The following is a 72089-nucleotide window of genomic DNA, read 5'->3' as shown; positions in this document are numbered from 1 at the left end:
AATTTATGGGATACGACCAAAAAATCGTGGGAACACACCAAAAAATCATGGGAACTGACCAATAAATCGTGGGAAACCCTGTATTGCGCGTACGATAGTGTGCGTGACACACTGTCGTCCCCTGGACATTGACCAGTGCACATTGGGCAAACGCCTGTATAAAAATCGAAAAACCAACTTCATCGCAGGTTAACACCGTAAACATTTTCTTAAAATAGATACTTAAACTTAGTTGAAACCAAAACATTTCACGTTTTTATCTTAAACTTACTGAGATATAGGCCATCAAAGTGTAAACTTTGTGTTTTTGTCCCAAATTTGAGCTATTTTTCGACCGAACATAAACCATCATATTTTAGTATATGATGGTTAGATTTTGATAATTAATGTGTCATTGGAAAGGTTTTTTGTCATACTTTGATGTAATGTCTGAATATTTTGCAAAAACTTGTTGTTAAAGTTCATTAATGATTGAAAACCAAACATCACTGCCGAATTTTTGGATATTTTCATTTTGGAGAGTGATTTTTTTTATGATTCGACTCGATTTCACTCGTGTGTCGTATATCATAGGAAAGATCAACATTTTTCCTACGTTTTGACGTTGAAATTAGCTGCGACCATCTGCAACCCCGAAAATTATTAAACTTTTTCTTGAAAATAGCGCGAGCGATTTTGACGTGTTGTTGTATGAGCCATTAACCACCAGTATCCAACTACCTTTCATAAACGGGCATTTGAAACAAACAGGCAAAAAACAAAGCTGAAGAGAGGAAAAACAGTTTAAAAAAGGTCGTAAGATAGGAATCAGCTCTTTTCCAAACAAACCATAAAAAACACAACTTTTTTAGTGCGTAATACTTTAAAAATTCATGTTCAGTCAGAAACTTATTGCACCTTCGTTTTAATTCCTAACACTTACTGTTGATGCTGTTAACTGATACGCAAGAATGCAATGTTGTGAGCGATAAGTATTAAGTATTATTCGCTGTCTTGACGATTTTAGTGCAGGACTACCCTGTATAGTAAGAACAATTGTATTAAATGAAGAAAAACTGCAATAGCACGAGGAATTGATTTTCATCCCGGCGTTTGTATGGCCGTTGCCCACTGTGCAGTGGTAGCACAACTATCACGGCAAGTTCAGGGGTCGGCAGGGCTGCCCACAACACATGCCCATTTTATCCCGCTTTCCCCTATTAGTGTAGGAGTACCAATAGTTGTGCTATCGACAAAAAATCAAAATTAAGAAAAGAGTCTGGTTATTTGCGATTTCATATCAATATATTCGTGTAATTTTTCATATTTTCTCATTTTCTCACAAGTTTCACAATTTTTTGAAGTCAACCAACCAAATAATCACTGTAATTATGATCACTGTTCCAAAGATAAACCACTCCTTATCAATGAGCGAAAAAATCGCTCAACATTCAATTTCAATTTATACGTAAACTAGAGCCTATGCCACATTACGTTAAAAATTAGATTATGTTTATATTATGTTTAAAAATGTTAAGTATTATTTTCTTCTTCTTCTTCTTTGCCTCAACAACCGTTGTCGGTCAAGGCCTGCCTGTACCACTTGGCTTTCAGTGACTAATTGATTTCCCCTCATAGCAGGATAGTCAATCCTACGTATGGCGACACGGTCTATTTGGACCCATGACGGGCATGTCGTTAAGTCGTACGAGTTGACAACTGTACAACGAGACCGGCTCAAAAAATATTAATAAAAATTAATATATTATAAAACAAAAAATATTATAAATATTATTTTATCAAGTTGAAAAATAGCACAACATGTGGTGCAAGAAAAAATGTAAAAAACAGCAAAAAACTGTACGATTTTTGACATTCTAAACCTTATCTTTAAAATGTTTAATTGTATTGATTTTCAGTACCTAGATATCAAATTTTTGAATTGGTAATTCCTTCAAAACATTCCCCTTGATATAAAAAATCAATTTGGTTACAGCGAACAATTATAGCACATTTTTGGACTAGTACAACAGTTGGTACACAACTAGTGCTACATTTGGAACACATAGCACAATAATTGGTACATGGAAGAGGTTTTTGAAAACGGCTACAACTTGTGTAAAAAGTGTCCAGTTTACAAAATGTAAACGGAAAAATATAGCTAAGATATGTGTCTATCTTTTCTAGTTGTAAACACTGTACAAACTAGTCAATAATAGGAGCACCATCCTGTAGATTTCTGGTTTGGTGTTATATTTATTCGCCCGTCTTCGGCGGTGGTTCAATAACGACTGTCAACCTATTCTCTCTACTTGTATGCTGTCTTTCTCTGTCACTGCCATTGCACTCTATACAACCCTATACAGTAGAACGTCGATTATCCGGGGGCGGATTAACCGGCGGGCGGTTTAATCGTGCGCATAAATGTGACAGCTGTTCAAGCGTACAGCGAACATTTGCAACAATAGCCAAGTGGGCAACCAGGTTTTTGTGCAGCTCTGTAGTATCTAGTGACATTTTCGAAATTCATTTATGTTCAAGAACAGTTATTAAACCTATACTTATTGATTAAAATAAAATTCTACTAACAATTAATCGATTGATTCAAAGTAAATTAATCACAAAACTAGTGAATTTTATAATTTTTATATGAATTTGACATTTCCTCGAACATTATCCGTGCAAATCGATTAAACGGCAACCGTCCGGTCCCGAGCTACCCGGATAATCGACGTTCTACTGTATTTATCCTGTTGGAACCTTGCTGAAACGATAGCCGGCATCGCGAATAAATGAACACATTTTAACAGTCGTTTAAAGTTCATTTTGGTTGAACCGAGTTCAGTTGTTGTTCATTCCTGTTAAAATAAACGATCGTCAAAACAGTTAACGACTAGTCGTTAACGCACATAGGCAAACACAGGGGAAAAAATCGAGCAGTATAATAAACGACAGTTAATTTGTATCGCATACGATTTTGACGATCGTTTATTTTAACAGCGTGTGATATGCTGTCGTTAAAATTAACAGATGATTTTTTTTATTCTCTTACGTGGCATTCAATTGAATTAAATAAATAAATTGTATGCATACTTTTGTGTTGTATTTACTGTAAAATAAAACATTTCCTAGCTTTTGTTTAATAATTGTACATATTTGTTACGCTTCTTAAGACGAATCACCTTGCACTGTTGCTTACCTACAAATTACATTAATCCCGGAAAATGACCGAGCCTAGCTGCAAAAAATATGTTTTTCTTATTTTTAAGTCCTAAGAAGTAATTATAAAAAGTCACTTTCCTGTGTCGTCCAAGTAGATATCCAAGTGTTACTCTTCTATTTTTTATTTTTATTTTCTGGCGAAACAACCATTGTTGCCTGTACCAATAATGGTACTTGCCTATCAGTCTTCTATTTGGCGTGATTTCCTCCGCGGACATGCAGGTCTAAAGATTTAGTACCACGCAGCTGGATAGTAAGTCTACGGGGAAACCGGTCCATTGGGAGACCCAAGAGGGGCATGATGTCAGTGGTTTATTGAATACTCGTACCAGGATAGTCAGTCCTATGTATGAAAAGTACGGCCCAAACGGGTCTTGAACTCATGACGGGCATATTATGTTGTTTAGTAATGCATGTTGAACCCATTGGTGGAGCGTGTTTGGGTCGGGTCGGTCCAAAGTAAGTTCAAGACCCGATCCAATTCGCTGCTCCAATGGGTCAAAATCGCTTGTACTTTCTTGCACCTACTGATAATTTGGGTCTAAAATCAAACTATCAAATGTTATACCGTCTCCGAAAAACCGCACCCGCTGTACCCACGGGTTGGAATCGATTCTTATTGGTTCCTGACGGCTTCGAAATTGGAGTGTTATACCTACTATCTGGTGCTGCTTCCAATTCTGGCGGAGTCGTTTGGAAGAGATGGCTGTTTATTTTTGCGATTTTATCCATCGCTATCACGATCGAGTGTGAGAATCTCATGTGTTTTTGTTTGTTACAAAAATTCATCAGAATTTTTTGGACTGAAAGCCAGCCCCATTGTATAAATAAAAACCTAACCAGCAAATGAAACATGCCTTCTCGCTTTACAAACACACAATTAAATGAGTCAGAGCAAGAAAGCTGGTTTATTTTTCTCCCCGGGTATCATACTTATTGTTCGAAGAAATATTCTACGAATCGGTTCAATACGACAAAATATTATGTCAACCCGTGCTACTGCTTGGCATCATTGTATGCCAGTCAAAAACTGTCTGTCGCCAAGTCGGGAGTAAAATCATGAGTGGAACACCGAAAGACCAAAAGTAAGTGTTAATCTTCAGTGCAACGAGCGAGCAAAATTCAGCAGCAAAAGCTGTTAGAAATAATGGAGCAAAACGCAGAAGTGGCTAGAGGAACAGCAAAAAATAGTCAGACGAGTATTTGGGACGATTTGGCGATACAATTAATCGCATTAGGACCACCTTCTAAGTCAGGCAAAGAATGGTTAAGAGTGAGTATATTTCTTCATATAGGTTTTGAGAATAATCTTTCTTTGCTGTAACCACATTTGTGTCGCAGGCTTGGACCGAAAAACAATGCAACACTAAGAGGAAAATAACGGAAAACAAAAAACAACAAAATATGACAGGAGGAGGAGTAGGAAATTTTCAAAAGATCGACGATGGCAAGTGAGTGATCAAATTTAGATAAAAGTGTAGCTCCAGCTCCCGATTCAATTTGTATTGGAGTACCGGAAGAACTGCAGGAGATAGAACCGCTTTCGAATCAACAGAAAGCAGGGACCTCTAAGTCTGTCCACAATTGCTCCACGGATATATACGAACCAGCAATGGATATATCCTTCAACCAAGAAGATTCTTCAATTGAATTGGAAGAACCCATAACAATTCACAAAGAAACGGAAATGTCAAAGAAAACAGCACAAACAAAGACTAGCCAGAAAGGAGCACAAGCAACTAAGTACTTCACGCAAATAGTCATTGAGCGAAATGACAAAATTATTGAAAATCTGCAAGGCTTAAATGAATTGGCTAGGACATTTGTAACAGGTACTTTACAGTTTCAACAAGAAATCCTAGCACATTTAAAAAGCAGAACTCAGATTCTTAAAAATTAAATAGAAGTGAATTTTTATGGTTGTTTGTACCGGATGTGGATCGTACTTCCGCGGTTGCACCAAATGATGAAATCTTTTAACCAATGCTCGATTATAATTTTTTATTTCTCATATGTGAATTGAACTTTACTTAACTTTTGTGTAGATATAAATTTGAAGTGAAATAAATATATGAATTTTTTCGTGGAATTTCAATATTGTTGTTGTTACTGAAAAAATTCTTTTTTCATTGTACATTGTTTTCATTTATATTCATACTATGCAGGTATTCTTTATAGATAAAAAAATAATAATTATTTCCCATAAACATTAGACACAAACATAACTTTAACTTTATGCCCGTCATGGGTCAAGCCTCGTATGGACCGTGCCCGACTGACTATCCTGCTAGAGGTAATGAACAATTCAGTGATATCTAAGCCCAATAGTGGTTATTATCTAACAATCATTTTCTGGCATGTTATTCATTATGCACAGATTGTGCAGGGCACATCAGACGTTAATGATCCGCACGTATTTGGATGGAGAATATCGTAGCAGTCTTTCACCAAGGAGGCATCTGAACTTTCCTTTCAGAACACCAAATGCGTTTTCAATCACAGCACGAGCTTGTGCATGTCTTTGATTGAAATTTGCCTCAGGTGAATTAAGTGCAGCATTTCTGTAGGGCTTTATTAAACATGGCTTCGCAGGATATGCAGAGTCACCTTTGAAGAAAAAGAGTTCGAGTATGTTAGTCATAGTGTAGTTCTAACACAATATATTAAAAATATATATACCCAACAATTCGAACATGTTATCTCCATCTCTCCATTTCCTTTCGAAAAACTTAAAAGCTGGGCTCATACTAAAACTGCATGAATCGTGATTGGAGCCACTGAATCTTGCATCGACGAATCGGATAAGTTTACGGTTGTCGCATATCTAAAAAAGCAGTACTTGTAATTCATATGTTAATATAATATGAGTAGCACTAAACTTACCATCAACGCGTTTAAACTGTAGTACCCTTTTCTGTTATAGTAAGGCCCACGATCTCCGTTAGGGGCCAGAATTCTAATATGAGATCCATCGATGCACATGACAACATCAGGGATTCCAGATTTTTGGTAGAAGACTTCTGAAAAGGTTGATTGCGCCATAGGTATGGTAAAATCGTTACCAACACCTAGCTGGTATGACCCTTGAGCTAAAAATTTCATCGTTGCAGCCAGCTTTTGCTTTGCTTTAAGCCCCCTTTTGTGACGTGGTTTTAGTTCAGGAGCAATTAAATGTAAGATCTTTTTAAACAAACTTTTGCTGACGCGAAAGTTGCGAACAAATATTAAATTAGAGAAGAAATACAATATAAAATGAGCTATACACATCTTTAATAACATACACAATCACTTATATCACTTATGTCTGCCAAACTCGTCGATGGACCTTTAATAACGGATAGCGGAATTTGGGGCAAGGGTGCCATAGGGGCAAGAGTGCCACCAAGCATTTTTTCTATAGAAACTTTAGTAAAATGATCGATTGTGTACACAGTTGGTTGCATTCCACCAGCGGATTCCACCCAGGAAAAACAGACCAGCAACAAACCATATTACGATACTGTTTGTGATGAAAAAGGGTTCATTGGTGTCTCAAGACATGTAGGAATACATATACTAGTGCCACACACGTAACAATTTCCAATTATCTAAAAAATAAGTTTATTTTAACCAGGTGGCCGTCTTGCCCCATACGAATGGCACTCTTATCTCATACCCCAAAAAACAACGTCTTTTTGGACCCTTTTTAAAACGCTTCAAAAACAGTGTTGCTTGCACTTTTTTCAAGCGAAATTCATTTACGAGTGAAGAAAAAGATGTGAAATGGTTATGAGATTTATATCGGCTTTTGACAAACACGTTTTAGTGAGGTATAACATGAAATGCTTAAGGTGGCACACTTGCCTCAAATTCCGCTATGAAATGATTTTAGAACCATATTGGTCAATATTAGCTGCAATATTGTCAATTTTGCTACGTGATCCTTTTGATATGAAATGAAGACTGCCCTACTTTCATACACAAATTTAATACCTTTTGTCACATTTATGCATTTATGGGTTTCCAAGATTTAAAAAGATATCGGTCTGATTTTGTGTAAAGACATAGCTGAAGAGGGTGCATCTCGATAAGTGAAAGAAGTTTTTGGATAAGTGGTCTAGAGAGCTCTCCAGAGTTCCGCAAAGTCAGATAATAGGTGAAAATTTGAGACGTCCTTCTTTAGGTGGCTGCTACTGTACACATTCATAAATAAACAAATTCACTGAAGACACACCTCAATTTGACTGGAAAACAAACTACTCTTAGCCTACTGTAATTGTTAATTTGACGATGATACACTGCAGCAATCGAGCAGATGTCATCTTTTTTAACCATCGTTTATTTTGACGACTTCCATTCGCGATGCCACTCAATGCTGATATTTGGATGAGATGCATTGTTTGATTCTCGTCTTGTATATGATGAAATTGTACACTGGTAAAATAAAGAAATAATGAAAATCATTCTGAAAACATATTTCAAACCTATGTTCAGCGTTCTTGCTACTACTTGCTACAATAAAAGATGTCTAATGCCAATAGATTACCTCGCTTCCTTTGTTTGGTTTCTCTTTTTGTTCATATCTTCGTAAGGCATAGGTTATAATTTCTTTCAAATATGTTTTTTTCTGATGTGTTGTTGTTGTTTTATTTTTTACAAGGTTTTTTAGCATTCGTCTCTCGTAATTTACGATTGTGAAACTGCTTATTAGGTTAATAACATTTGAGATAAAAAATGAAGAAAAAGTTAAAGTAAAAAAAGAATACAAGAGTTTTTATGACCATGATGATTAAAACTGATTTTTTTTAAATTCTAGCGCTTTTTCATTTAAATTATGTTTTTTTATAAATATATACTTACTCGTATACATTCTAAACTTGTATGAAGAGATTAGTCCCCTTTAAAAATTAAAAAAGCTTTTCAATTGTTTTGTAATTGTTTGAAAGTACAATGTCTAAATGCTCTGCAAGGTTCGGCTTTTCTATAAGAAAACAATCTATTAGGATGTGTTCTTCCGTAGTATCACACTGTATGTATGCGTAATTCGGGTGTGTCCAACTCTCAAATTTTGTTACTACTCTTTGATGTAGTGGATCGTTCGTATTACCATAGCTTGTTTTATTTTTAAGGGTTGGTCATGGGTGATTTGATCCTTATGTTTGCCAGCTCTGATTTATCAATCCTTTCCACCACAAAGATGCAGCACTTCTGGAGATAGTTCCATCTACATGATCTTTGATCATTCTACCTTCATTCGCAAGACTGTCAGCTGCTTCATTTCCTGCGATGCCTTTATGTTTTGGATGCCTTTATCCAACAGGATTCTTTTTTTTTTTAATGATTTGATAGATTGTATGTGAGGGTTTCGAATGGATCCTTTCTCTAATGCGTTCAGGACACTGGCGCTACCTGTGCGTTAGGTTCGTTATTTTCGGTGGCTTCTTCAGTTGATATCATAATAGCAAAAGCCATTGCTAAGAATATTGATCTATTCCGGAAGATTTATAGTACAGCGATTATTTTGCGATGTTATGTCACAGCCAGCAGAACTATTGTAGAACTATTGAAGATAGTTTTTCAGGCTAGTTACTTCAGGTTTTTCAGGGGTACAGGCAGGCCTTGACCGATAACGGTTGTTGTGCCAAAGAAGAAGAAGAAGCTGTTGACGTTTGCTTAGTTTTTGCAATGTCCAGTTGATTTTGGGGATTTTGTCGTACTAAGGTCTAGTCAAACAGCTTGTGGATTAAGTTGTGTTGGGCATACTGTGACCTGTTAGGCGGCGCTCTAGCCGCAATCGAACAAGACAAGGAATTGTTCATGTTTAGGGGGAGGGGGGGGCAGGTTTATTGTTATGATTGGAAGTGAATAGTAACTACAAACGGGGCGGTCCCGTGGTACAGTCGTTTACTCGAACGACTCAATAACATACCCGTCATGGGTTCAATCCCAGCATGGACCGTCCCCCCATAGCAAGGATTGACTATCCGGCTGCGTGGTAATGAATTAAGTCTCGAAAGCCTGTATAGGCCGGCATGTCCGCGTAGGACGTTACGCCAAAATAGAAGAAGTAGCTAGCTGCAAATATAAACAATTTTACTGGTGCAATACTTCACAATTAAAATTGAGTTTATCGAAGAATATGCCTCAAGTGCAGCACTGTTGGCAGCTATTCCAATGTTAGCGTGGTAGAGCAGCTACAAAAAGATTTAACCGTTCAAAAAAGAAGGAGGAGAATTTAACTAGCAGTACGAGGATCTTTTGAACAAACCCAAATACTTATACACGTACATGCGGTGTTCCAAAAGGATTTTTTTCTACATTTTGAGCAAAATACGCTCAAAGTTACCTAAGGCGAATAAAACAAACATTAAGCCTGAACACCGTTTGGTGCTATCTTTGAGGTAAGTAGATAAACAAATAAGTCAGATTTCATCATTTTGGATGATTTAGATTTAATATATGTGCTTCGTTAGTGATTGAGGATCAGGAACCGTTGAGCAAACCTTAGAGCGTGTGTAAAAACCAGCTTAGTGGGCACGGAGATCAATGCATTATATTGGTAGCATATTGCAATCATGTTATGAAGTTTTTAATTAGTAAACGAGTTATACACGTACATGCAAAGCAACTGACCGAATAGCTTGTTTTATACGTATGAGATGAGCCCATTATATATTTCTTAGAAAAACGTTATTCATGTCAGACAAACCAGACTGTAGCAGCCATTGTGTACTAAACCTGTGAAGCCATATGGATCACATTGAAAAATATTCACTTACCATCTCCTACTCAACAAACATTCATGGAAACGGCAGAGGAATTCGAAAGTCTCGGCGGTTTTCAAAACGTATGTGGATGCATCGACGGAAAACACAAAAGGATATTTAACACAAACCCCCAAATTTATCAGGATCGTAGTTCTACAACTACAAAAAGTATTTTTCGGTCCATTCACAAGCAATAGCCGGTGCTAAATGATTTTTTTGAATAATAGATGTAGGAGATTATCAGAGAAGAGCCGATAGTTGAGTTTTTGCCAATAGCAATACATATGAATAGATACGGCACAATATTTTTGATTTTCCTCCGCCAAGATTATTAAATAGTGTGCAATTACCGTATGTATTTCTTGGAGATCAAGGTCTTCCATTAAAGACATATCTGATGAGGCCGTATCCGACAGGAGGTGCTGGAAACGAATACGTTTTTAACTACTTGTTAAGTAAAACCAGAATTCTATTCTTCTTTTGGTATGAATGCGCTTTTGGTATGTTTGTTAGTGAATGGAGATGTTTGTATTTCCGGATCCGCTACAGGTATTTCCGGATCATGTTGATATAATTGTGAAAATAGTTAGTTTACTGCATAAAATTTGCATTGACTTTTGGGACAGTAATGTATTGCACGTTAAAAATGCAACAGCAAGCAACAGTGTGAAAACTTATTTAACTAATCGTCGTTTTAATCACTCCAGTCAGCAAGCATGTGCTGTTACAAAAAAAAATAACAATATTTTTTACGAAATTAGTATACTATGGTAAATGTACCAGTGGGCCTCATCGCGAACGAAAGTCGATAACGGAGTGGATAATTTAGCCGATCGGTTAGCAAAATTCCAATGTTATCCAATTGCGTTTTCTCAATCAGAATCTTCGCTAACCGATCGGTTTGGCAGTGGAGTGGAATGGTGTTTGCCGCCATAGCAACGTGGTTAAAAAGTCGAGCAGTGGGATATGCAGTTGAAAACTTCATATAAAAAAAACCATTTCAGTCGGATAGCCATATCTACTGCTCCACCCCAGTTGATATAACAGTGGAAAACTAAATAATATTAAAAACCATGTTTCACAGCTCGCAAAAAAGGATGTTTTATCGCTGTTTGAGTTATCTAAGATGTTTTATCACTCGATTTAGCTAAAATATTATTTTTTAGAAAATATAAATTTACCAGTTTTTTTTAATAAATAATCAAAACACATAAATTTAGGTTTATAACAGGTATCTAGTTTTTATAGTTCAAGCTAAGAAATAAGAAACCAAAAAAAATCCTTTTCTGCTAATCCTTCTCTTTTATCCAACCTTATGTTATGGCCTTATGGCATGTTAGAATCGGTTCCGACACGTAAATGCAACGAGATTGGGAAGACCAGTATTATCACTAGGTACAAGAAATTATAAGCACCTCATATCCGTTGGAGCGGCGAGTTCCGGTCGGAATCGTTTGCGTTGTTTTGCACCTATCGAAGGTGTTGTGCCTACTTGTACCTTCCGGACCATCCCCAAAAACTCAGGGTCGCTTATGGAAGGGTACAGCCCGGGAGTGTTCGGATTGACACACACATCGCTATGTTCCACGCCTCGTGACAAACGTGTCACCCAATGAATTTTTTTGTTCATCCATTTAAACGAATATGTACACTTGAATAGCTTCTCTTCTGAATCACATACATTACAATTTTAACGTAGTTATTTTATTTTTATCAAATCTGACGCAATCATCATCGTACGTGTGGAAGCACACTCATTGTCGTATCAAGCTCGCCAGTCTTCAGTGGACGGTCCTTGTTCAAGGCATGGAAACGATCGTCCCAGGTGTTGTGCAGGGAGAGGGGGTGGGGGGAGATTTCATCTCTTGGCTTTGAATCAAATACACTTTAATTTTTTTCTTGGGGGAGTGGGGGGTATTGGTCGGAATCCCTCATATATGGGCCCCTGTAGTATTTGAGTCTCTTCGTCCATGGAGCCTCTATCGTTCATGGAGGTCCACGATGAGACTACTGTACACACCATATATGCTGGACTTTATATCCACGGAGCCTCCTGCGGCCAATCAGTCCGCTTACGGTTAAATCCGCAATTGCGGAGAGGGCGTAGTAGGTTTAAATTTAAGTGGCCAGAAGACTTGGAGGCGGCAGTCATTAAGGCCAGGATAATGGACTGGCGAGGGCGAGAGACCGTGAGCGGTTTTGGACACTCCTTATTGCACGGAATAAGTGTACCGCGTTGTTTCAATATATTTTTGCACAAGGGCGTAAAATACGGACGTTCACGGATCCAACGTTCGCGGTGGCTGGAGTTGATGGACGCACATGGTATATGGCACAGGACAAGCGTCAGTGAAGGTGGCAATCTCAGAAAGGATTCAAACCTCGTCCTCCAGTTCATACGATTTTGTTTCAACTAGACTTGTTCAGCCTACAACCCGTTTTACACTTTACCCGGATTGTTTGAATAAGCCTACAGTCAGTACTGTCTAAGGCCTGGTGTGGATTCTTCACTAGATTGTCCGTAAATAAGCAAAATTTACTATTTTATTCATTCCGCAAAACAACACCTCTAAATGTAAACAAAAGTGTGATTGACAGATAGGCAAAATCAATGGCTACTCGAATCGGAAAGAGTTATCCACCGGTGGAGAAATTATCCACCGATGGAGAAAATTATCCACCGGTGGAAAATAAACTCCACCGGTGGATTCGAGCAAATTAACCGATCGGATAAATTTTATCGACTTTCGTTCGCGATGAGGCCCAGTATTGGGCACATAAGTGCAGTAGTTTCACAAAAACTGCTCGTACACTGACAATTTTTATTTCTTTAAAAAAAAAGTGACGTTATTTTAAACGATAAACTATCGTATTATGTTATGCTCAGTGGCCCGTATCGTATAAGAAAACACGACTCGATTGCGATCGAAGCCAAATTGTCGATCGAAATCGAAATCGACTCGAAATAGGTATCGCATACGATTTGTCGATTTCGATCGAGAAAACCCAAGTAGAAAAATCGAGCAGTTTTTTGCTCTTTTCTATTTGACATCTCCCGTTTTCAGCTTAGCGGGAGATGGGATTGCACGCACACAGGTCCAAGTTTTCGCGGAGACACGCACACATTGAAACCAATGGCAAATAGGTGACAGCAGGCGAAAAAAAAAAATAGGTTATGTGATTGTAAACATTCTATTTATTCCAGCGCTCGCATCGGATGAAACCGCGCCTACTTTCTCAAGTTTCCCAGTGCATTGACTCCGTACATAGCTGTGAATTATAGTAGAGAGTATTATATACAGGTTGGTTATTAAATTTTGTGTACTTACGCAGATTTGATAGCAGTTCCATCGTTCAGCCGGCACTACCTCAATGAGATGTACTGCTTTCCGGATTTGCGTGAGCTGCGTTAATTGAGAACAAAAGTAATTGAATTGGTTTTACCTTTATAGGAAAATGTCGGAAGCTCCGGTCAACAACAGCAACAACAACAACTACGATAGCAACAACAACACCGTACAGCATCAGCATAAAAACCATCTCATACAAATTGGTCCAGCAGAAAGACAGCAATCGTGCGCTCCGGTTAGTGTATCTCCAGGTGACATATTAAATACCCTCCACGTACCTCTTCGTTGTTCCGTCCAACTTCAATTGTGCAAAACGTTTCGTTCCGGCATTCTGTTTCCCTCCCTCTCAGTCCTACCGTGCCACCACGCACGACTTCTCTGTCTCTTCCATGTTCTCCTGTAGAACCACCTGTGGCAATCCGTCCTGATCCAATAGTTTTCGATCGATCAACTTCCTTACTCAATTCTTCCGTTGATGTTGTTTCGCATGTTCCCGTCGTACCTCCTCAAACCAGTTCCTTACCCATTTCCAACACCAATCATCCGATCCTTAAAAAAAATTCACCTGGAGATACACAGTTAAACCGTTTAGAAAAGAAAATAGATATTTTGTCAAAAGTATGTTGCCACACTTCACAAGAGGTCAGCCTTGTTTTAAAAAATACAAGCGGCATGAAAAATTCTGAGAGCTTACAGGGACACTTTAGAAGATTAGAAACTCTGGAAATGCTTGAGGAAATGGAGGAAAAACTGAAAACGAACAGCATTTTCATGGCAGAAAAAATATACCTGCTTGTAAATATATTGAAAGGTATCAATGATGTTAATGAAAGATTATCCAGCACGTTAGATCTACTCTTTGATAGAGAATTCTTTTCGTTGTTTACGTGGTCAGGAAAAAGCATACCAAAACCGAAACTACCTTTGGAAAAATATATACATGTAATAGCACTTTTCAAATTTGTAGGCGGTAGTAACATGGTATCAATTTCAGATGGAACTGTGAAAGATTTTCTAGTTAAGAAACTTAACCATGGAAAGGCACGAAGTGATGTGAAAGGATTACGACATACGGTTAAACGTAAAAAATAAGCTTAGATTTAGATAGATATAATGGTCCATTAATTCTATAAGATTTTTATTGAATTAATGAGTTAGGCATTTATACAATTAGGATATGAGTTGTGATTCAAGTTGTGATATGAACTATGTTGGAGTAAACGTATATGAATTTAATAAGTAAAAATTATATATGAAATACTAACTATCTGTTCTAGTTCTTAAGGCATTTCCTCCTAGCATTTTGCCTTATCCCGGGCATACTCGGCTACTTTATTCTACTCATTTTAATACAAAACTAAACTAATACAAATATTTACCTAAACTTAAACCTTCACTTCCTAGTCTAAACCTAACAGCTTACATATAACAATTATGATCTTGCTTTCAAATGTATGTAAAAGAGGACTGAAATAAAATGTATTACACTGATCCAAACTAACTGCCACTAGCTTGCATTTAATTTCTTTTAATTCTATCCTGACTATTTCCTGTCATAAATCTTCTACCCTAGCTGTAAAGTTATAAATTATCGCCGAGCTACATGGTTGGCTAAAAGTTGGTTGTTTCTCCTTTAAGAGCCGTCCTTCTATAAAACATGAACCTGATGTCTTTTCTGCAGTACAATACCTTACTATCTGATCCTCCTGTGTTAAAAACCATCCATTTCTATTGCCCTTTCTTAACATAAATTTTGGTTTGACCAACAAAATTACTTCATTTTTTTTTTATCTTTAGTGATGGATACACTCTATCATCCTTTTTCCTTGTATCTGCTGCCTCTAATTGTGTTAGTTCTATTAATCTACACACTATCTGGTTTAAAGTTCTATGTCCTGTTCTAGCTAAGTTTTTCATAAAGCCTAACTTGTCCTCAATACGATAAGTTGATAAAAATGGAAGAGGCCCGACATTTTCAACATCTGCTGCTACATGTAGTAAATTATGAACGTTAATTGTTAAATGTGTTCGACTATAAACTGTGCGATATTCTAATACAAATTGTTCGAGCAACTGACCAGCATATATCCAATATTGTTCAAATAATCTTGAAAAGAATAAATTTACCGCAATGAAAAAAAGTTTATGGTACTCATAGGCTAGATATGATATTCTGTTTTTTTAACAAAGGTATGCTAACGTGATATAAAAATGCTGACAATTCGGACCCCTTCCAAAATCCTAAATATTTTAATGCCCTAGGCTTACGATGTATCTCTGACAGGTATTCGATCCTGACTAAAATATTCGAAATTTCTAACTGCTCCTGTTTTGACCGCTTTGGAAAAGGGTGTAAAGCACCAGTTGTAAAACCTTTAAGTATTTTTTTTTCTATTCCTAGTGCGAACAAGTGAAGGTCATCGGGTATCGTTGTTTGTGTTACAATGTCTACTTCATCTATGTCTAATAATGGCGTATAATATTTTTGGTGTTTCACGTAGTCTCCGTTTCTAAATTCTTTGTCAGTGCGAACTTCAGCTGTTCCTTCATAAATTGTTTTGTTTCCGTCATGGCTGCCAACTATTTTGCACTTTATACATGCTTCGAGTCCAGGAGAATACGTTACTCCTAAAAATGTATAATAAATTTGCTGTTACTTTCTGCTTCGCTTTGAAATTCTCATTTCGTACAATTAAGTTACTTATTGTATCATTCTTACCTTTGATGAACGCACGAGTTGGTGTATCTGCTACAATAGCTTTCAGGCGAAAGTCGATGGTAATTCCGTTGATATCAATGCCTTGCACCAGTACGCGGTTGATATCATCCACTAAAGGCCGGAGAAACCCTTCCAAACAGCTCGGTTTCGTACCACAAAATACACCCAGCACCATGATTGGCAGTGCTGGTAGATTAACTATGTGCATTAATATAGGCCATAGCTGCGTTGGTCCACTATCATGCATCGGAAGTCCATCTACCGCAATATTTGCTTCTATCAATCTGACTGGTGGTACATATCTAGAACGAAAAAGTAAAACAAAAATTACCACATGTTCATTCCAAACAGTCATATTATTCGTAACGATAATATTGTTGGAGAGTGCTTTGTATTCCTTGGTACCAAAGCTGCCCTTCTCCAACGGCCGTAAAATGTCTCTCCACCTGTTTCGGAGTCTTCAGTAACGTCTTTGCACACCTAGGAAGAGAAATATTTGTAGTTTCACGAGTCAACACCAGCAAATCACTCAATGCAGAATGCGTTATTTTATGAGTTAAAGCCCATATCCTAAGCCTGCTAGCATAAGCATTGCCTTCGGGGGCTTCATCAGCATCAAAATACTCATCCTCATTGACTTCGTCCTCCAATTCGCCTTCACTCCAATCGTCTTCCAACACCGAGCAATCAGAAGCGTCTTCATCGTCATCAGAAACGTAATCCGCGGCTTCTGATTCCATGGGTATATCGGCAACTTCCACGGCACCCGGCTGCACATTCCCGTATGATGAAGCTGTAATGTGTAATAATATTAAATAACAAATTATTGCTCTGCTTGCGTTTTTCATATTTCATTGTTTTAACACAAACATAACTTACCTTGTTGATCGACACCGCTGCTTGTTCCCGGAAGATTTTCCTCTTCCCATTCCTTTTCAAAGCGTTCCCAAATTGCTTTAGCATGCTTGCTCGCCACTCCACTTTTCTTCAAACGTTTGGACGTATCCATTTTCACTTGGTTTTATGCAAAACAAATAAAAAAAAACAACTTTAAGTTCGAAGCAAAAGAAATCACTTTCATCCGTTTCCAACACCAGTTTGTTTTGATTTGAAAATGCACCCGCAGCTCTTGACGTTTACACACACCACCATACATTTGATGCTCTTCCACACGGATCGAGCAGATTTTTACCCTTCCCCCCCTGTTTTGCCCACATTTCGCCTGACAATTTCTACTTGGGAACTTATACGATCGACTTGTCGAGCAGTTTACGTTCTGTCAAACAGCGGTTTGTTTACATTGCGAATGCACGGAGCAGTGAATACATGTGAATGAATGTGAAACAATGTGAATACATTTTATCATTGAGCTGTGCTTTTAAATGATGATAGCTTCAATTTTACTGTACAATCGCGATCGTCGATCCGCAAGTGTGGATTTAAAGAAATATTGGCGAAAATTGCGAATGGAATTAGATCCATTAAGTTTAGACGATACCGCGTAAGTAAACAGTCCGGGTAGAAGAAGCACTTGTACTGATAGCTTGTTATAGTTTTAGGAAAAATTTCCGGATTTTGAAGGATTTATTTTAGATATTGTAATCTCTATTTTATTAACTGAAGGCTGAAGAGTTGCGTGTTTTAAGTTCTAGCGCTCAATCACGAATGACATCTCTATTTGACAGTATTGCCTGAGATACTTAAACCTAGGTGTGATCGCACAAACAAGATGTACATAAATGAAAGGTGTATGTGTGAGGATGTCAAGGTGTATGTGTGAGGTATAAACAAATTCGAATTTTTAATTTCTACAGGTCGGCCATCCTGACGAGAAATTGACCTCAATTTTTCCTGCATATGTATAGACCTACCCTTAATCTTAAGTGTAGCTTTATGAACATATTCCGATCAAGCTCCCCCCAGAGGCACTATCCATCTTCTCAACTTGTCCGACTCCAACACTCCATCATATGGTATTTGCGTCATTTGTATTCCATCGATATCACGTATAACATATCTGTCATTAGGTAAACGTTTGTGGATATCGTATGGACCTTTATATCTGGCAATGAGTTTTTGTTTGAATTTGGTGTGTTATCTACATGATTAATTACAACAAACTCTCCTTCATTGAATACGGTAGCAGGGCGATGGTGTTTAGCATGTTGTTTCTCATTATTTTGTTGTGATTTTAAAATATTGAATGATGCTTCTGCACGTATAGTTTCTAGATCTGAAAATGCTTTGTTTTTGTCTTCTAAATATTCGGTCAATATATCTACTGAAGGGCCTCGTTGGTTAACACCAAACAATAGCATAGAAGGGGAAAAACGAGTGGACGAATGAATGGTATTATTAAGAGCGTATTCTGTAGATAGCAAATGGGTCACCCAATCTACATGGTCGGTCTGATTTAATAATTTGCTCAATATGGGACGAATAATGCGATTGACCCTTTCCACTTGACCATTAGCTTGTGGTGATCCTGTGGCATTCAACACATGGCTAATTCCGCGTGAAGAAAGGAAATTGGAAAATGCGGCTGAAGTAAAGCATGTACCTCGATCGCTAATTATTCTTTTAGGTCGACTGTAGTAAGCGAAATATTGTTTTAGAGCATTGCACACCTCTTTTGTACTAGTGGAAGTTGTTGGATATAATTTAACGAATTTCGTAAATGCGTCTATTACTACCAATAAGTATTTTTTCTTTAAAGATGATGTAGGTAGCGGTCCGAAATGGTCAATGTGCAAGGTATCAAATGGGTAAGGTTCTTTTTGGATGCTATGAAGGTTCCGATTATTTACTCTAGATGGAGCAGAGTGAATAATGCACTTCAAGCAGTTATTTATAAAGTTTATTATCCGTGTTTTCCTGTTAGGAAACCAATAATTCTGTTCTATCTGGTTGCAACATTTTTCGACTCCCAAATGACCTATTTGTTCGTGTATTGATCGTATCAGATTATTAACCATTTCTGTTGGCACGTATAATTTTAGCCTATTAGAAGGTGATCGTTTGAATACAATACCGTCTTGTAATTGGTAACCTTCGACATCCGTCGTCTCTAACTCTTTTTTCAGAGTTTGGATAAGCGGATCCCTAGCCTGAGCTACACGTATTTGGAAGTCAATATCAACATCATCGAAGGCAGCCAAATGTTCCAGTCGGCTTAATGCGTCTACATGACTCATTGCTAATCCAGGGCGATGTTGAATAATGTAATTATAATTCTCCAGGAAAAGTGACCATCGTACTATCTTTGCGGACGAATTTCTATTTTTAAGCGTTTCTACCAGAGAATTACAATCAGTCACTATCTTTATTGGAATGCCGTGTACATAGGTATGGAAACGTTTGAGTGCATATATAACGGCCAATGTTTCAAGCTCGTAGCTGTGCAATTTAGCTTCATCAGCCGAAGTGGTTTTGGAAAAATACGAAATAGGGTGATATCTACCATCATCCTGTTTTTGCAAAAGCACAGAACCAAAAGCTATCGAACTTGCGTCACAGTGAAGTTCAGTTTCGCGTTTAGGGTCGTATATGGCAAGCACCGGAACTACTATCAATTTATCTCGGAGTGTTTCAAATGCTTTTTTGCACTCATCATCAAAAATAAATGGAACATTGTTTTTCAAAAGATTAGTAAGTGGTTTTGCAATACTAGAGAAATGTGGAACAAACCTCCGGAAAAGGAAAAAAGACCTAAACATTGTTGTACCTGTTTTGTGTTCTGAGGAACAGGATAGTTTTTGATAATTTTTACGTGATTATCGCTAGGACATATACCTGAATGATTGGCTTTGTATCCTAAGTAATCCAATTCATCGTAAGCAAACTTACATTTATCAAGCCGTAGCTCCAACCCATTATTTCGTAAAGTATGCAAAACTTCACTAACTATTTCAAGATGTTCATTTAAGTCTTGAGAAGCTATGAGAATGTCGTCAATATATACAACCAGCTTTTCATTCTCGATGAATTTCCGCAAAATTGTATTAATGAAACGCTGAAATTCAGCTGGCACATTTTTTAATCCGAAGGGCATACGCATGTACTCGTACTGGCCGTCTGGAGTAACAAACGCTGTGAATTTAATTGAATCCTCGTCCATTGCCACTTGATGAAAACCACTCTTTAGGTCTAGTAAAGTAAACATTTTTTTATTGCCCAAGTGTTCTAGGCACGTCTCTATGAGTGGAAGCGGGTAGTTGTCGCGGATAGTTACTTTATTAAGAGGTCGGTAGTCGACACACTTACGAATTTCGCCATTTTTCTTCCTAACAAGTACCAGTGCAGAAGCATAAGGAGAGTTACTGGGTCTTATTATATTTTTCTCTAATAAATCCTTCACAATAACTTTTACTTTATTCCTTTCATCGAAAGAAAGTCGTCTAGGCTTTGTGAAAATAGGAGTGTCATGAGTTAAGCTAATTCGCATTTTATGAGCAGATGGTATTATATGTTTGTCCGGAAAATTAATGTAATTATTGGACACTATTGATCTTAAAGCAATGCCTTGTTCTTTAGAAAGATGTTCTCCAACATTTATAGTGCTAACCTCATCGCTAATATCTATAGAACACATTTCAGAAAAAGTTGTGTCCTATTGTTGTTTATGTTCAGATTTGTCTGATATCGAAATGAATTTTGAAGAAATATTGGAATCGGACAATTTCGAATCTCTGTATACCTCTGGTAAAGGAGCCTCGATCGAACTACGTAAAAGACCCAACGTTTGGAGCTTATGGTAAAAACCCGGTTTTTTAAGTTCAAAATTCTATCTTTTTTTAAACTCATCAGCATAAGTTTGCTGTAATGTTTACGGAATTGAGCGAGTGTGATGTTAAATTCTGATAACAAATCTCTCCCTACTATCATGGATAGGGACATGTAGCTTTTTGGTAAAATATAGAAATTGTGAATGAATGTTTCATTACGAAAACTAAGTTTTAACTGTACTGTTCCAAGAGTTTGTAAATTCACATTTCCTATTCCTCGAAATCCACTTGGTTGGGGAGCGCTTAGTTTTGTAACCGGAACAATGGCTTCATTTATGAAGCTTTTAGAACTACCGGAATCAAAAAGAGATGTTATAATTAACCCTGGGCTCCAAACATTGTTTCTCTTAAAAGCTACACTTACCTCCTGATAGGCCTCAAGTTGAACGACGTTTCCATTTTCCCCAGAATCTAGATGCGATGTTTCATTGTCGTTGCCCTGAACCGCAGCAACCGTTGGTTGACGTCTATCTGGGACAGGACAGTTGCGAATGACATGTGATGTGCTGCCACATCGGAAACAGGAACCCGGAGCTCGGCGAGGTTGTGTGCACTGCGATGAATGGTGTCCATGATTCGAGCAGTTATAACATCGAAGAGGTTCTGTCGTCGTTTGTCTTGGTGGAATCGGTCTCGGGGAAATGGTGTTGATGTGAGATGGGCTGCGGCGTTCTGGGTTTTTGCGCAACAGAAGATGGGATTCATATCGCTTAATGTTGTCAATCAAGTCGTAAATATCGCGGTAATCCTTGGTTACAAGGCTGTCATAGAGAGGGTCACGAGAAAGTCCTCTGATGGCATAAGTTATAATAGCCTCCTCACTCACGTTGCCTGACATTCCCAGCGCATTTACTCGGTATACATAGCTTGTGTACGACTCAGAAATTTTCTTGTAGACCGACGCTGATTGGCTATGAATTACGGCTTCGTTACAGCGATCAGGAAAAGCCTTTTTAATTGTGTCAGCGAATTCGTCGAATGTCTTCAAAGTGTTACGGAAGCTAGTGTCTTCAAAGTGTCTAATATAAAATATTGTTTCAGATATGTGACCACAAACACATCATTCCGTATGTTAATGCCAAACATAGTGGATCGAATCACGATGCATTTACAGGGATTTCGAGGATTCTATAGACATGTTCAGCGAGTTATAGTTTTGTTCAGGCATATAATAAGACTCTTTCAGCGAGATATAAAATTGTTCGGAACCCCTTCGCATTCCTCAGTGTTTCATAAGAACACAATTTCTTTGAATCTAAGGTCCAAAAACATTGCGCATGATACTATTTCTAAGCGACTGGTTTCAAACTTTTGTTGAAGTCTTTGAATTAAAAGTTCTATTTATTCACTAAACTTTATTTTTTTAGAGTTATCTCTGCCCCGCACAACAAAATCGAACAGTTTTTGAGCTCGCTCTTTGGCTTGCTTTCCGCCAAAACCGATCGAGAAAGTGAACTCGCATGTCAGAAAAACTGATCGAAACGTTTTGGTCGAGTTAAGTGTCTATTTGTCTCCTGCTCTTTCTAGCTTTCGCTTTATTGTTGTTGGTTCTTGCTCTGTAGCTAGTAGTGATGGGCGTTTAGGAGCGCACCAACGACTCCGGTGCCGGCTCCGACTTTTTCCCGGAGCCGGTTCCACACCAACGGCTCCAGAGTCGGCTACGCATCAATGGCTCCGGATCCGGCTCCGGCTCCGTTACAACGGCTCCGGAGTCGGCATCGCACCCACGGCTCTGGAGCCGGCGACGAATCAACGGCTCCGACCAACGGATCCGGACTAACGGTTCTGTTGCGACGATCGCTTAGAAAAGTATACTTTTGGAAGAAAAGGTGCGAGTAGAACTTTTAATAGAGAGTCCCTTGTGTTAATAGCGGCTCCGGAGCCTTTGGGGCGGAGCCGTTGGTGCGGAGCCATTGGTTTTGCTTTTTCGATCTGCTCGCAGCGCTGTGCTGATGTCGGTGTCTCGCTTGCACTGCTGCACCGAAAGTTCCTCTGTGTGCTCTCGTTCTTGCTACCACATGAAATCGTCAGTACAGCTCAAGGATCAGCCGCTGCGAGCGGCCGCACGTGCGTCAGCCTAAGTCCTGGACGATTGATGTTATGATTTTGTAAAGTGTTCAAGTGTTCAAGTGTTGTGCGAATTCAAATGAAGCTGCGCGAATGATTCGTAATGCATGTTATGTACATCGCGCAGCTTCATTTCGTACCTTTTTTACAGTAATCAACGTATACAAAAGGATCTACGCAGATATTCGGCCATGTCAACGTTTGCATCGATGGAGCGATCAATTTTATTTTAGTCAAATATTATGTATCAACTTACGTAAATGTGTGAAATTGTGTAAAGTTAAAATGTAAATGTTTCAATAAAGTGATGAAAAAAAATCTACGCGTGTTTATGTTTTTGTTTAGCTTTAGATAACAAAAAAATACGCAGCGAGTGTGAGCGATCACTGAACGAAAGAAACGCACACAGCGCAACACGAAAGAAACAAACACAAGCACACGAAAGGATGCTCGCGTATGGGCGCGAGCATTGAGAGAGCGCACCGTGTATTTTATATGGGAGCGGGAGAGAACCGTGGTACCCGTTCCCGCCCCCTTTTTTAAGCTTAGGAAATCTTCCATCGGCTTTACTCTAGGTTTTTACGCACACCATGATAAAAATTACTCGCTCTTTGTCCGTAGGGAAGACCTCTTGCTTCGTCTAGGCGTTTTGGTGGCTCGGAGTCGAACACCTCAGCCTGTAGCCAAGCTAAACTGTCTCGCATACGCTCAACATCGCCCAGCGTTTGCTCTAAAGCATTTAGCTCATCCTCCGTTGTGACGGGTGTAAGTTCAAAGCCCTCGGGGAGGGGGGGAGTATAGCCATCTAAGCCAACGCAGATCGAATTTTTAACCTGTCCCACCTGCACTTTAGCCAGGTGCACCGACTTGGCGCTGGCCGAAATTTAACTCGATGTTTCTGCATGATTTTTCTTTTGCTCCCCCCGCATTCCCTCTACAGATTCGTCCAATCACAATCACAACGGAGAATAGGACGGATTTGTCAGCTGGAACGACAGCCGGATCAACAACGGGAACGACAGCCTTTTCACCAGCGGTAGTAGCAGGAACGGCATAGAGCGGTCCTAAAGTTTTCCGCTTCAGGCTGTTACCGCGCCTACGACTGCTCACCAACGTAGCAGCAGCTAGAGCGGGAGAGTAGATGGGAGCAGGAGCGATGATCAGTATTGGAGTAATGAAGGGTGTGGGAGATATGATCGATGCGGGAGAAGCAACGGGTGTGGCGAGCGTTGCCTCGAGCTCTTCATACGAGCTACGACTCCGCTTTCTCAGCAACTGATCGATCACCGATTATGTAGGAGCAGCGATGTGATCATCGAGGTACGGGGCGGACTGAGGCTCGTCCAGCGCTACACCTGTACCAACTACAGAAGCAGGAACAAAAGGATTCTTTCCTGGTGATGTAGGGTTCTCCGTGTTGGTACGACTGTGGCGGTGGTGGTGGTGGTATTGGATTTTCAACAGTGCATTTTCCTCTACAATTCTCGTTTAAGTATGCACTATTCCAAGTGGACATTAATTAATGGGATTTTGGTTAATGGGAAAAAAGATGTAGTGCGTGTTGCCTATGTGCGGTCGTTATTACAGGGTTTCGAATTATATAATGGACTACTTGATCCACTCGGTGGAATGTTTCAAATGATTAGGGGATGTTTGCAACGTTGCAATCGAGGTTTGCAGGCATACGGGGCAATCTGTCAAACGCTTAGGAGAAGTGTGCAAAACAGCTATGGAGTATTGCAATAGGGTATGCAGCGCTTGGTTGTAGCGCTGTGAAAAATTATACAAGTTCAGTTCTTTCAACCGTTCCGTGCAAGGTAGTGTTAAACCGAGCAGAATAAATAAAGAAAGGTATTGATTTGTCATACAAATATTTAAAATAATTATTTTAGAAACACGTGTAGGGGCCATTTCTGTTTTTTTTTAACAGATACTTGAATACATTTGTTACGACGGCGAACGGATCTGTGGGCCACGCGAAGGATGCGACCTTGTAAATCAAACCCGCTCGGGTAACAGCGATCTTCTCAACCGTTCAACACCAATAATAAACCTTCCCGCTAGTTGCTCTCTCAAGTAATTTGAGGAGCCTATGCCGCAGAAGGGGGTGAAGAGGGATGAGAGATTTCTTTCTTGATCCGAATATGCAAAATTAAAAAAGACGAGGTTTCTAAGAGTTGCAAAATCCGAATGCTTTGTTTATTAAAAGTTCGGTCCCTTTTATACCCCCGGAAGACCATACAATTTTTAGGGTGTTAGTTTATCCTTTCCGAGGATAATAGTACATAAGTGTACGTACGCGTGAGTGCCGCATGTTAGTGTATGTGACGCATTTTTATTCCGCTTTTACACGTAGCGTTCCCGGTTTCTAGATTAAGGTGATCGCGCACCACGCGAATTTACAATTTGACACGTCCGTTACGAATTTAATAATTGCGAACGTAACAACATTGTTTATAAAAAATGCCAAGAAGAAAAACGATTTCTTTGGAAGACAAGCAGAAAATTGTAAAACTGAACTTAGAACAATATGGAATGATAAATATAGGAAAAATTATGGATTTCAACATTCAAACTGTTTCTAGAATCGTACACCAGTATTTAAGGATGGTGAAGTACGAGATAATTCAAAAAGTAAAGGAGGCACTCATCCAAAAAGACTAAGTGAAGAACAGTTGAATATTTAAAAAAAAATGGGTGGATGAAAACTGTTCCAATAGTCTAAAAAAATGGCATAGAAGTGTGAGCGTGAATTTGGAGAGAAAGTTTGCTTCGAAATATTCCTCAAAATATGGAGGTAAAGAAAGAGTATGCAATATGTTTTTTGTAATGGCAGGAGTAGTTAAACGATGCGAATTTTATGTTCCTCGACGAAATTGGATTCTACGTTTCTCTGAGAAGCAAAAGAGGATGGTCTGTTTCTGGAAAACCTACAAATAAAGTTGTACCCAGTATTAAAAGTCGTAACATAACAATTTGTTGTACAAGGACAAGAAACGGAATTGTAGCGTACGATTCTGCGGACGGTGCTTTCAACAAAAATTTATTTTTAACTTATTTGGATAAACTGAAAGCTGCTCTAAATACTCATGGCATAACCAAGCGATCATTTTTATGGACAACGTAGCCTTCCATAAGACCAATTTAGTAAAAAACATTTGCACAAAACAATAATATCAGGCTTGAGTACATTCTAACTTACTCACCATTTTTGAATCCAATAGAAAACATGTTTTCAAAATGGAAAGATATTGTAAGACGTGCTAGTCCCCAGGATGAAACAGATTTAATGAGAGTAATTAAAGAAGGAGGGAACTTAATCACAAAGCAAGGTTGTGATAAATACTTTCGTAACATGCTGAAATATGTGAGAAAATGATGTTGCGATGAAGAAATAGTTAAATAGGATGTAAAATTTTCGAATATTTAAATACATATTTAAAAAATATATAATTGTTCATAAAATTTTTCTCCCTTAGAACGATCTTTAAACACATATTCAATCACCAAAAACACACAAATCAACACGCGATGCTTTTTAAAAAAAATTCTAGGTTTAATTTCTACAGCGCTACAATCGTGCACTCCATAGCTGCGGTATAATTGTTTCGTATTTGTATTATTGTTTTGTGAATGTAAAACACGGGTGAAGTATCTCGGTCGACAGCGTCACTGCGTTGTCGAAAGTGATTAATCTTTACTCGGTATGTGTTTGTGTTCGTGCTGGACATACGTATCGTTGTCCGTTTGTCAAGACGTGTACACGAGTGTAAGCGTTTGATATCGCAGGCTGTAGTAGAGTAGTGTTTGTGTGCATTTGCTGTTACCTTTTTTTCATGTCTGTGTGATAATTTTTTTAATTCTAAAACAGCTCGCCTGAATTTTGTTTTTACGGCATGGAGTGTTTAGCATGCTCCGCCGTAGTTTTAATAAACGATGACCCAATTTTGTGTGCGGGGAAATGTGGTGGCAACTTTCATCGTCGCTGTGTTACCCCCTCGCTCTCGAAAACAGCGGCCAAAATAATTAATGAGAATAAGAATGTGCTGTATATGTGTGATAGATGTTTAGAACACAAATCGGGCTTGGCGGGTATGGATGTAGATGTGAGTGGATCTTACGATTTACTCACACAATCCATAAAAAATTTGGAGTCAAATGTGAGTGTATGGATATCGAGTGCCTTGGAAAAGGGAATCGAGACTCTAAAAACTGAGCTCTGCGCACAAGTGGAACGCAAATTGGAGCAAACATTGCGTGAAAGCTTGAGTGCGGTAGAATGCTCAAATAAGGCAAAGGAAGCCTTGCGTGCAACCTTTGACGATACTAAGGCCAGAGAAACTGTAGAGGATGAAAGTTGGGCTACAGTGACTAAGAAAAGAAAAAGGACGAATAGTGGGAACAGTAATGTTCAAACCATTATTAATCGTTTTGACACGGGGAATGTTAATTCGACGCCCAAGATTTCTGACAAGGTTACTGGACCCATTTTAGCAAACAAAAATAAGAATAGTAAGACTCTGGTTATTGTACCAAAGGTGGGTCAATCTTGTGATAAGACAAGAGCTGACCTTCGCGCTAAGCTGGATCCAAGGAAGCAGCAGGTGTCGGAATTCCGTGACGGCAAGGACGGTCAGGTGTTTGTTCAATGTTCTGCTCAGGTTAAATTAGATGAACTCAGGAAAGAAGTAGAAAACATTTTGGGAGATGAGTATGCAACGGATTTACCATTGTCACGTGTAAAGATTACCATTGTCACGTGTAAAATAAGGGAATACCCTGGAAACAGGTCAAGGTCATAGGAATGTTTGAAAATAAAATTTACAAGTACCAAAAATATAATGCGGTCTTGGAAATTGATTATGAGTCTGACCTATGTCTGGCAAAATTAGGAAAAATAAATGTGGGATTTGATAGGTGTAAAATTTCGAAGTCCGTGCATGTTATGAGGTGTTATGGTTGTGGTCATTTTAATCACAAGAGCACCGAGTGCAAGAATAAACAAGCTTGTTCAAAATGTGGTGATGAACACAAAACGTCTGAATGTACTTCATCTTCTTTGAAATGTGTGAATTGCGTGTTAGCAAACTCTGTTAGAAGCCTTAAACTAGATGTAAGACATGCGGCCAATGATTATAATTGTCCGATGTTTAAAAAACAGATAGAAAGGCGTATGCAACTTTCTCAATAGCATGTAGGGGAGGAGTTAGGACGGTTTAGAGAGATTTTACATTTCAATGTAGCCGGTCTTTCGTCCAACTACGCCATGTTTCGTGAGACAGTAGAGAAAGTTCAACCGTTGCTGGTCTTAATCTCTGAAACTCATGTGATTGAGGAAGAAGCATTTCAGCAGTTTCATATTAATGGTTATAGGGTTGTGTCGTGTTTGTCCCACTCACGTCATACAGGAGGTGTAGCTGTTTATGCCAGGAGCGAAATTATCCTATAGGTGATTTTTAATGAATCATTGGAGGGTAATTGGTTTCTTGGTGTTGCAGTTTCTAAGGGAATGACAACAGGCAATTACGGGATATTGTATCATTCGCCAAGTGCAAGTGACTCAAGGTTTGTTGACATTTTGGAAGAATGGTTAGATAGGTTCTTGAATTTTAGCAAACTTAACATTATCGTCGGTGATTTCAATATTGACTGGTTAAATGTTGAAAAATCTGCGAAGTTGAAAAGCTTAATGGATTCAGTAAACATGAAACAAAAAGTTAACCAATTCACACGAATTGCTAGGCAGAGCAGAACATTGATCGATCAGGTTTATAGTAGCACAGACTCAACAAGGTCACTACTGATCCGTTATTAAAAATATCGGATCATGAAACACTTGTTTTGAATATAAACGTGAAACGTGGTGAAACGATTCAACGAAAATTTAAATGCTGGAATAGGTACTCGAAATTTGCTCTTTGCAATCATGTGTCACAAGGATTAAGGCAAGAAGCGCCGAGCTTCAACGAAGCTGCAGACTTGTTATGGAACACATTGAAAAAAGCTATGGGCACCTTGGTTGAAGAGAAGACAATCTTGTCAAGAGAGACTAGTAGGTGGTATACTTTGGAACTTAGCCGTGCGAAACGGAAAAGAGACGAAGCATACCAACATTTTATTAGAGCAAACTCAGGCTACGATTGGACTGAATACACTAGACTAAGGAATACATACAGCAGGAATCTCAAAACTACTCGTAGAAATTACTTTAGTGGTGAAATATCTAAGCATAAAGGAAATAGCAAGGAGTTGTGGAAAGTGCTTAAAAGTTTACTAAGGCCAGAGGAATCACGCGTTTCTGTTGTAAAATTTGATGGGTTGGTAGAATCGGAAGATTCAATAATATGCCAGAAATTCAAAATGTTTTTTGTCAACAGTGTTTTAGATATAAATCAAAACATTGCTGATGCCAGAGCGCCTGATTCTTTGTTTTGTAATGATGCTCCAGGAAACCAATTCAAATTTCAGAAAATAACAAAAGAGAAATTAAAAACTATTTGTTTCAGCCTGTCCAAAACAGCGGGCATAGGGAATGTTAACTGTAATACTATTCAGGATTGCTTCCATGTGGTAGGAGAGTCTCTTCTTATAGTGATCAATCAGTCGCTGGAGGAGGGTATTTTTCCGGAGACTTGGAAGGAATCATTGGTAATACCTATTCCTAAAGTGAGCGGAGCTGCCAGTGCGGAAGAGTTTCGTCCCATCAACATGTTGCATGTACTCGAAAAGGTGCTGGAATTGGTGGTTAAGGAGCAATTGGTCCAGTTTCTAACTCGAAATGACTTGTTGATTAGTGAACAATCAGGATATCGACAGGGACACTCTTGTGAAACTGCTTTAAATCTTGTACTGGCGAGGTGGAAGGTGTTGATGGATCGAAAGGAATCGATAGTTGCCGTTTTCTTGGATCTAAAACGAGCATTTGAGACTATATCAAGACCGTTATTGCTGCAGACCTTAAGGCGTTTTGGTATTGTGGGAAAAGAGCTCAATTGGTTCGAAAATTATTTAAAAGACAGAACTCAGAGAACAGTTTTTGGAAACTCTATATCAGAGCTTATAGAAAATACCTTTGGAGTTCCGCAAGGAAGTGTTCTTGGACCAATTTTGTTTAATGTATATCAATGACATGAAACAGGTTTTGAAGTCTTGTGAGATCAATCTTTTTGCCGATGATACTGTTTTGTTTATCTCGCACAAAGACATCAAGCAAGCAGAGTCTCTGATTAATTTCGATTTAAACGCTCTGGATGGTTGGCTTAGGTACAAAAAGCTAGCATTAGTTAAGAAGACTAGTTACATGGTAATGACTGCTGGTGTATTAGACAGTCCCCCATCCATCGTGATAAATAAGGAACCAATCGAAAGAGTCCGTCAGGTTAAATATCTGGGGGTTATTTTAGACGACAGATTGAAGTTCAACACTCACATAGACTGGGTCATCGCTAAAGTGGCATCAAAGTGTGGGGTTATTAGTAGGCTGGCAAAAGATCTCGATTTTTTTGGGATAGTTAACCTCTATAAGTCACTGATTTCACCACATTTTGATTTTTGCTCGTCGATTCTGTTTCTTGGCAATAAGGGACAAATTTAAAGGCTTCAGAGATTGCAAAATCGTATTATGCGGTTAGCTTTAGGGTGTGGCCGACGTACGTCGTCTTTTGTTATGCTAGATATTCTTCAGTGGATGTCTGTAGAGCAGAGGATTGTGTATCAAACCATGACCTTTATATTTAAACTTTTGGGGGGCCTTTTGCCAGGGTATTTAGGGGAACGCATTGTTCGAGGATCTGATGTTCATCGGCACTGTACACGCAGAGCAAATGAGCGAATGAGCCGGGTTCCCAACTTAATTTCACATGGTGCCAGAAACTCTTTGTTTTTCAAGGGGATTCAATTGTACAACAGATTACCCGGAGAAATCAAGAATGCGAGTAACTTGCCAGACTTCAAACGTAGGTGTGCGGCATATGTTAAACAAACTGTGTAATGTCATATTTGTGTAGAAGTCCTATGTCACTATGTTATGTACAACTGCACTTGTCATCATGAGCTTGATGATGATGATAAGATTTTTCTTGATATATGAAATCAATTTAGAAAAAATATATAAGAAAGAGACAACATAAGTTTGAGACACGCGCGCGTACAAGTGGACAATCGGATTTAGTTTGGGAGAGCTTGCTGTCTGCATGTCTGGGAGGTCACAGCGAGATTCACTCATTGATGATTGTAAGTGGCCAATTCCAGATACATTAGGTTCTCCTGCATCGGAAGGTAGTGCCCTGGTGCCATCGTTGGTACCAGCGGAACTGGCCATATGCATGTTGCAGTGTGCCCTGATAATTTCCAATACATTAGGTTCTGCTGCTTCGGAAGGTAGTGCCCTGGAGCCGGTGTGGCACCAGTGGAACTGGCCATATGCATGTCGCAGTTATGTCCTGATGTGTTCGATGGAGTTGACCCGTTTTTTCTTGATGAAACTACGTCGGTCGTTTTGGGTGTGCGTATGACTTGGTGATTTCTTTTGAATGACGTCCGATGCCACCACTTGCTCGTAAATTTTTATTTTATTCAAAAACTACCTTAGAGTAATATTATCGTAAAGATACTTCCGTCCTTTTCAAACCTGTGTTGGGGTAAGAGGTGGGACTTATCATCACTATAGCTGGATGCAAAATTCCATAGCTGTTTTGCACACTTCTCCTAAGCGTTTGGCAGGTTCCCCTATATGCCAGCAAACCTCCATAGCAAACATAGTTGCGAACATCCCCTAACCATTTGAAACATTCCACCGAGTGGATCAAGTAGTCCATTATATGATTCGAAACCCTGTATTCATTGACTAACCTTAACCTTAAATTACCTATTCAATTTTTAATCAAGGGTGTGTTCTGCCTATCTCAAAATCCAACATATTTCTTTTTTTTTTCGTAGAGTTTTGCGTGAAATGCTGCGCAAAATGCGTCAAAGGTTTGCTTGATAGCTTCTATTGTTTCTTTTTTGTGGTTAATTATGGAAATATCATTCTTCTTCTTCTTCTTTTTGGCTCAACAATCGATGTCGGTCAAGGCCTGCCTGTACCCACTTGTGGTCTTGGCTTTCACCGACTAATTTCCCCCCCCCCCCCCCCTATAGCAGGATAGTCAATCCTACGTATGGCGGCGCGGTCTATTTGGGGATTGAACCCATGACGGGCATGTTGTTAATATGGAGACATCATTAGCATATGCATTTTTCGCACTTAATTGATAATTGAATATTTGTTCCTGTTTTCCAACAAGAGGGAGAAATATAGTACAAACAAATGCATTGTAGTTTTGTGTTCCTGACGATTCTTGACTAATTCTAATTGGAATTTTGGATTTTACTCTACCATTTATACATAATCGGGAATGAGAAACTCAATAAATTTTACAAAGAATTTCGATAAATCTTAGATTTATCCCCAGTTTAAACATAATATTATACAGTCTCAACTCGAGTTACGCGTCACTCGAGTTACGCGTCACTCGAGTTACGCAAGTTTTGAAACTTTGACAGTTCGCTGAGTTTATGATGTACACTTTAATTGTCAAATCCAACTTCAGTTGTCATTTGCATAATTTCATAATGTCATTTCACTCCATTCAAAACAAATCAAAATCCTGTTAACCTTCGTTTCTATGACCAAAACTACACCCTCATCTTTATGACCACCTACTCGGGTAGATCATACATTTTGTATGGGAGTTTGCATTTCTGGATGGTAAATTGATGATATCTTTTATTTTATTGATTGAAATGACTTCAACTTTTCAGAAAAGCTACATGAAACTTTGTTCTTGCCAGTATAAAAAATGAGAATTTAAAAAAATATTTTTAATATATTTTTATTATTTTAGTTTTTTTAACCCCTTATATTATACTTATATGACCACCTACCCGGGTTGGTCATACATTTTGTATGAGAAATTACACTTATCCGTGGTAAATTGTGCATAACGTCTGTTTTAGTTGTTGAAATGACTTCAAATTTTCAGGAAAGCTACATAAAACTTTGTTCTTGCCAGTATAAAAAAGTGAAGTTGCAACACACTTTTACCAAACTTTCTGTAATTGGGAGTACAGTTGGAATTCAATAGTCGAACGCTTTTTAGTTGGCATGTTTTTTAGTTGTACGCTCGATAGTTGGCTGACAGTTCAATTAAAAATCATGCGTTTGTATGGGAAAACCGGGTTTTGAAAATTTCACAAAAATCGCATGGCCTGCCGAGAAAAATTTCATTTTTATTTTTTTATGGAAAAACGTGCCAATGAAACAGCACATATTCAATAGTTGGCAGGGAATCGAAGATCAACCAGTAAGCTCGGACTGTAGTACTACTTGGGTTGTTGTTATTATTATTATTACTTGCTAGATAAACGGCGCTCCATTGTAATTTTCAAACGAAGTTTCCGAATTTCAGGCGTCCGAAGGCATGGCAAAGTATTTATCTGATTTTACTGAATTTGCATAATTCATGTTTCCCTCAGCGCAACCTAGCAGGAAAAAAATACCCAGAGACTTCTGCTCTAAAGTCCCTTATTTATTCTGCTCAAAGACAAAAAATGCAGCACAGTTTTCTGCAACGATATTGAGCTACTTTACTACTTAATTTTACGCGGCGATACTGACCGAACATGAAACTGTCTGCGCGGCGTCTTGGCGTACTCTATCTGTACGTGTGTGTTCGCCAGGCACAATTCTAGCTGATGTCGCCAACGGTGCCAGTTTGTGGGCCAGGGGGACAAGAAACTAGGAGAAATCAGGGGCTACCGGTGTTTTGTTGCCTAGGTTGCTGCTTCTTATTGCCGGTTTGCGACGGTATATTCAATATCTGGCAATTAGTCAACAAGTGTTGGTGCTTTGCTGAGGAGTGTTTTCTCTGCGATTGATATTGAATAAGTATTCGTTACATCATTGTTGGGAGCCACCCTGTACAAGCCTTGACAGAGTTCGTCATGCGCCCGATGTTAGGCGACCGTATGCGTGAAAGCACGATCGACGCTCTTCGGGATAGAGAGATCGTTCTCTTCTCTCCCGACCAGCTAAGGCAAAGGACGTATCGTTTGGTCCGTGTGTAAAATATTACATTATATTAATAAAAGTTATTGTTGTAGATCGAAGATACAAAAGTGGCGACGAGGATAATTCTGGCGAGCTGTTTCCCGTGATTTTATTGATTTTGATTTCTATTTTACCCGTTTTCTGTGTAAACGGAGGATCCGTGTCTTTGACCTGATGGAACGAAATGGTGAACCATCGCCATCGCGGAGCAGCCATGACCCAAGCCAGCGAACCGTCACCAATTTACCGTTGGACACGAATGCCTTCATCCAAGACATATTTAAGCAGCAGCAGGAAATTCTTCATCAGCAACAACAGTCCTTTTTGCAACAGCAGGAGCAGCTAATTACTAAAGTGCTAGCTTCAATTGGATCGCGACAACCTGTGGGAAATGAACACATTATTGATGCCCTAGCAAAACACATACAAGAGTTCCACTATGATCCGGAGGATGCTGTTACATTCAGTGCTTGGTTTGCGCGATACGAAGATCTCTTCGAAAGGGATGCGGAACGTCTGGACGATGCCGCGCGAGTGCGTCTTTTGTTGCGGAAGCTGGGTGCAGCGGAACACGAGCGATATGTAAGTCACATTCTTCCAGCTAAACTAAATGATTTCGATTTTAGATCGACGACTGGCAAGCTGAGAAAATTATTCGGTTCTCCTGAATTCGTCATCGCCAAACGGTACCGATGCTTGCAGATGTGTAAATTGCAGGAAGAAGACTGCATGACTTACTCGTGCCGCGTGAACAAGGCTGTTATAGAATCCGAGCTGGGAAAGTTATCCGAAGAGGAACTAAAATGTCTAATTTTTGTATGTGGTCTGAAAGACGACAGTTATTCCGAGATTCGCATAAGGCTCCTAAATCGACTAGAGGAGAAAAGCGATAAAACGGTAACGGATATGGCAGAAGAGTGTAAACGGATGGTGAACTTGAAGCATGATACGGCAATGATAGGCGAGGGAGAGAAGAGTGTGAGCATCGTTCGTGGATCCCGTGAAAAATACCCTAAGAAGGAGCACCAAGTGTGGAAACAGCCGAATAAGCTAAATGCAATAAAATGCTGGCTGTGTGGCGAAGGGCACCATGCGCGAAAGTGTTTCCACAAGTCCTATAAGTGCAATAATTGCCATAGATACGGACACAAGGAAGGGTACTGCGAGTCAGCTTTGAGATGGGCCAATAGAAAGAAGCGATGCGTGAAATCGGTGATCGTGAATAGGGTGAATAGTGCTAGCCGTGGCCGTGTAAATTTATTTTTGAATAACACCCAGATCCCGATGATGGTAGATACCGGAGCCGATATAAGCATAATTTCGAGCAAGCTGTGGCACGCAATCGGTAGCCCTGCATTAATTCCTGCAAGCGTGAAAGCGAGGACGGCGTCTGGTGATCCTTTACACATTTTGGGCGAGTTCCAATGTGATATAACAATTGGCCAGCAGTGCAAGTGTTGTACAATACGGGTGACAGAAGCTGACCTAATGTTGCTGGGAGCGGATTTAATGGACACATTTGGTCTTTGGAATGTTCCTTTGGCATCAATATGCAGTGAGATAAATGTCGTAGAAGCAAGCGAGAATACGAAGACCCTGCAAAAAGCTTTTCCTGCATTATTTTCGTCGAAGCTAGGGCGATGTACGAAAGGTTGTGTGAAGTTGATGCTGAAAGAAGGAGTGACACCAGTGTTCAGACCCAAGCGACCAGTAGCGTATGCGATGATACAAGCAGTCGACGATGAGCTTCTGAGGCTGGAAAATGATGGCATTATTACACGAGTGGAATATTCGGATTGGGCAGCACCTATTGTAGTGGTACGCAAGGCGAATGGTACCATCAGGATCTGCGGAGATTATTCAACGGGTTTGAATAATGCTCTAATGGCGCACCAGTACCCACTGCCATTACCCGAGGAAATTTTTTCCAACTTGAGTAATTGTGTTGTGTTTAGCCAGATTGACCTCTCTGATGCATTTTTGCAGGTAGAGGTAGATGAAAATCATCGCGGACTTTTAACGGTCAACACGCATCGAGGTTTATTCCGATATAACCGTTTACCACCCGGAGTCAAGGCAGCGCCGGGAGCGTTCCAGCAGTTAATCGACACAATGTTAGCTGGCTTGGATGGTGTCGCAGCATATATGGACGACATCGTAGTTGGAGGCAAGGACATGGCAACCCATAATGGCAACCTGCGAGCGGTTTTGGAGAAGCTGCAAGAGTATGGATTTACCATACGCGCAAGTAAGTGCAATATTTATAAATCCCAGATTAAATACTTGGGCCATCTATTAGGAAAAGGGTTACGTCCAGATCCGGACAAGATTAAGGCCATTTTAAAATTGCTGCCCCCTACTGATATGCCGGGAGTGCGGTCATTCCTAGGAGCCATAAATTTTTACGGCAAATTTGTCCATAATATGCGAATGCTGCGACATCCTCTTGATGATTTGCTCAAGGAAGGAAAGGTTTTTTGCTGGACGCCACAATGTCAGCATGCCTTTGAGCAATTCAAGAAGATTTTATCTTCAGATTTGTTATTAACGCATTATAACCCACGGCTCGACATAATTGTTTCGGCGGACGCTTCATCGATTGGATTAGGAGCTACTATATCGCATAGGTGGCCGGATGGAAAGATAAAAGTAGTCCAACACGCATCGCGAGCACTTACAGCAGCTGAGCAGCGTTATAGCCAACTTGATCGTGAAGGGCTAGCGATTATTTTTGCCGTCACTAAATTTCACCGTATGCTGTTTGGACGACATTTTCTTCTACAAACAGACCATCAACCATTGCTCCGAATCTTTGGTTCGAAAAAGGGTATACCTGTATATACCGCAAACCGTCTACAGCGTTTCGCTTTGACATTACTGTTTTATGATTTTGAAATAGAGTATGTACCAACTGAGAAGTTCGGAAATGCAGATGTGCTATCCCGGTTGATGGATAAACATGAAAAACCGGAACAAGATTTTATAATTGCCAGTATTGAACTAGATAATGATGTCGGAGCCCTTGTGAAAAATGCAGCGAAGAGTTTACCGCTGGCATTTGAACATGTAGCGCGCGAGTCGCATAACGACCCTTTGCTTCAGGTCGTGTATAACTACGTACAAAGTGGGTGGCCAAAGAATATAGATAATGCGGAATTGAAATACTTCTACGCGAGACGAGAGTCCCTTGCAACAATTGAGAATTGTATTTGTTTTGGAGAGCGGTTAGTGATTCCTGCGTCGCAGCGTCGGCGGGTGCTAGAAATGATGCACCGTGGTCATCCAGGAATCGATCGTATGAAAGCTATAGCACGAAGTTATGTTTATTGGCCATTGATAGACGCGGATGTTGAGAAACTTGTAAAGTTATGCAAATTGTGTGCTTTAGCAGCTAAATCGCCAATTCATAGCTCTCCAATATCATGGCCGAAAACTGATGCACCATGGCAGCGAGTTCATATAGATTACGCTGGACCTATAGATGGTGTATACTTTCTTCTGGTGATTGATTCTTTTTCTAAGTGGCCTGAAATTATTTCGACTTCAAGTATATCCGCTAATGCAACCGTCACTATGTTGAGAGGATTGTGTGTTAGATTTGGCATGCCTAACACGATAGTGAGCGACAATGGTAGGCAGTTTACCAGTGCAATTTTTGCCGATTTTTGCAACACTAATGGAATCGAGCATATTAAGACTGCCCCATATCACCCTCAGTCGAATGGGCAAGCAGAAAGGTTTGTTGATTCCTTTAAAAGAGCGCTCAAAAAGATAAAGGTGAGGAAGGTGTCATTACAGGAAGCCTTAGATACGTTTCTCCTGACCTACAGAAGTACACCGAACAAGCAGCTAGAAGGAATGCGTACTCCAGCAGAGGTCATGTTTGAACGAAAAATCCGTACTTGCTTGGAACTGCTGCGTCCCCCAGTACAAGTTGAATCAACGAGCAGGCAGATGCCACCCAGAAAGTTCCACGTTGGTGAAACGGTTTATGCTAAGGAGTACCGTAATAATTCCTGGAGTTGGATTCCTGGTGAGATCACCAAACGGCGTGGAAACGTAATGTATGAAGTACAGAACGCAACCGGAAAGAAGTGGCGTTCACACATCAACCAGCTACGACCACGATTGAATATCGGTACACATACTGTCCAACCAGACGCTACAGAAACTTCAATGGGTTTGAACATTTTATTGGATGAATGTCGAAGCACTGTTAGTGACAGCTTTACCTCGGCGGTGTTACCTCCTGGGATTTCTGTGCCATCGTCATCGTCATCGTCTTTAATGTCAGCGTCTTCGTCATCGTCGTATTCGTCTTCGACGTCGTCTTCATCGTCATCCCCGTCACTGTTACCTTTCATGTCTGAATCGTCTTCGTCCCTTTTGTTATCGTCAAATAATACGGATGTTCTAAGTTCTCCAGATTTCGCTACAGCTGAAAGTGCATCATCGCCTTCACCGGTGCAGCCCCTACGTCGTTCTACGCGTGTTCGAAGATCGCCACAGTGGATGCGGTCGTACCAGAGAAATTGAAGAGGAGGGATGTTGGGAGCCACCCTGTACAAGCCTTGACAGAGTTCGTCATGCGCCCGATGTTAGGCGACCGTATGCGTGAAAGCACGATCGACGCTCTTCAAGATAGAGAGATCGTTCTCTTCTCTCCCGACCGGCTAAGGCAAAGGACGTATCGTTTGGTCCGTGTGTAAAATATTACATTATATTAATAAAAGTTATTGTTGTAGATCGAAGATACAAAAATCATCATTATAATACATAAGCTTTTTATTGATACAGCAGTACAACAAAGTGAGTATTTAGTTAATTTATAAAATTTATAATTATAATAACACTTATGTTAATCGTTTATCAAGCTAACAATCCTTGTTTAAAACATCGAAATGATTTTCTCCCACTTTGTAATTGACGATAGCAGCAATGAAGAAGAAACAACAGTAGATCCCCGCTGCGCAAAGCGATCGAAAACTTCTCAAACTCAAACTGCAAACATATTTCACAGCCCATGGCTGTGAAATATTTCGCATTTAAAATTGTTGCAAATTTATAAACCCGCTGCGCAAAGCGATCGAAAACTTCTCAAACTCAAATTGCAAACATATTTCACAGCGCATGGCTGTGAAATATTTCGCATTCAAAATTGTTGCAAATTTATAAATGAAATATTTCGAAATTTTCAGCGCTGAAATTTTTGGATTGATATATTTCTTCGATCGGAATCCAAGCGTTTTCCCTGACATTTCTGCTCGCTTTTTCGATCGCTTTTGGCGGCAAGCGATCGAAAATCCGAGCTACAAAACTGCTAGATTTTGTCGTTCGGGAATGAAATACTTTGTAATTTTCAGCACTGAAATTTTTCGATTGATATATTTCTTCGATCGGAATCCAAGCGTTTTCCCTGCCCGCACCCCGCTGCGCAAAGCGATCGAAAACTTCTCAAACTCAAATTGCAAACATATTTCACAGCGCATGGCTGTGAAATATTTCGCATTCAAAATGGTTGCAAATTTATAAATGATATATTTCGAAATTTTCAGCGCTGAAATTTTTGGATTGATATATTTCTTCGATCGGAATCCAAGCGTTTTCCCTGACATTTCTGCTCGCTTTTTCGATCGCTTTTGGCGGCAAGCGATCGAAAATCCGAGCTACAAAACTGCTAGATTTTGTCGTGCGGGACGACTCGCTCATCGAAGCCGGCGTCGACGTACCGAATACCGCCACCCTCGCACAACTTCGGCAACTTTACGCCTCTCTCGAGCTGGTCGCTCGTTCCCCCCGTGCAGCGCAACCCACCACCTCGGCCATGGCATCAGCCTCCGCTTACGCAAACCATCCCGAGGCCGCCATTTTGTATCACCCTCATGAAAATGGCGGTGACGCCGTTAATGATGCCGCTTCGACGAACAACACCACCGACGCCAATGCTAATCTGCCCTCCGCTCAAGGTGTAGCTGCCGCCCTTCCCCGCTGTTCCGACGATATGGAGGCTCACCTCGAAGCGCTGCGAATGCAGCTACAGTTAGCCGAATTGCGTCAGAAAGTGCATCAACTCGAGGCGCAGCAACCGACCGCCGTTTGTGTAAAGGATTTCGAATCCTTCATCGAGCCGCTTGATGCTGAGAAAAATTCCGATGTCATCCGCTGGTTCCGTGATTTGGAACGCCTTTTCTCACTCCATCGAGTATGCGATGTGGACAAATTTTTGTTTACTCTTCGGCTCCTCACAGGCACGGCAGCTAACGTCGCCAAAGAATTTGACGTCACCACTTACGACGAACTGAAAATGGAGCTTATCGACAACCTTCATTTCGTCGCTACTCCTGAATCTGTGTACCGCCAACTCCGCAATCGTCGGCTGCAGCCACAAGAATCTGCCCTCCGCTACCTGTTTGATATGCAGCGCATAGCTGGCCAAGCCGACATTCCTGATTCGGAACTGATCCCGATCGTCATCGATGGATTGGGAAGCCCGTCAATTACTTCAAGCCTGCACTTCATGCCCCTCACGATGGAAGATTTCCGGAAGAAGCTGAAGCTTTTCGAGTCTTGCCGTCATCTTCGAGCCATCAAGCCCCCTTCCGCCGTTGTTCGGGCCCCGATGAACAGCCGTATGGAACGGCCCCAAACGTCGCAGGAACCTGTCCGCTGCTTCAACTGCTCCCGATTTGGACACCTTCAGAGTGCCTGCTCCAAGCCGAAGCGCCCACCCGGCGGATGTTTCCGCTGTTTCCAGACTGGGCACGTCTACCGCAATTGCCCTGAACGTCGGGCCAACGCTACTGTTGAGGGCGGTATTAGCTCGGAGGATACTCTCGGCACAAACCAAGAGGTGAGTTTGACATTTTTACACCCTTCTACTAAGCGTACCACCCTCAATCGCGTCCGTTCCCTTCTCGATACAGGGAGTCCTGTGAGCTTCATCAGTGACACATTAGTACCAGCTAGGCTGCTAGGACCTCTTTCAACAACTGAATACTGCACTATGGTTAAGGGACCACTTTATTCTCGAGGACGCATTAATTGCACAATCCAGTTTAGGGATCATTCTGTTCGACATTCTTTTATTATATTACCTGGAATTGCGTGGCCTGTCATTATTGGTCGCGATTTACTTAATTCTCTTAACATTTCTCTTACTTATTCATCTTTTTCAAAATCATGTATTACTAAAACCCCGTTGACGGAACTTGAAGAAGTTGATACAACTCTTCCAGAAAAATTAGAAGATGCTATTAGGAGTATTTGCTCGCTCGATGTAATCGAAGCCGAAAATGAACTGGATTTAGGAGATACTCTATCCTTAGAGCAGCGTTCAATTGTTATTTCTATTATCAAGAATTCATACCTCAAATATATTTCAAACACTAAACCACTTGTACATCCAATGAAAATCAATCTAACTCATGATACACCAATATTTACTAGGCCGCGAAGACTCTCTTATGGTGAAAGACAGCAGGTTAAGCAAATTGTTGATAAACTGTTAGCAGAAAACATCATCCGGCCCAGTAATTCTCCTTATGCTTCTGCGCTTGTCCTCGTTAGGAAAAAGAGTGGCGAGGTTCGTATGTGTGTGGATTACCGGCCCCTCAACAAAATCACAGTTCGGGACAATTACCCCCTACCCCTTATCGAAACTTGTTTGGAGCATCTGTGTGGAAAAAAATTCTTCAGTTTGCTAGATTTGAAAAGCGGATTCCAGGTCCCAATGAGTGAGGAGTCTATCCCCTACACTTCTTTTGTGACCCCAGATGGTCAATTTGAATATCTGAAAATGCCATTCGGTCTTCGTAACGCCCCTTCCGAATTCCAACGTTTTATTAATTCTATTTTAAGGGAATTCATTGATGATGGTATAATAGTAGTGTACCTCGATGACATCATCATCGCTTCTACTGATCTTAGCTCTCACTTCAGTACTCTCCGGTCCGTATTAGAAAAGATTAAGCAGAACAATTTGGAACTTCGTCTTGACAAGTGCAAATTTGTCCATGAAGAAATAGAATACTTGGGCTACAAAGCTAACTTTTCTGGAATTCAGCCTAGTGATAGGCACATTAAAGCACTTACTAATTACCCTATGCCCACTAATTTAAAACAACTCAGACGTTGTCTTGGTCTGTTTTCATACTTCCGACGGTTTGTCCCATCTTTCTCTTGCATCGCTAAACCTATGACAAAACTTCTTCAGAAGGACGAAGTATTTAACTTCGATTCAAATTGCGTGCATGCTTTTGAAACCTTACGTGACAAACTTGTGCATTCTCCTATCCTTTCCATATTCGACCCAAAACGGGAAACCGAATTACACTGTGACGCAAGTTCCTTTGGTTTTGGCGCTATTCTCCTTCAGAAACAGGATGACAATAAGCTGCACCCTGTTGCTTACTTTTCCAAAACCACTTCAAAAGACGAGTCCAAGTTACACAGTTATGATCTTGAAACTCTTTCCATCATTTACGCTCTTAAGCGCTTCCACACTTATGTTCATGGGCTCCCCATTAAGATAGTTACTGACTGCAACTCTCTGGTCGAGACCCTTAAGAACCGTAATGCTTCCGCTAAGATTGCCAGATGGTCCTTGTTTCTGGAAAATTACGACTATACCATCTGTCATCGCTCAGGCACTTCTATGCCTCATGTCGACGCACTGAGTCGCACCGAAGCTGTGGGTGCCATCGGTGAGATTGACCTTGACTTCCAGCTTCAAGTAGCTCAGACGCGTGACCCATCTATCGAAGCTCTCAAACATCGGTTAGAATCAGAAGAAGTTGACGGATTCTTACTTCAAGATGGGCTTGTCTATCGCGACATACCTGATGGTCAACCTCAATTGTATGTCCCTTCGGAAATGGTCGACAATGTAATTAGACACACTCACGAGCGAATTGGCCACCTGGGCATAAACAAAACCTTCAGCAAAATCAGTCAGCATTACTGGTTCCCCCACATGAAGCCCACTATCGACAAATTCATCAAAAACTGCCTCAAGTGCAATGTTTATTCTGCACCTCATCATACTAATGCCCGGAATATGTACAGCATCCCTAAAGAGCCCTTACCCTTTGATACCATCCATATTGACCATTTAGGTCCGCTCCCTAGTTCTTCCTTACGCAAGAAGTATATACTTGTTGTTATCGATGCTTTCACTAAATTAACTAAACTTTACCCAACCTCCTCAACTAATGCGAAGGAAGTGTGTTCTGCCCTTTCCCAATATATGTCTTACTATAGCCGCCCTAGGCGGATTGTTAGCGATCGAGCTACTTGTTTCACCTCCACCTTGTTTGAGGACTTCTTGGAATCGCATAACATTAGCCATGTCCTCAACGCCACCGGATCCCCACAAGCCAATGGACAGGTAGAACGGGTGAACCGTGTGTTGCGTCCTATCCTTAGCAAACTATCTGATGCTCCAGACCAGACCGATTGGGTATCCAAATTGCGGTCAGCCGAATACGCTTTAAACAATACCGTCCACACATCTACGAACTTCTGCCCCTCTGTCCTACTCTTTGGTGTCGAGCAACGCGGTAAAGTTCCAGACGAGTTAGCCGAATACCTGGATGAGGAATTTGATCGAGCCTCTAGGGACTTAGAAGCCATTCGGGCTAAAGCGTTAGAAAACATAGAAGAGTCTCAACGGAAGAATGTGGAATACTTTAGCAAAAAGCACAAACCACCACAGTGCTATAAGGAAGGTGACTTAGTGGCTATACGTTACTCTGATACGACCGATAGTGGTAATAAGAAGCTCAATCCTAAATTCAGGGGACCTTACGTCATCCATAAAGTGTTGCCCCATGATAGGTACGTGGTACGCGATGTAGAAGGATGTCAACTCACACAACTACCCTACGATGGGGTTCTAGAAGCGAATAAGTTGAGACGTTGGACCGAGTCCAGTGATTAGGAAATTGAGGGCAATTTTTTGTTCAGGAAAGCCGGGGTGTAACGTCCGGACTAATATCGCCCACTGTGCACTCAACCTGAATCCCGAACGCAGCGGTATAAACGCGTTATACCTTGACCGCTGGAGCACCCGGTGTGCTAGATGAACTGTCATAGAATAAAGCTCTCTTCTTGGCGCGACATTGAACGAAACAGACGTAAGCCACTGACTTCTGCGTATAATTATTTGTGTGCTCTTCCGAATTAGGGTAAATGTACCTATAGTGGTGGTAGTACCAATAGTGGTGCTATTGCTCTAAAATGCGGTTCATAGGGCAAATTAAAAGTATTTAAGTTATTTAAGTTAGTATGAAATGTTCTTTAGCCTGTTACAAAGGGTTTAAACGTTAAATTGGGCCATTCCGTTAATTAGTGACCGAAAAATCCATTATTTTGTGAAATGTGTCAACATTTTTCCAAAATCCTTAGGATTTCATAACGAAACTCATATTTCTGTTAACGTTCTAAATGATCACAAACCCACGCAATTACTAGTTTTTCAACATGACTGTTATGGAATGTTATTGTTTTACTATAATTATTTGCATTTTGACCATATTTATGCATTTTTAAGTGTTTTTTACCATAGTGCCATTATAGGTACACAAAACAGGCATGTTCCTATAGTGGTTATAGTTATAAAATCAATAAATATAGATCATTTTAGATTTTTTCGAGGATATTTTTGACATGCCGTACTGTTTTCACTAAAATAAGCAACAGAAATGAATTTTATGTAGGTAATTTACCAAAAACATGCCAAAATTCGCTTATCTGGCTGAATGAAAAATTGACTTCAAATCAAGCACACTCTTCCAGGTGTTGGTTGATGACAGGTGTGATGCAGTACTTTAGTGAATAGTTTCATCAATCAAATTTATACATTTTTTTACGATCAAATTACGCAAGAAACCAATATTATGGCAGTAGTCGTTGCTATTCACACGAAAACATCTTCAAAACTATGTTATATTGATATTATACACTGTTTTGAGGCATCTTTGTTTACCACCACTATAGGAACACAATACGACGACTATAGGAACCATACCACCATTATAGGTACAACGAAGCAGTCACAAAAATATGTATTTTTTCTTAAATTTGATGTATTTCATGGTAAAAATGGTTGTGATTGCGAAGATAAAACATATTTCAATTGCTATGTGTTAAAATATTCAGAAATTATCCTTCCTGACACTTTAAATCCATTAAAACACATCGGTACCTCTACAAATTGCACCACTATTGGTACATTTACCCTATGCTAAATCTTATTAAAACGGCCAATTAACCTTCCGCCAACCGTAAAACGCTTGGTCGTTACACATTCAAAATTGTTGCAAATTTATAAATGAAAAATTTCGAAATTTACAGCGCTGAAATTTTTGGATTGAAATATTTCTTCGATCGGAATCCAAGCGTTTTCCCTGACATTTCTGCTCGCTTTTTCGATCGCTTTTGGCGGAAAGCGATCGAAAATCCGAGCTACAAAACTGCTCGATTTTGTCGTGCGGGATGTTTGTGTTAAAACAATGAAATATGAAAAACGCAAGCAGAGCAATAATTTGTTATTTAATATTATTACACATTACAGCTTCATCATACGGGAATGTGCAGCCGGATGCCGTGGAAGTTGCCGATATACCCATGGAATCAGAAGCCGCGGATTACGTTTCTGATGACGATGAAGACGCTTCTGATTGCTCGGTGTTGGAAGACGATTAGAGTGAAGGCGAATTGGAGGACGAAGTCAATGAGGATGAGTATTTTGATGCTGATGAAGCCCCCGAAGGCAATGCTTATGCTAGCAGGCTTAGGATATGAGCTTTAACTCATAAAATAACGCATTCTGCATTGAGTGATTTGCTGGTGTTGACTCGTGAAACTACAAATATTTCTCTTCCTAGGTGTGCAAAGACGTTACTGAAGACTCCGAAACAGGTGGAGAGACATTTTACGGCCGTTGGAGAAGGGCAGCTTTGGTAACAAGGAATACAAAGCACTCTCCAACAATATTATCGTTACGAATAATATGACTGTTTGGAATGAACATGTGGTAATTTTTGTTTTACTTTTTCGTTCTAGATCTGTACCACCAGTCAGATTGATAGAAGCAAATATTGCGGTAGATGGACTTCCGATGCATAATAGTGGACCAACGCAGCTATGGCCTATATTAATGCACATAGTTAATCTACCAGCACTGCTAATCATGGTGCTGGGTGTATTTTGTGGTACGAAACCGAGCTGTTTGGAAGGGTTTCTCCGGCCTTTAGTGGATGATATCAACCGCGTACTGGTGCAAGGCATTGATATCAACGGAATTATCATCGACTTTCGCCTGAAAGCTATTGTAGCAGATACACCAACTCGTGCGTTCATCAAAGGTAAGAATGATACAATAAGTAACTTAATTGTACGAAATGAGAATTTCAAAGCGAAGCAGAAAGTAACAGCAAATTTATTATACATTTTTAGGAGTAACGTATTCTCCTGGACTGGAAGCATGTATAAAGTGCAAAATAGTTGGCAGCCATGACGGAAACAAAACAATTTATGAAGGAACAGCTGAAGTTCGCACTGACAAAGAATTTAGAAACGGAGACTACGTGAAACACCAAAAATATTATACGCCATTATTAGACATAGATGAAGTAGACATTGTAACACAAACAACGATACCCGATGACCTTCACTTGTACGCACTAGGAATAGAAAAAAAAATACTTAAAGGTTTTACAACTGGTGCTTTACACCCTTTTCCAAAGCGGTCAAAACAGGAGCAGTTAGAAATTTCGAATATTTTAGTCAGGATCGAATACCTGTCAGAGATACATCGTAAGCCTAGGGCATTAAAATATTTAGGATTTTGGAAGGGGTCCGAATTGTCAGCATTTTTATATCACGTTAGCATACCTTTGTTAAAAAAACAGAATATCATATCTAGCCTATGAGTACCATAAACTTTTTTTCATTGCGGTAAATTTATTCTTTTCAAGATTATTTGAACAATATTGGATATATGCTGGTCAGTTGCTCGAACAATTTGTATTAGAATATCGCACAGTTTATAGTCGAACACATTTAACAATTAACGTTCATAATTTACTACATGTAGCAGCAGATGTTGAAAATGTCGGGCCTCTTCCATTTTTATCAACTTATCGTATTGAGGACAAGTTAGGCTTTATGAAAAACTTAGCTAGAACAGGACATAGAACTTTAAACCAGATAGTGTGTAGATTAATAGAACTAACACAATTAGAGGCAGCAGATACAAGGAAAAAGGATGATAGAGTGTATAAAAGGTAAAAAAAGATGAGGTAATTTTGTTGGTCAAACCAAAATTTATGTTAAGAAAGGGCAATAGAAATGGATTGTTTTTAACACAGGAGGATCAGATAGTAAGGTATTGTACTGCAGAAAAGACATCAGGAACATATTTTATAGAAGGACGACTCTTTAAAGAGAAACAACCAACTTTTAGCCAACCATGTAGCTCGGCGATAATTTATATTTTTACAGCTAGGGTAGAAGATTTATGACAGGAAATAGTCAGGATAGAATTAAAAGAAATTAAATGCAAGCTAGTGGCAGTTAGTTTAGATCAGGGTAATACATTTTATTTCAGTCCTCTTTTACATACGCTTGAAAGTTAGACCATAAATAGAATATGTAAGCTGTTAGGTTTAAGTTTAGGTAAATATTTTTATTGGTTTGTTTTTTTTATTAGTTTTGTATTAAAATGAGTAGAATAAAGTAACCGAGTATGCCCGGGATAAGGCAAAATGCAAGGAGGAAATGCCTTAAGAACTAGAACAGATTGTTGGTATTTCATATATAATTTTTACTCATTAAATTCATAAACGTTTACTCCTACATAGTTCATATCACAACTTGAATCACAACTCATCCTTATTGTATAAATGCCTAAATCATTATCAAATATATATACATATATATATACATATATATATATATATATATATATATATATATATATATATATATATATATATGTATATATATATGTATATATATTTGATAATGATTTAGGCATTTATACAATAAGGATGAGTTGTGATTCAAGTTGTGATATGAACTATGTAGGAGTAAACGTTTATGAATTTAATGAGTAAAAATTATATATGAAATACCAACAATCTGTTCTAGTTCATAAGGCATTTCCTCCTTGCATTTTGCCTTATCCCGGGCATACTCGGTTACTTTATTCTACTCATTTTAATACAAAACTAATAAAAAAAAACAAACCAATAAAAATATTTACCTAAACTTAAACCTAACAGCTTACATATTCTATTTATGGTCTAACTTTCAAGCGTATGTAAAAGAGGACTGAAATAAAATGTATTACCCTGATCTAAACTAACTGCCACTAGCTTGCATTTAATTTCTTTTAATTCTATCCTGACTATTTCCTGTCATAAATCTTCTACCCTAGCTGTAAAAATATAAATTATCGCCGAGCTACATGGTTGGCTAAAAGTTGGTTGTTTCTCTTTAAAGAGTCGTCCTTCTATAAAATATGTTCCTGATGTCTTTTCTGCAGTACAATACCTTACTATCTGATCCTCCTGTGTTAAAAACAATCCATTTCTATTGCCCTTTCTTAACATAAATTTTGGTTTGACCAACAAAATTACCTCATCTTTTTTTACCTTTTATACACTCTATCATCCTTTTTCCTTGTATCTGCTGCCTCTAATTGTGTTAGTTCTATTAATCTACACACTATCTGGTTTAAAGTTCTATGTCCTGTTCTAGCTAAGTTTTTCATAAAGCCTAACTTGTCCTCAATACGATAAGTTGATAAAAATGGAAGAGGCCCGACATTTTCAACATCTGCTGCTACATGTAGTAAATTATGAACGTTAATTGTTAAATGTGTTCGACTATAAACTGTGCGATATTCTAATACAAATTGTTCGAGCAACTGACCAGCATATATCCAATATTGTTCAAATAATCTTGAAAAGAATAAATTTACCGCAATGAAAAAAAGTTTATGGTACTCATAGGCTAGATATGATATTCTGTTTTTTTAACAAAGGTATGCTAACGTGATATAAAAATGCTGACAATTCGGACCCCTTCCAAAATCCTAAATATTTTAATGCCCTAGGCTTACGATGTATCTCTGACAGGTATTCGATCCTGACTAAAATATTCGAAATTTCTAACTGCTCCTGTTTTGACCGCTTTGGAAAAGGGTGTAAAGCACCAGTTGTAAAACCTTTAAGTATTTTTTTTTCTATTCCTAGTGCGTACAAGTGAAGGTCATCGGGTATCGTTGTTTGTGTTACAATGTCTACTTCATCTATGTCTAATAATGGCGTATAATATTTTTGGTGTTTCACGTAGTCTCCGTTTCTAAATTCTTTGTCAGTGCGAACTTCAGCTGTTCCTTCATAAATTGTTTTGTTTCCGTCATGGCTGCCAACTATTTTGCACTTTATACATGCTTCCAGTCCAGGAGAATACGTTACTCCTAAAAATGTATAATAAATTTGCTGTTACTTTCTGCTTCGCTTTGAAATTCTCATTTCGTACAATTAAGTTACTTATTGTATCATTCTTACCTTTGATGAACGCACGAGTTGGTGTATCTGCTACAATAGCTTTCAGGCGAAAGTCGATGATAATTCCGTTGATATCAATGCCTTGCACCAGTACGCGGTTGATATCATCCACTAAAGGCCGGAGAAACCCTTCCAAACAGCTCGGTTTCGTACCACAAAATACACCCAGCACCATGATTAGCAGTGCTGGTAGATTAACTATGTGCATTAATATAGGCCATAGCTGCGTTGGTCCACTATTATGCATCGGAAGTCCATCTACCGCAATATTTGCTTCTATCAATCTGACTGGTGGTACAGATCTAGAACGAAAAAGTAAAACAAAAATTACCACATGTTCATTCCAAACAGTCATATTATTCGTAACGATAATATTGTTGGAGAGTGCTTTGTATTCCTTGTTACCAAAGCTGCCCTTCTCCAACGGCCGTAAAATGTCTCTCCACCTGTTTCGGAGTCTTCAGTAACGTCTTTGCACACCTAGGAAGAGAAATATTTGTAGTTTCACGAGTCAACACCAGCAAATCACTCAATGCAGAATGCGTTATTTTATGAGTTAACGCTTACGCTTGAAAGTTAGACCATAAATAGAATATGTAAGCTGTTAGGTTTAAGTTTAGGTAAATATTTTTATTGGTTTGTTTTTTTTATTAGTTTTGTATTAAAATGAGTAGAATAAAGTAACCGAGTATGCCCGGGATAAGGCAAAATGCAAGGAGGAAATGCCTTAAGAACTAGAACAGATTGTTGGTATTTCATATATAATTTTTACTCATTAAATTCATAAACGTTTACTCCTACATAGTTCATATCACAACTTGAATCACAACTCATCCTTATTGTATAAATGCCTAAATCATTATCAAATATATATACATATATATATACATATATATATATATATATATATATATATATATATATATATATATATATATATATATATATATATATATATATATATATATATATATATATATATATATATATATATATATATATATATATCTATATAAATATATATATATATATATATATATATATATATATATATATATATATATATATATATATATATATATATATATATGTATATATATGTATATATATATATATATATATATATATATATATACATATATATATATATATATATATATATATATATATATATATATCCTATATATATATATATATACTTAACTTATACATATATACATAATTCTTTTCTATAATTCTTTTTACGTTTCACCGTATGTTGCAACCCTTTCACTAAACTTCGTGCTTTTCCGTGATTTAGCTTATCAACTAGAAAAGTCTTCACTGTTTCGTGTGAAACCGTAGCTGTGTCATCTATAAAGCTAGTGCATCCTACGAATTTAAATAAATTTATAATATAAACGTATTTTTCTAATGGAATGTTGGCTTCCGGAAACCCAACACCTGTCCAACTAAACTTGGAAAAAAAATCGCGATCGAATAACAAATCGAGTGTTATCGATAGTCTTTTTTGGACATTACCGGTCCCTTTTAATGCACTTAACAAAAGGCAAATCGTCTTGCCATGTTTAAACTTTCATTTTTCAATTTTCACTCCATTTATTCTAACATGTCAAGGGTTCCCATTTTGTTTATTTGCGGATTCCTTTCCGAATTTGCGTCTTTGTTGCAGAGATTGTCTAAAACTAAGTTCGTCACAAATTGTGTGTGACAAGCTACTTTGGACAGAATGTTCAACTGTTTTTCAATACGATCCAACTGTGTTAAATTTTCAGTTGGATTGGGTTTTCTGTTCGGCTCAGGAAGGGACACAGAACAAGATCGTGGTGGTAAGGTAGGAGGATGCGATGCACTTTCGGTGTTAACCGGGACTTTTGGAAGAAACGTGATATTCTGAACTGGACTAGAATTTGGCATCATTAAGGAAGAGGATCGTGGTGGTATGGTGGGCGAATTTAATTTGAAAGTATTATTCGGATCGGAAGCGGGAGTGCTGATGGCTCGAAAGGAAGTGGATTGCACCGGAAATCTTTGCGTGGACAAGGATGTGGTTCGAGGGGGTGCGATAGGAAAAAAAAATTGGTGAGGCTATGTTCGTAGGGAATTTTGATGATTCTGGGATGGATAAGTAGGGCACTTTTCATTTATCAGTAGAGCTGATCCGTTTGAAATTGCTGCTTCAAGTTTTTTGCACGACGGTTTGACTAGGATGGTGTCGCCTAGTTTTTTATCAACATTATTGTTGAAATCCCTCTCTGACTCACACTCACAGCCTCCCCTGAGTGAACTTTCGATTTATTATCAAAATGTGCGTGGGCTACGCACTAAAACAGCTGATTTATATGCAGCAAGTTATGAATCAGAATATGACGTTATAGTTTTAACTGAAACATGGCTCGACGATGCTTTTTGACGACAACCGCTTTACAGTTTACCGTACCGATCGTTCCACTACTAATAGTACAAAGACAAGAGGAGGGGGAGTTCTTATTGCAGTTAAAAAAAAAATTGCCTCTAGCCCTTGCACTCCTCTCTCAAACATAACTGAGAATCTGTGGATTCAATTGAGAACCCCTACGAATTCTCTTATAGTTGGTGCTATCTACCTTGCACCGGATCGTTGCAACGACACCCACACAATAAATGCTTTATGCTCCACTCTTCGGTGTGTGCGGGATAAATATACTGATGATACAATGATCCTTATGGGGGATTTCAATCAGTCTCAGCTCGTATGGAACACATCCAATGAAACTGTTGCAGTTTTAAATACATCGGAATCCCGGATTAATCCTTCCTGTTCAGTTCTCCTCGATGAATTTAACTATGCAGGACTGTCCCAACTAAACTGCTACATGAATCCCCATGGTTATATACTGGACCTTATTTTGGCTGATGATGGGATTCCTTACCACTTATTAAAGTTGGAGCTCGTTCTTGACCCTTGGATTCAACCAGACTCCTACCACCCGGCGATTGCTCTCCGCATATTTTCTGAATCAAACCACACTACAACACCCCAACATACTTCAAATATTCAGAGTCGGAACTTCCGAAAGACGAATTTTATAGGTCTCTCATCGGCCCTTACCAACGTTGACTGGAGCCATATCACCAGAGATCCGGATCTCAATCAAAACATTTTGTTGTTTACAAATAAAATCACAAGCTTTTACGATCAGTTTGTCCCTCGTTATCGGACCCCAACCAAGCCACCCTGGTCTAACTCACGGTTAAAAGACTTGAGAAAACAGAAAAAAAGACTCCATAAAATGTTCCGTCAACATAAGAACGAGGTCAATAGAAGAATATTTATTAAAGCTGCCCGTCTGTACCAGACACTTAATCGCCGAGCCTACGCCAACTACGTAAGAAAAATAGAAAACCGATTTAAAAGGGATCAAAGAACGTTTTTTAGTTTTGCTCGACAAAAACGAGATAGTAACAGACTTCCATCAATGATGCTTCTGAACGGAAGATCGTACACCGGTAATGTTGAAATCAGTCAAGCATTTGCTGATTATTTTTCATCAACATACGTGAGTAACTCGCCACCAGTCACTAATGCTGTTACGTCCAACCATATACCTGATGCTGCCGACATTCCTCTTCCTGTTCCGTCTGAAGCTGACATTGCCTCGGCTATCAACGAGTTGATGCTTTCATTCGCTACTGGGCCTGACGCTATACCCAGTGCTATTTTCAAACGCTGCAGAGATGCTTTAACTCCTGTCTTGACCACATTGTTCAACAAGTCTTTGCAGCAGAAACACTTCCCTCAAGCATGGAAATCTTCATTCATGTTCCCGGTTTACAAAAATGGAAATAGAAATGACATATGTAATTACCGTGGTATTTATATGTTATGTGCAGTCAGCAAAATTTTTGAGATCACCATTTCGAAACACCTATCTAGTGGTTTTAAAAATATAATCTCCAATGATCAGCACGGCTTTCTACCCAACCGCTCAATTGAAACAAACCTTCTCTCTTTATTGAGCACTTGCTATCCTGCAATGGACAATGGTGAACAGGTAGACGTAATCTACACCGACTTCAGTGCTGCCTTTGACTCCGTAAATCACTCAATGCTAATTTCAAAACTATCAAGCTACGGAGTAAATGGGGCGCTAGTTCATTGGCTCTCCTGTTATTTAAGTGATAGGCATATTAAGTGAATATTTCCTCCTCTATATCTGCATCATTCACCAACACGTCCGGGGTTCCACAAGGCAGTATTCTCGGACCTATTCTTTTTAACATTTTCATAAACGATGTTATTTATGTTATATCAGATTGCGAAAAATTGTTTTATGCAGATGATATGAAAATGTTTCTACCGATATCAGATCAAACCGATTGTTTTACCCTTCAAAACTGCTTAACTCGATTTAACTCATGGTGTAATTCAAATTGTATGCGTCTTAACATATCTAAATGCTTTGTTATATCCTACACTAGAAAAAGAACCCCCATTGTTTACGATTATAAAATTGATGATAGATCAGTGCCGCGTAAAAATGTGATTCGCGATTTAGGCGTCCATTTAGATAGCAGACTAACGTTACAGAACCACTATGAAGCAATACTTTCAAAAGCCATCCGTTTGTTAGGATTCATTTTGCGTGTTGCGAAAGACTTCAAAGATCCATTCAGTATAAAAGCTCTGTATTGTGCAATTGTCCGTCCTACCTTAGAATTCGCTAGTATTATTTGGACTCCGACACAGCAATATTTAATAGATAGGCTAGAATCGGTTCAACGTAAGCTCACTCGTTCATTGTTTTACCGTCTCCCGTGGTCTCGTAATTCTGTTTGTCCTTCTTACCGTACAAGGTGCCTGTTATTTGGACTAGAACCTCTGCAACATAGAAGAAAGACGGCACAGTGCTTATTTATACACAAACTTGTTAGCGGATCTTTAGACGCCCCGTCAATTCTGAGTAAATTGAACTTTCAGGCCCCCAGTAGAATGTTAAGAACCAGGACATTATTTAACATAGAATTCAGATCGACTAATTTTGGATCTAACGATCCTTTATTAAAAATGATAAGTGCCTATAACTCGCTAGGAAACAATGTCGACTTGAACTCAAACTTAAACAATTTACGGACCTTTTTACATAGCTTAATATGACGCTTCCACAGTTTATGTTATTTTTTAATTTTTATTTGGTTGATTGACAGTTAAACTTGTTATGTTTTTTGATGCGTTTTTGTTAGCACTGTTCTTTAGCATTAACTATAGAAATAAGTATGTTATGTAAGCTTATGCCAGCTGGATAACTTTCGGAATAAATAATAATAATAATAATAATAATAATAATAAAATCCATTTTCCTAAAAGCATATGCAAATGTATTACTTTTATTAGCTCCCTAACGCTTCTCACGCAAAACCGCGGGAGTCAAGCTGTAACGCGTTGAGCTGTTCAATCAAAGGGTTTGCGTTCAATTCAGCGTAAATACACAAATTCAGCTATCAGAACGAGCTGACAGCGAGTCTCAAGGTGTGCGTGTCATCGTGTTCATTTGCGCTTGTGTGCGTGCAATCTTAACCCCCCCCCCCCCCCACCGATGCGCAAAGCGATCGAAAACTTCTCAAACTCAAACTGAAAACATATTTCACAGCGCATTGCTATGAAATATTTCGCATTCAAAATTGTTGCAACCCGCTGCGCAAAGCGATCGAAAACTTCTCAACCTCTCGCTCAATGTAGTTAGAGAGCAAGAACCAATAATGATAAAGCGAGGTGAAAAGATAGTGATGAGAAGTGGAGGGGAGAAAAAGAACGTTGGTGTTAGAAACTAACAAAGAAACCGAATTTTCTAGGCTTAGGCGTGGTGCCAAAAAATTAGTTTTTATTTTATGCGTTTTGTGGCTTGTTGTCTCGGCGAGTTCGTTTTACTGAAAAGGGGCCGAAACTGCCGTTCGTTCCCTATTTAAACTATTTTTGTCCTATCCGCGATGCGCTTGGCTGACAGTTCGGCGGAACCCTACAACGGTTACAACATTGTCCCCCGAGCGAGACGCTTTTGATCTAGATCGCTTGTATTGTCGTCTCGCTGCTGTTTCAACTGTCAGCCTTGTTTACTTTCCGCTATGGAAAACGTGGTCGCGATCGATTATTCCCGTAACACAGTCTGCGGTTTTGTGGTAAGTACTATTTCCTTTTCTAAATCTAAATCGGCTATTTTGTGCGCAGGTCTTACGTACGTTCCGCAACCCGTATCAACGGTGGCCTGCCTAACTTGCCCGTCCTTAGCATGTACGACAGAGGTCACACGTCCTTTGGGCCAAGAGTTGCGAGGGAGGGTGTTATCGACTACGATCACGACGTCCCCTTCCTGGATAGGTTGCACCGGCTGGAACCACTTCGTCCGACGAGTTAGCGTTGGTAAGTACTCGGCCACCCACTTTCTCCAGAATATATCGGCATTTAGTTGAGCAGCTTTCCAACCCGATTGCACGGCGGCTGGTCCCTCACACGGCGGAATAGGTGGTTTGCTTCCGTTCGAACTCCCCAATAGCAGGTGGTTTTGGGTGATCGGTCCGGACATCTCGTTATCCAGTGGCACATACGTCAACGGTCTGGAATTAAGAATAAGCTCTATCTCTGTGAATGTTGAACCAAGTACCTCGTCTGTCGGTCGCCGTGGCAGGTCGAGTTTGCCCAGCACCGTTTTTACTGAACGAACGAGCCGCTCCCAGCACCCTCCGAAATGTGGGGCTCCCGGCGGGTTGAAGGTCCACTTTAGGTTCGGTCCGCAAAACTCAACCATCAGCTTCTCATGGTCGACCAGTTTTAGCGCCTCATCCAGTTCACGCGACGCTCCGACGAAGTTGGTCCCTCGGTCACTGATGATCTCTAGCGGTGATCCGCGCCTGGCTATAAATCTACGGATAGCCATAATGCACAACGCTGTGTTGAGGGAATGTGCTATCTCTAGGTGTACAGCTCTGGTCGTTAGGCAGGTGAATATCACGCCCCATCGTTTCTCTACTCGCCTCCCGACTGCTACGAGGAACGGCCCGAAATAGTCCACACCTGTGAATGAGAAGGATGGCCGACCAATTGCCAATCGTTGTCGAGGTATATTTCCCATCCGTGGAGGATCTGGACGTGCGTTTTTCACCTTGCACCATTGGCACAATCTTCTTACTCGACGGTATTCCCCTAGTAATCTTGGTATGTAGTATTTCGACCGCAATTCGTTTATCACAGTACTGTGGTTGCCGTGCTTGTATTTTTCGTGGTACTCCTGCATCAGCAAATACGTACCGCGGTGGTTGCCAGGAAGAATGATCGGAGTGCGAGTTTGTTCGTCAATGTCTGCGCACTCGGAAAGCCGTCCCCCGAGTCTAAGAACTCCGCGACTGTCGACTATGGGAGAGAGTTTATAGATAGGGCTATTTTTATCAATCGCTTTCTTCCATGGGTGAGTTTTCCGACTCGGTCTGCGAAGACACTCGATCTCACGCGCATAAGCTTCACGCTGAACGGCTCGATAAAGGGCGGCTTCCGCTTCTGCCAGCTCCTCCTGAACGAGTGGTCCCTTTCTTGCGGCGTCCTTAGCTAAGCAACGTCGTGTGTTCATGACGAAACGGATGACAAAACCAATCGAACGTAGAACGCGCTTCCATCTGGAGAAACGATCGAACAGGATGAATTGTTCAATAACGCGGTGAACACTTACTTGCTTCCTTATTTCTTCCGTCGTATCTTTCGCAGGTGTGTCATTTGCTGGCCACTCTGGTTCCGATTTCCAAAGAAAGGGGGGTCCACGAAACCATCGACTGCTCTGTGATAGGTCCGGGACTTGAGTCCACTTAGTGCCGTCGTCCGCAACGTTAAGCTTCGTCGGGATCCACCTCCATTGCTCGACGTTTGTCATTTCAAGGAGTTCGCCAATACGGAACGCTACAAACTGATGGTATCGGCGAGAATCGGACTGTAGCCAGCTTAACACATTACGGGAATCTGTCCAGAAAATCGTCCGATTTACAGATATCCTGTGGCTTTGACGAATGGTGTTAGCTAATCTGGCTCCGATGACCGCTGCTTGTAGCTCGAGTCTGGGAATAGATAAGAATCTTAGTGGTGCCACGCGTGTTTTAGACCCGACGAGAGCGCATTCGATCTTTCCATCTTCTTCGAAACGCAGATAGGCTACTGCGGCTGTTCCGTTTTCGCTCGCGTCGCATAGTACGTGCAATTGTACATCGGATCGTGTTGAACAAGTGTATCGGTAGCACCTAGGGATAAATACTTTTTCGACCTCAGGTAGCACTCGCAGCCACGTTGTCCATTTCTCCTCTACCTGCCCGTCTAGTACCTGATCCCAACTGTATCCGCCGCGCCATACTTCTTGAAGGAGGACCTTTAGGAACATTATAAAGTGTCCTAGCAGGCCCATCGGGTCTTATAGACTCATTTGAGTGCGAAGAATCTCACGCTTCGTTGCTGGCTTTTTTCCCATTAGCAGATCGAGATCATACTTAGGGGATAATCTGAAGGTGAACGCGTCCGACGAAGTATCCCACCACATTCCTAGCACCTTCTCAGTAGTCGTACCGCTTCCCATGTTGACATTCTTTTCATTTCCTGGCGTCTCTTGTAGTGGTGCTACGACCATCGGTGAGTTCGAGACCCAGTTACGTATTTCAAACCCTCCGCAAGCGTGGATGTAGCGGACCGTTTTTGTTAATTCACTAGCTTCTTCTTCAGATTCCACGCTTGCCAACATGTCATCGACGTAATGTTCATCTTTTATGCTTTCCACGGCTCGAGGGTATTCGGCTTTAAATCTGTCTGCGTTAAGATTTTTGACGTATTGTGCGGCGCTCGGTGAACATGACGCTCCAAATGTCATCACGGTGACGACGTAAACATCCGGATCTGAGTATGGATCGTCGCCTTCCCAAAATATCATCTGGCTCCGTTGGTCTTCTTTGCTAATGTTCACTCTATGAAACATTTCTCGGATGTCGCCCACGATTCCTACTCGAAATTCTCTGAACTTGAAGAGTACCGGGAGTAGCCCGGCTAACATGTCGGGACCGGGGAGAAGAAATGAATTTAAAGAAACCCCACGTACCTTTGCCGCCGCGTCGAACACCATTCGAATCTTTCCTGGTTTATTTGGATTGACAACCGGGAAGATGGGCAGGTACCAATCTTTATTACTTCTCTCGTTCAGTTCATCGTCGGTTAGGCGTCTGATGTATCCTTTTTCCTTGTAATCTGCCATTTTTTCTCGTACTGCCTTTGCTAAAATGGGATCATTTTTTTAATTTTCGTTGTAGGCATACATACCGCTTCAACGCGACAGATCTGTTGCAAGGCAGCTTGATGTCGTCATATCGCCAAAGGAGGCCGGTTTCGTAGCGATGGCCGTCAAATTTCGTCTTCCGTTCCAGCAACGTGAGAACCCGTTCGTTGTCTTTGGATTCTCTTAAGCGCACTGTCTTATCGATGCCGATCGATTCCAGGGCAAAATGTTCTTTTACCGCAGCAGTAAGACCATCGTCAGGCTCATTGCACACACATATGTGAAAGGAAGGCAGAGTAGATCCCGGCGTATTGGTGGCCACTGAACATGGTCCCCCCAACACCCAACCCAAGCGGGTTTTCGAGGCGATTGGCTCGTCACGTCTCCCCTCTACACTCCTCAGAGATTGTCCCATGCTACAATTATCTACGCCAATCAACAAGCGCGGCTCCGCGTTAGCATAAGACTCCAAGGGCAGACCCTGCAGATATGCGTATCTTTTAACAAGCTGGGACACATTCATGGACTGCTTGGGAAGAGCTAGTTTGCGAACTGTGCGGACGGCTGAAAGTTCGTATATCGCTGTCGAAGTTTGCTTCCCCGAAATGCGTACCGCTAGTCGAACAGAATTTTTCTCTTCACGTGTGACGTCGCCAGTCCATTGGACGCATAGCGGATGTGGTGTTCCCTTCAACCCAAGTTCGTCTACCAGCTCGTGGTCCATGAAGGTCGACGTGGAACCGTCATCGAGAAAAGCGTAAGTTTCGATTATTGCTTTCGGTCCGTGGAGTACAACTGGAACGTATTTCAATAAGACACTTTCGTTAGTTCCCGAATGAGTATTAATACGAATACCTTTTGTTTCATGTGCTGACGTCTCGGAACTTCCGGGGAGGCCATCGTCCTGGTGCAGAAGCGCGTGATGAAGGAGGTTGCATCCGTCGACGCCGCACGCGTTCGTGACGGGACACCTGCCATAGTGATATCGCAGGCACTTGCAGCAGAGTTTCCTCTCGTTTATAAATGCCCTTCTCGCTGCTACCGACGTTCTTAAGAATTTCACACATTTACAAAGATATTCACACGTACCCCCACATAATATGCACGATAAAAGCAGAGAGTCACTAGTCGGGGAATGAGGCAGGCAGTCCTCTTGCACGACGGTTGTGTTACAGTATGCGTTACCTTGGCGACCTGTTGCATGCTGATTTATCCCGACCGTCGTTCGATGTGGCAAATATCGCTGATTGCTGTTCCTGGGGGGAGGGACACTCCTCTCCGTTCGTTCAAGTCTGTCGGGCATATCGATGACCGCGCACAGATCATCAGCCAACTCGCCAATCCACCGCCCAAATTGGAGCACATTAACATCATGTGACCGTTTCTTCAGCCGTGCCCATTCAATACACAGCATGGGTGGCAACTTCTTCGTCAGTTCCTTGAGGAGCACCACGTCATACATATAGTCGAGCAGTCCCGACACTTGTACGGTCGCAATCAACCTTTTAACAGCGAACCCAAATTCGACTATCGTGTCGAGCCTCTCCATCCTAGGCGCAGGCAGCTTCTTGACGCTCTCAACCGCTCGATCTACTATCAAGTCCGGTCGGCCGTAGCGAGCTCGAAAAGTGCTCATCACTTCCTTCAACCCATCTGGAAACAATAGCAAATGTCCGACGGTATCTAATGCAGCACCTTTGAGGCAGTGCTGGAGTCTCACTAAATTGTCGTCGTCGGTATAGTTGGATGCAATAGTTGTGCGTGTATACGTCGCGATAAAACGCGGCCACTCTTCGACAGACCCCGAAAACGTCGGTAAGTCTCGTGGAAACCCTTGGCGGGCTGCTATTTGGCTGTGGTTTAAAAGTGTGTTCAGTGCTGGCGTTTGTTGTGCGAATGTGTTAGTGTGAGCGGTCATTTGCGGGTCAGTGTAATTTGTGCGCATAAAGTGTCCTGATGTACGTGGTATACCCGATCCTCTCGCGTCGAATACATTATACCCAGGGCAGGTAGTGCGTTCTCCGTAGGGCACACGTTCACGGTACGTTGCACGTTCATCATAATTCGCGCGTTCGCCGTAAGTGCCGCGTTCTTCGTACGTCGCTTTTTCACCGTGTGCCGCGTGTTCACCGTGTGTCGTGCGTTCACTGTAAGCTGCGCGCTCACCGTACGCTGCGCTCTCACCATACGCCAGGCGCTCATTGTAGTTCACTCGTTCATTTTGCAACGCATGTTCATTTAGGGCTACGCGTTCATTATAAGCCACACGTTCATCGTACCCTTTATTGAGTGGCGCAGATTTGTCACAAGGCGCTCGCGCAAGACGCCTCGTCCCTTCGCCATCCGTATAAGTAACTCGCGCGCCATGATTACTTTGATGTTCCCGAGGATCTTGACCTCTGGTGACGCCATTTGCTCTACGTTCGGTCTGCCTCATAGAACTTTCCATCCCGCGGATCCATTCTTCGAACGCGGCTCGATCCTCGTACTCAAGCGGATTTAACAACGGTGCTCCCAAACGATCCGTTTCCCGGCACCATTCTTCCATCTTTTCGAGTTGACACATTTCGCGAAGTGCGATGAGCTCACGTTCAATCTCCGCTACTCGCTGTCGTCGTTCGTGTGCTGGCATACGAACGATTTCACCCTCCACTCGTTTGTCGTCCCTTGTTCCGCCTACGTGGCTTCGGTAGGATTCACCATCAAAGCTACCAGCGGTTAATCCTGGCGCTCTGTAGCTAGTATCCGACGTTGTCTTGCCTCGCACCTGCCCTTCTGATACAGACTGGCTCGTGCCCGCTACCACCGGGGATACCGCCGATTCCTGCTCTAGGATGGGGCTCGTTGACGCTGCGATGGACCGAGCGCCATCACGTCCCATTGTCGGGCTCATTACGGGGGTAGAGTTGCAATCCTGCCCGACTTTGCTCGAATCTTTCGTCTGCTCCATTTCACCTTTCACCGCACTACAGCTCTCCTATACCACCACACGGGAACAATCGCGATCGCGAGAATTGGGTATCGCAGCGGAGTATCACTTCATCGATATACTTTTACACCACACGCGATGAAAATTAGCTTAGCACTAATTTTTTGGAATGTTATAAACTAACAAAGAAACCGAATTTTTTAGGTTTAGGCGTGGTGCCAAAAAATTAGTTTTTATTTTATGCGTTTTGTGGCTTGTTGTCTCGGCGAGTTCGTTTTACTGAAAAGGGGCCGAAACTGCCGTTCGTTCCCTATTTAAACTATTTTTGTCCTATCCGCGATGCGCTTGGCTGACAGTTCGGCGGAACCCTACAACGGTTACAACAGTTGGTGTGAAGTATTTTACGGCGATTATGATTTTTGCGCCAACACGATTGCGTCTCGAAGCTTTTTTGTCAGAAAGATATAAACACAGACAACCCGCTGCGCAAAGCAATCGAAAACTTCTCAACCTCTGCTCAATATAGCTAGAGAGCAAGAACTAATAATGATAAAGCACCCGCTGCGCAAAGCGATCGAAAACTTCTCAAACTCAAACTAAAAACATATTTCACAGCGCATGCCTGTGAAATATTTCACATTCAAAATTCCCGCTGCGCAAAGTGATCGAAAACTTCTTAAACTCAAACTGCAAACATATTTCACAGCCCTTGGCCCATGGTTGTGAAATATTTCGCATTCAAAATTGTTGCAAATTTATCAATGAAATATTTTGAAATTTTCTGCGCTGAAATTTTTGGATTGATATCCCGCTGCGCAAAGCGATCGAAAACTTCTCAAACTCAAACTGCAAACATATTTCACACCGCATGGCTGTGAAATATTTCGCATTCAAAATTGCTGCAAATTTATAAATGAAATATTTCGAAATTTTCAGCGCTGAAATTTTTGGATTGATATATTTCTTCGATAGGAATCCAAGCGTTTTCCCTGACATTTCTTCTCGCTTTTTCGATCACTTTTGGCGGAAAGCGATAAAAAACCCGAGCTACAAAACTGCTCGATTTTGTCGTGCGGGATCCCGCTGCGCAAAGCGATCGAAAACTTTTCAAACTCACACTGCAAACATATTTCACAGCGCATGGCTGTGAAATATTTCGCATTCAAAATTGTTGCAAATTTATAAATGAAATATTTCGAAATTTTCAGCGCTGAAATTTTTGGATTGATATATTTCTTCGATCGGAATCCAAGCGTTTTCCCTGACATTTCTGCTCGCTTTTTCGATCGCTTTTGGCGGAAAGCGATCGAAAATCTGAGCTCCCGCACGACAAAATCGAGCAGTTTTGTAGCTCGGATTTTCGATCGTTTTCCGCCAAAAGCGATCGAAAAAGCGAGCAGAAATGTCAGGGAAAACGCTTGGATTCCGATTGAAGAAATATAACAATCCAAAAATTTCAGCGCTGTAAATTTCGAAATATTTCATTTATAAATTTGCAACAATTTTGAATGCGAAATATTTCACAGCCATGCGCTGTGAAATATGTTTGCAGTTTGAGTTTGAGAAGTTTTCGATCGCTTTGCGCAGCGGGTTAGTAATCATGGCAGCGGGGCTATTGAATGAATAACAGTTTTAAATCTATAATATAAAGTGGAGCGCCGTTTTTTGGACTAATCTGGACCCGACCTCGCCTGGATACTCCAAAAACACGGATAATGAGTCGAATTTTATATTTAATCACAAATTCCTGTTTTTTTAAATTATATAATGTTTTGGTGTGTAGCCAGTTTTGCTTAACTTCATGCTTTGCCAAAGATAATATTTAAAATGTTTTAATATTCAGAGCAATTTTTGTTATTACAATATACTCTTACGACCTTTTATTAAATATCCTTCTTAGCACTCAATGTCACCTTTGTATTCAACTGTCACTTTTCAACGGCATAGGTAAACGAAGAGCTGGATAAAAGGTACCCATATAAACGGTGCTCCACTGCACGAGATTTGTTTTAGAGCTTAATAGAAGTTATCTGTTGATTACAAAAATATAATAATTTGCAAATAAATATAACAATGCATCATAATTCTTATTTTGAGTTAGAAATTATGTTCTGTACCATATTATTTGTTTATTAAACGTCAATGATATAAACACATAAAAAAAGAAATGTCTACTCAGATAACTGTATAAATTTACGATTAAGTATTATAAGTTATAATATAATACTTAATCGTGAACTTATACTATCTTGGGTAAAACCAGGTTTACTGGGTCAGCTAAAGCATATATCGGGAAGTTCCTATATATGGTATATGGATCAAATAAACTACGTGGTAAACCAAAAGCTCAATAGTATCCAAACGGATGAAAGGCATAGCAGATCTTAATTACCTACGGTTATTGCGACAGCTAAGAAGAATCGAATCTTTGGGATAAAATCATTGTAATCAATGTTTTTGTACTCCTCGGATTGCATATTCTTCTACTTTTAATTAAAAAGAAACATCAATTTTATCCCGTGTGAGACCGGGTAAAGCAGCTAGTTTTCTAATAATGGGCCCGATCGGGAACGAAAGTCGATAACGGAGTGGATAATTTAGTCGATCGGTGAGCAAAATTCCAATGTTATCCAATTGCGTTTTCTCAATCAGAATCTTCGCTAACCGATCGGTTTGGCAGTGGAGTGGAATGGTGTTTGCCGCCATAGCAACGTGGTTAAAAAGTCGAGCAGTGGGATATGCAGTTGAAAACTTCATATAAAAAAAACCATTTCAGTCGGATAGCCATAGTACAATTGTAAAGTGACAGTGTTTACTGCTAGCGCTCCGAATTTATCCACGATTTTATCCGTGTAATCGGTTTTCGTTCTAGCTGATTCCAGTATTGCTGTGTCTATAAGTGCAGTTCCCGTGATCCTGCTATTGCTTTCCTGACGATAACTACTGTGTTTACGATATTTTCGGCTTCTATTCGTGGCTCCTTTGACGTTCATCCGCAGCTGCATCTAAAATGGAGGACGTGTGTTATGCATGTTCTGAAGCACTGGGCCCGGTTGAAGGCTCAATTATGTGCCTGTATTGTGAGGGCACTTACCATCTGGCGTGCACGAAAGTGCCCTTATCAGTGATCGACGAAGTGAAAAGGATGCCTTCGCTGCACTGGAGCTGCATTGTGTGTACTAATGCGATTGGTAATCTGCAAAGCAAAGTGTTTAAGGGTACGGGTATGCAAGTTGGCTTTCAAGCCGCCCTCACAGCTGCCGTTGAAGCAATGAAGTCCAGCTTAGTCTCACCGGTAGTGCAAAAGATTCGTGATGGCTTTGCCGGATTTGCCGCGTCCCACTCAGCATCCTTCCAGCACTGCAACTAATTTCCCCCGGATGCACTTCCTAACGGAAAAAGATGGAGATTATTCCGCGAAGTAGTTGCATCCTCGGATACCATGTTTGTTGACAGTGCAGCAACCTCAAACATCACAAATACCAGCAACACTCACCAGATCGATCGACCTTCACTACCACCTATAATAACAGGCACCAATACTACCTCAGCTCCAATACCAACTGTGTCACAGATACCAAAAACTGATTACTTGTGGCTGCACCTATCAAGACTGGCTGCGTCCGTCACCATTGAACAAGTTATCTCGATGGTGAGTTCGCAGCTGGACACCCCAGACGTAATCGCTTTTAGCCTATTAAAAGCTGGAACGGTTTCTAACTCCCTGGGTACGATAACATTCAAGGTCAGGATCCCCGCTGTCCTTCGTAGCAAGGCGCTTAACGCAGCCTCTTGGCCGGCCGGGCTGAGTGTGCGTGAGTTCATCTCGCTCCCGCCGCGATCTCTTCAATCACGCACACATCACACGAACACTTACATATCACTACCGCAACAACCCCGTACTCAGCAGACACCGGCACCACTAGAGCCTCGCACTCAACACTCACCGGCACCACGGCAGCCTTGTACCCAACACAATAATCCCCACAATAATCCATACTCACCTGCACATATCCATGAACCCGCACGAACACAAACCGAACAATCACCAACCGATATGAACTGCACTCTCCCTTCACCCACTCTTCCGTCCACGTCACGTTCAAAAACACTTCAAACTACACTGGTTCAATTTTTTCCGAAGTAACCGCACTACAGCAGCGCACCCATATTTTGCGCAGCTCGAGCAAATCCTTCGACAACAAACACAATACACTAAACCTTCTACGATAAGTTCGCTCAATTGCAACACCCTAGCGCCTACTAAAACTATGCAACAAGCACCCACTGATCGAGCGGCTTGTATCACTGTGTACTATCAGAATGTGCGTGGCCTGCGTTCTAAAGTCGATGAGTTCCGTTTGTCGGTTCTTGAGACGGAATACGATGTATTGGTACTCACTGAAACCTGGCTTGATCCCTCTATTCCCACCGCTCTCTTGTTTGGAGATGAGTATCGTGTTTACCGTTGCGACCGGGATACCACTAACAGCTCTCACTCTCGTGGGGGTGGTGTTTTAATTGCATGCAACGTTTCTCTTCTCTCTTATGTGCTTCCTACGTTGCCGCAACTGTTAGAACTCACTTGCGTATGTATTCAGTTATGCGACCACCGTTTGCTTATTGCCGCTGCCTACCAGCCTCCTAACCATAGCATGAATGAGGAGAAAATAAGTGCATTGATCGACTTCGTTGCTAATATCTGCACTACTCTTGGTCCGAGAGACAGGTTCATGCTTATTGGTGATTTCAACCAGTCTACGCTATCCTGGACATCGGCGTCAGAGGAAAATGGAGCTGCTTTTGATTTCTATGAGCCTCATGCACGCTCCGCGCGCAGTGTCCAGTTCGTTGATGGTTTGCATCAGAGTAGACTATACCAGCTTAACTTCAATACTAACTCATCGGAGCGAATACTTGACCTAATTTACGCAAATTGGCCAGCTGCATCTACATGTTCCTCAATCCGTGTCTGTGAATATCCCCTTACTACTATCCACGAACACCACCCTCCGCTTGACTTTGATTTGGACAACGTTGCCCCAGTTACGATCGCTACAGCCATTGCTGCTGATAAAAGGCTGAATTATGCTCGTGTTGACCTTCCAAAATTGGAGCGATTGATTTTATCTTATGACAATTCTTTTAACTGTTCGGACTATTCAACCATTGACGATGCCACAGAAGCTTTTTGTGAGTTCATGAGATCTGCTATATGTGAATGCACTCCTGTTAAAATTCCTTTTCGTGGGCCACCATGGGCTGATCGCACACTAAATGCATTAAAAAAAGAAAAAAGGAAAAGCCTATTCTGATCAACGAGCAGAACGAAACAGCACGTCACGTGTTTACTACAACAGAGTACATTGTCTCTATTGCCGATATAATAGATCCTGTCACCGAAGTTATTTGAAACAAACTGCACGTTCCCTCTGCAAGTACCCTAGGCGCTTTTGGAGTTATATGGACAAAAAACAAAAATCTACTGGGCTACCAAGCATTATACGTTATGACGGTGACAGTGCCCTGCCAGAAATGTGTAAATTGTTTGCCTTGCGCTTCAAGGACAACTTCGCTTCTCAAACTACTGGTCCAGAAGTTGTGGCCGATGCTCTCTCTAACACACCTGTTGGCGCACTGCTCCCTATGCTACCAGTCATCACTGTCGATACGATCACCTCTGCCATCAAACGTGTCATGGATATTCAGTGGTGCTTGCGCTTGTGCTTGTGCTTCGATGGTGCTCCATTTGTTTGTCTGTTTACGATTGCTTCTACGTTGTGCTCAGCCAAAGTATTTTGCACTTCAGTTGGTGAATGGACCGTAGTGCTATACGACCATTGGTAGCATCTCATAACAATCGGTGTCCTGTGTATTTTGTGTTTGCATCCGTTCAAAAATTCGCCACTGCTTACGATTTTTGTTGCTGCTTATCGTCGGATCGAGTGAGCCTGTATTAGTGTGTTACCAACTATGTCGGAAGTGTGTCCATCCTGCTCTGCTCCTGTAAACGATATCGATGCATATAAGTGTGATGGTTAATGTAAGTCTTCATACCATCTTACGAGCCTGGATATTAGTGAAGCTGCAGTACTGGAGTTGAAGCGGGTTGATTCCCATTCGCTCTGGTTGTGTCCTAGTTGCATGGATGCTCGCCGCCGTGGGAAAGGTGCCTTCTTGGAAGAGTTGTCAATTACACTCATGGACCTAAAATCGGAACTGCTAAGTGAATTTGATGTTCGTGTTTCTGCCGCTTTGGATACCATTCGCAAGGATGTATTATCCATGTTCGATACTCACACATCTATGAAAACGCAAAACACGTATGCAACCAACACTACTCTGAATATTCCGAGCACTGAAAATATCACCACTACCACCACACCACTAAGCTCGCGTCCAGGCGATGTCGACTGGGCCTCCCGTAACGCACCCCAACGCAACGCGCCTAAACGTAGGCTTGTAGACTTCACGCCACCTGATGCGAACCCTGCTGCTGTTTTAAACACTGGTATAGCCCCCGTTACACCTTCGTCTCGTGTTGTGTTGACCGTTCCATGGAACGTCCCAAACGGTCCCAGATTCTGGCTATATATTACGCGTATAGCCCCATCGGTTACTGACGAGGAAATGCGTGAAATGGTAACTACTCAACTGGACACAGACGACGTCATCATCTATAAGCTGTTACCAAACGGCAGAGAGGCAAGCACATTGACTTTCATCTCATTTACTCATTTACTCATTTCACCTTAAGGGCAAGGCTCTGTCCGCATCTACATGGCACAAAGGAACCATCTATCGTGAATTCATCGACCAACGCAACACTACAGCCCCAAATTTTTGGCGACCAGCACCTCGAGACCCACCTTCAACGATCCAGGAGCCTGCACCTCTCCAACCTTTGACCACAACAATACACCATCCGTTGACACAAACAATAGCACCATCCACAATAGCACAATCACACAATACGCAAACAATAGCACCAGAACAAATGTAAACACCAGAGCAGCACCACAGTTGCAGCACACCAATTTAAACACCACAGCAGATTCAGCTTCCCTTTCAACAACCAAAACCGATCTGTTTTTCTATTATCAAAACGTCCGAGGTTTACGCACAAAATTAAACGATCTCCGGCTCACTGTATCTAACTCTGATTTCGATGTATGGGTGCTCACCGAGACATGGTTAGACGACTCAATACCATCATCGCTCATCACCGACGACTCCTATCAGATTTTTCGCTGTGATCGTAACCCAGAGAATAGTTCTCACTCTCACGGAGGAGGCGTTTTAATAGCATGTTCGGCTAATCTATCGTGTTCGGTACTCATTCACACCAACGCTTCGCTCGAATCGCTTTGGGTATGCATCAGACTCAGCCACCGTTCACTGTATGTCGGTGTTATATACATTCCTACGGACCGAAGCTCATCATCAACAGTATTCGACGCTATGCATGACGATATTAGCGCGATTTGCGAAAGAATGCGCGCTACCGACTTACTAATATTATTTGGTGATTTCAACACGCCGTCACTCGCTTGGGAATTCCCCCACCCTTCATCGAGACACCTATATCCTTGCCGTTCATCGTCGAGTAATGTCGCTCTCATAGACAGTATGGTGTTCAATGGGCTTCATCAACTATCCGATGTAAAAAACGGATTGGGTCGTCAACTTGATTTAGTTTTCGCCAATGCTGCAACTACCGATATTGTTTCCTGCATAAGCCCTTCCATTGCACCTTTACTCCCATTGGATCGACACCACCCGGCACTTGAATTATCCGTTCCTGTCTCCACAAGTTCAACCATCACGCCGCCGCAACACCATTCCCATCGAACCACACCGGCATGCAGATTCAATTTTAAAAGAATGAACCACGCCCACTTCATCGAGACATTATCAAATGTCGATTGGTCTTTCATCGAGGATGCGGGCAGCATGAACGATGCAGTTACTGTCTTCAATACTGTTATTACTTCCACATTCCCTATATGTTGTCCTCGTCTCAAACCCCCACCTTACCCCCTGTAGTCGAATAGGACGCTCAGATCGCTGAGAGCCGAGGCACGTCGTTCCCGCCGAATTTTTCACAATAACCGCAATTATTACACCTTACGTATCCATAATTACGCTACAAATGCATACCGCTCCTACAATCGATGGTGTTACTCATCATTTGTAGCACGGCTGCAAGTCCAATTCAGATCGAACCCGCGGTCTTTCTGGCGTTTCTGTAAATCGCGTCAGAAACAGAATGGCATCCCTTCCAACATATCCCTTAATAATGAGTTCGCTTCTTCTCCCGAAGACTCGAGTAAACTTTTTGCCAAACATTTTTCTAGTGTTTTTGTTAACCCCAGCAGCAGTCCAGTTAATGTTTCTGATTGTCTTGTTCATACACCGTCGAATGTGATTTCGTGTAATAATGTCTCAATTCATGTTGATTCTGTGTTGGTTGCCCTATCCAAACTCAAACTATCTTTTTCCCCCGGTCCTGATGGGATACCATCAGCATTATTAAAGAAATGTTCTACATTTTTCGCTCCTCTACTTTGCCGATTATACAATAGATCAATACAGGATGGCTATTTTCCGTCACTGTGGAAAAAAGCCTGGCTCATTCCAATCCACAAAAAGGGCGACCGTTTTTCATGTACTAACTATAGGGGTGTGTCCATATTGTGTTCGTCTTGCAAAGTGTTTGAGTCAATTGTTCACTCGTCTATTCGTTCGTGTGTTACAAGTGTAATTTCACCACGGATTCATGCCAAAACGTTCAACCTCTACTAACCTAATGTGCCTTGTATCCTCGATCTTTAACAACATGGAGCGTGGCTCTCAAGTGGATACTATATATACCGACTTTAAAGCAGCTTTTGACTCTATATCGCTAGCCTGTTTACTTTCTAAGCTCGAGAAACTCGGAATTGGTGATCCCCTTCTATCCTGGCTTAAATCTTACCTTTACGGTAGATCTTATAAGGTCAGAGTCGAAAATAGTTTTTCCGAGCCTTTTATTGCCTCTTCTGGGGTACCCCAAGGCAGCGTACTTAGTCCCCTACTTTTCATACTGTTTATCAACGATTGTGTTAATGTTCTTCCTCCTGATGGTTGTTTGCTTTACGCTGACGACATCAAAATTTTCCTACCAGTGACCTCGTTAACTGATTGTGCGCGTCTACAGGATTACATAGATTGTTTTAATGTTTGGTGTAGCTCTAACGGTCTTAGTCTGTCTCCGGATAAATGTTGTGTGATTTCATATGGCCGCTCGTCCAATAAGATCGAGCACGATTACGTTCTTTGTGACACTGTACTTAACAGAGTTACTGTCACAAGGGACCTTGGAGTGTGGATCGACGAGAAACTCTCGTTCCAAGAACACATCGAAATCACCCTTAATAAGGCCAATAAAATGCTCGGTCTCATTATTCGTATGTCCTCTGAGATCACTGATCCTATGTGTTTAAAGTCCCTGTACTGCTGTTGGGTCCGCCCGATACTTGAAAATGCGTCGGTAGTTTGGTGGCCTGCCGGCCTAACACTGGTCGATAGGATCGAACGAATCCAGCGGAAATTCACTCGTGTCGCTATCCGTCGTTTTCTTGGACGATCGGATCGAATTCCTTCGTATCCTATCCGATGCCGTTTGCTCGCGCTAGAGACATTACGCATTTTATCATTTATCGCGTGCGCATTTATCACATCCAGTCATATTTCATTGCCTGCCTCCTTTCCAATGACTTGGATGTTCCCGCCCTCCTATCCTCGATTCCTATCTATGCCCCCTCACGTCGTCTACGTGACCGACCCCCGCTCCTTATACCTTCCCGCCAAACTCGTCATGGCCAGAATGACCCTTTCTTGCGCGCTCTTTCTGCCTTCAACGATTCATATCTCCTATTCGACTTCAACGTCCCAGTTTCCCAATTCCGCTCCCGTCTTGCTGAATCCTCATCCCTTATGTTTCCCTAGATTATAAGAACACATTTGTAAAACCCTAGAGGCCAATAAATTTAAATAAATAATAATAATAATAATAATAAAATCCTCATATACCCTTGGCCCAGATGGTATACCGGCCGTTATCTTAAAGTGGTGTGCTTCTGCGCTTGCTCCCTCGCTGATGAAGATTTTTAAGGAGTCCCTGAGATGTGGAACCTTTCCTGCCACTTCAAAATCTTCCTGGATGACACCCATCTACAAGAAGGGCTGTAAGAATGATGCTGTAAATTATCGTGGCGTAACCTCACTCAGCGTGTGTGCAAAGGTGTTTGAAATGCTAATAAATCTATCGATAACGGTTTACAACTAGATGCTATTTATACGGATATCAAGG

The 72089-nt window shown here is 40.8% G+C and overlaps 1 protein-coding gene and 1 pseudogene across 1 annotated transcript; one reads left to right on the top strand and one right to left on the bottom strand.

The window, feature by feature from the left end:
- Positions 1-14418: 14418 nt before the first annotated feature.
- On the bottom strand, positions 14419-17689 carry LOC133393762 (uncharacterized; annotated as a pseudogene).
- A 21975-nt stretch (positions 17690-39664) lies between these two features.
- LOC133393796 (uncharacterized) lies at positions 39665-44093 on the top strand. Its single transcript, XM_061660347.1, has 2 exons — positions 39665-40806; positions 40880-44093. Exons 1-2 carry the CDS (start codon positions 39781-39783, stop codon positions 40889-40891), a joined length of 1038 nt encoding a protein of 345 aa, XP_061516331.1. The 5' UTR covers positions 39665-39780; the 3' UTR covers positions 40892-44093.
- Positions 44094-72089: the final 27996 nt, after the last annotated feature.

Source organism: Anopheles gambiae, chromosome 3 (assembly GCF_943734735.2).
Source record: "Anopheles gambiae chromosome 3, idAnoGambNW_F1_1, whole genome shotgun sequence".
NCBI lineage: Eukaryota > Metazoa > Arthropoda > Insecta > Diptera > Culicidae > Anopheles > Anopheles gambiae.
The sequence above is the reverse complement of the archived record's forward strand: the minus strand, read 5'-3'. Positions and strand labels throughout refer to the sequence as shown.

Excerpts from the sequence above, each read along its gene's own strand:
- LOC133393796 (XM_061660347.1), top strand. The coding sequence starts at position 39,781 with ATGGCATCAGCCTCCGCTTACGCAAACCATCCCGAGGCCGCCATTTTG.